This window comes from Neopelma chrysocephalum, unplaced genomic scaffold (genome assembly GCF_003984885.1).
Source record: "Neopelma chrysocephalum unplaced genomic scaffold, ASM398488v2 Primary Assembly neopelma1_98, whole genome shotgun sequence".
NCBI lineage: Eukaryota > Metazoa > Chordata > Aves > Passeriformes > Pipridae > Neopelma > Neopelma chrysocephalum.
Window position 1 is genome coordinate 5,209,280 of NW_020897761.1, and position 72,089 is coordinate 5,281,368.

A 72,089-nucleotide genomic window follows, 5' to 3' on the forward strand; every position below is an offset into this window, starting at 1 on the left:
CTTAGGACCTCAATTTCAGGAAACAAATCATATATGACCAAGAGGTTGTCATGAAAGGATATTTCTCACCCTTTCATTAAACATTTTATTGTATTTTTGATGGATTGCTTCAAATGCAAACAACAATACTGCAGCAGGCAAAATTACTGGACATATATTTAGATAGTATATGAACAGGTGTGTGAGTCAGGGTGCAGCATAACTCATCAGCTCAGAGCTTTAAAAGCTGCTTTTTCTGTACTGAGGGCTTTCATTACAGCAGCTGGAGCTTTCTATTTTCAAAAAGGGGCTATGAGATAGTGGTGGAGGCATTGCCCAATTTATCAGCTCTTCTGCTTTCTCTATGCCTCTTTTCTCCCTTTAAGGCTAATATTGCACTTATGGATTTAATGTGCAGTTTGAAAGGTCAGTGGAAGCAGGGCCTTCACTTACAGTAGAACTTCTCTAAGTCAAATCCTCTTGCTTTTTTTTTTTTTTTTAAATTTTCATGGGAGGCTTTATTTACAAGACAAACATAGAAGATAGAATAGCAAACCAGTTCTTGGGCTTCCATAGGTCCTTTTCTCTCATTAGTTTTGTTTCTCTTTTGCCTCTTTTTATCGTACCCTAATCAGGTTTTACTCGCTGTGGTTTGTATTGCCTTTCTTTTCTTTTTCTGTCTCTCTCACTCCTTCTTCATACCAAGGGTTCAAAGAGTGATCAGTGATTATTTACATCCTTTTTACGCTGTGAACCATCTTAATACAGCAGAGAGACTGATGGGGAGGTGAAGAAGTTCCATTTCAGCGACAGTGAGGTCTTGCTCCATGATGTAAAGGGAATAACTCTGTGGCACAGTAAGCCAAAGTGGGAGGCTCCATACTATTGCTTAGGAGCTTCATGAGCTACCCAAACTGTAAATGACTCAGTTGTGAATCCTTTGTTCACAAGAATGAGCAGTCACTGATAAAAGTAGGGCCACTGGAATGAAAGCAACTGCTCAAATATGTCACCCCCATGGCTGTAATGCAGTGTTGTTGCAATAGTTTAATACTAGACACTTCAGTGGGAAGTGTATATATCTATATGGGCTAATATTTTTGTGTTTCTTATTTTAATACCCTGTTGAGAATTGCAATTTGAACATAGTATTCAGCTAATCAAAAAAGGTTCACTCTGAAAGCTTTCTTTAACAATGTTGTGTTACATGTGAACTTCTCGGGGCAGTCTTGCATTCTTACATATAACATTTATACCTCTGATCCTGGCAAAGAGGGAGGCTTAACAAGGAGGAGATCTGAAGAGAGGAAAAGGGAAAAGAAGGAACAAGGAAAAGCAACACATGAAAGGTGGCCAAATGATTTTCACTGTGCACCTAAGATAATTCTGGAGCTTTGCTTAGTGAAAAGTAAAAAAATAAAGGTACTAAAATTTAGACTGTAATAAGTGTGTGGGAGTGAGTGAGAGGACAGGAGCAGAGAAGGTGGACTTGCATATGCTTAGTTTCAAGCTTCTGGGTTTTTTGGGGTCTTTCCCCCTCCATACATTCTGTGCAAAAGCAGTAGCAGCACAGCTTTTGCTGAACAGCTCATAATTTAGGAGACAAACTTGGAAAACCTCCAGTATATCTGCCACTCTAATTTATACCTATGAGGATTAAGATGCCCAGAAAAGCCATGAAAATGCCCAAGTATATTCCCACTTGATCAATTACATTGTCTCATAAGAAAATGTAGGAGTAATATCTGCACATATATATTTAATAGATGTCATATACAACCTGGGAAATATGCATCAGCAGTGTGTATATTAATTCAATAAGGCAGTTAATGTTTTCATTAAATAAAATGTTATGTCAGGCAAAGCAATAAACACGAGCTAATTTGCTGGTGGGTCAGACACTGACTTCTTGATGTAGCTGAGGCCTCCCTAGACATGTCACTTGTCAACTCTTTGACCAAAGTTGAGCTGAGGGGACAGAATGCAGTGAAAGGACAGAATGGAATCCTTTGGTAAAGTCAACTGGAGTAGCTTCATTGACTTTCCTGCAGTGACAGTTATTATATAGGTGAAGATGTGATCTGGAATCTGCTGCAAAGCGTTTTTGTTTTCATCCAATTTTCATTTTTCATCTATATTGTTTTTATTTGCCCTCTGCTACTTGAAGGAAATTTTTTGTGTTTTTTTTTTAAATTTTCTGTGTTTTCAAACCGTGCCTAAGAAAATTATATTATCATGTTTTAAACAAAACTGAGATGGTGAGTATTGTTTTCTCTTGCTTTTTCTTCTTCTTCCACTCTTTAAAAAACAAGAAAAAATACTTTAAAGTTGTACTTTCCTCACAGCACCAAAAGTATTAAATCATTTGGTAGCTATTACCTCCTTCCATATGCCAATGAGAGCTGCATAATTTGTGTGTGGCAAGTTATTCAGCCAAAGAAAAAGTACGCTGAAGAGAAAGTGAAAAAATTTTTTTTAATGTTTTTTATGAGTTGATATTATTGCATTGGAGCTAAACTGCCTCCATTTCCAATTTAGCAGACTGGAAAATGACAAAAAAAGCAGTAGATTTCAGTAGCCAGATTTAATCTTTTCATTATGTTTTGAGTCAATGCTAAATATGGGAGCTGCTAATACTGTAATGTTGACACATCATGTTTCCCCACACTTTTGAATTACTAACTTGTGGTTACAGAAAGCTTAGATATTCAAGACAACTTTTTGCAATTTAGGGCTTATTGTCTTCTCTGTCTTGAATGCCAAGAGACAGACAGTGCTATAACTGTGTTAAGAATCCCTTAGAGGCAGGAAATGCTATTTGAGAAATGGAAAAGAGACATTATTATTCTGGCCTCCTGCACAGTGGGATGTACCATAGCAGGAAGTTACTGAAAAGAGCTAGTCAGACAAATTTTTAACTCCAAATATGTCCCCACATCCTTGTCAAGGCTCCAGAGTGAGATGCAGTTCCTATAATTTACCTGAAATGCAGCAAATCCAGAACAAACAAATGCAAGATTTTCACCATTTTTGTACCAATTATTCTCTGTCTGTAACCTTGACACCATCAGTCTTTATCTGAGACGATTGCCTTCAGTGATAAAACTGAGGGGACATCAAACGTGGATGAAATGCAGCAAATTTGAAAGTTAGGCATGGAATCACCAGCTAAGAAGAGACCTTCAGAAATCTTCTAGCCTCTTCTAGCCTCCCACTCAAAGCAGGACTAACTGAAGCTGGGTTGCTCAGTGCCTTGTCCAGTCAAATTTTGAGTATCTCCAAGGGTATAGATACAAAAACCTCTCTGGGTGACCCATTCTGGTTTTGAGCACCCATATGCTTTTTTAAAAAAAGTTCTTGTGTTGAGTTCAAATTTCCCATGTCTACCAACTTGTGTTTGTTTTCTTGTGCCTTTGCACTCTGAGGAGCATCACTGTGCACATTTGAGAGGAGTTTGGCTCCATCTGTGCTGTACCCTTAAGGGTCCCCATGAACTCTTCTGTCTTTGAACAAACCCAGTTCTCTCAGCCTTTCCTCACATGTCCCATATTCCAGCTTCTGGACATCTCAGCCTTTGCCATGTCTCAAAGAAGGACCACAGCAAGGTGAGGATTATGTGTTGCTTGTGTCCAATTCTCCTTCATCCGCAATTACCAAATGCCACAAATTGGCTTTTTCAAACCCCTGAATCCAGAAATAATTATGGCAAATTTTTTTAGCAGAGAACAGTTCTAAGGATGTCTCTAAAATGTCTATGCAAACTTTAATTTATTTATTGATTAGTTCTGTGACTCTAAATACATGTGACAGAAGCCACCTCCCTGGTAAAAGTATTTAGGGTATCATGCCAAACTTCCCATAGACACACTTGAAAAGAGGTCTAATGATATGGCTACAGGATAATAAATGTCAGCATTTAAAGAACATTAATGCCATATAAAATGAAATGGGATTTTAGATTAATTTGCTACTTAAAAGGCAGAACCTTGCCGAAGTTTGTTTTTTTCAATCATTTTTTTAAAGTACAAAAAAAAGAGTACAAGACCAGACTAAGGCTGCCTCATTCAGTAGCAATCTCTGATGTGAAAGAGGTGTTTTGCCATGGTCTATTGGACAGAATGAAGAACAATGCCCTCCCCAATGTCATTGTTCACTGATGTATTCAGTGATTGCTACTTTTTGATCAGGAACGTGTTCAATCATGTAGTAGGCAGAATTTCATCTCTCGGAATGAGCTGTTGAAGTGGCAGTTTTCCATTTAGCTCAATTCAGGAGCAAGTCTCACAAGCTTTCAAAGAATGATTAAAGTGGGTACAAAAAATCTGTGTAGTGGAAAGTGATCTTTCTGCCCTTTTATAAAGTGTTGGAAGAATAGTCTACAAAGCAGGTAAACTGGTGTGAAAGTCATCTTGTGAGTCCCAGAATACACATACTGAAAACCCTAAACTGCTCTGGGGAAAGCTGATGTTGTTTAATCACTAGTCTAATTTGATAGACAGCCAGAGATATGCGCTGATTAGGAAAAACTTCAAAACTTTGAAATTTCCCTCATCTAAAACCTTGTGAATTATTAGTATCACATTTTGGGAAGTATGCATGAGTATCAGATAAATTTTCACACATCTCTATTTTCCACATGCTAATTGGAGGACACTTCATTAAAAGAAACATAAAAAATCTTTACCACAAACTTTCCTATTATCAAGTCAAACTTACCTGTTTTGCTTTAAATTCCAGGCCTTGATTTGTCTTTCTAAATATAAATACTAACTTCTTTCTGGGGCAGTCATAAACTGATGTTACTTTGTATTTAATTGTACATTTTTGTGTAAAATTATGAGAAATTTACATGTAGAAATTTGACATACACATTTTTCTACACCTGAGTTGCATTAAGGTCTAAGTTGTCATTGAGATGCCTTACCTGGACAATTCATACATATACTGTTATTCATGCTTGGTTTCCATGATTACTGCTAGAAGAAGTAGCTTTTGCAAACGATTGTCTGAGAACAAAAAGTAGAAATACAGCATGGATACCAAAAAAAGGAACTAGATTTTTGACCTTCTAAAGTGATTTGGTCTGGATTCATTGTGAAGAATTAGTGAAGACTGATACAGCTGCTTCTTTTATCTTACCTGGTTTTCTCCTCCCTAGTTAATTGGACACTCTGAGTAAAGATTTGGATGAAAGGATCTTAGAAAGAATCATTAACTCAAACAAACTGGGTTTTTTTGCCCTTAGTTAGTATTGTTCTACACTGAAATGAAAGGTTACCAAGCTGTTAGTGCTGTGTGCACTCAGTTGCCCTTAACTGACATGTGGGAAGGACTATGAGAAGAAAAATACAAATTCTATTTCTAAAATGAGCTCCAACATTTTAAGATTTTTCTGAGGAAATGGAAGGAAGAAAGGGAGGTGTTGATGACTCATTCACCTTGTCCTTCCTTCGCTCAAGTTTCCTGCTTGTGTTTCTAAATATGAAAGAAAAGTCTTTCTTGCAACTTTATGAACATTTTATTTGCAGTAAACACTGGTATATGAGCTTTAGAGGAGATTGGTGATGTCTGGCAATGATGTACACTGTGTGCTACTGCATTCTGCACAGAGGTACAGAGTCTGCAGACTGTATGTTGGGTTAATTGTCCTGCAGCTATCTATGCCACCATCTGCAATTTAGCCTTTCCTTTTTTTGTACTGAAGACCTCTTTTCCATTTGAAATAATTATAACCAGAAGATAACATAATACCCAAGTACTTCTCCTGATCTCTGAACAACTCTTAGTTCTGTAAAAAAAAAAAAAATATGAAAAATCAAGGTAGAATTGATAAAGTTGAGAGAGCACTCTCTCACAACTTGGATAGTGAACAGAGAGTTTCTGCCTTCAGGAGTGCTTATATTTTTTCACATCTTTCAGTTGTTTGTGTTATTAGGCAAAAAAACCCCCAACTTGGGACAGTACCAGGGCTTTCATCCACTCCACTTTCTTCCACTTGTGCTCCCCAAAACTTCTCTGAGAGACTGGAAGCATCAAACGCTCTCCCTTCCACAGATATCCTGGGGGCGAAGTTGGAGGTGGCTCACTGCCTGACTAGGAGACACAGATAGCTGGCTCAGAAATAAGATGTTGTAGCCTTCTAGCCAAGAAAAGTTGCCACAGCAATGACGATATCATGACTAGAATTTATGGCCTATTGTGTATTTATCCGCTGTTATTGCTAAGCAGCGCGAGCGAGCGAACAAAACTCCCGTCAGCCACAGCATCTGTTAAGCTTTAAAGCATAACTTCAAAATTAGACCCTGTGTTTGCAAATCCAGTGCCATGCAAAAAGTACCATCTGGCCTAGATCTGTTTCACAGTGAATCAGTTTATTTTGTGAAACTGAGGAGAGACAGCCCAAAAAACCACAAGGCATTTGCACTGAGAATTTACAATAGTTGACATAGACACAAGAATCAACCATTTCTGTGCCACAGGATAGTCCAAAACAACACACTAGATCACACTGTGACTTTAGAACAATCTCAGCAAGAGGGAAGAAGAGGAATCCCTACTGAGATTTTCTGAAGTTTTAACAAGGTATAAGGTTGTTTGAAGGGAAGACAGATTTCTTAAGGCCATAATAAGATGAGAGAGGGGTCCTAAAGTATCCTAAAAAACAGATTATTAAACTATGTACCAGAACAAATAAAGAGAGAATATTTCTGGAGTTAAATGTCTTTTACCTTCTGCAACACCTGCAAGCCAAATCAATTGCTTTGTGGTAGGAAAAGAATTTTCAGGCAGCACAAAAGTAATTTCTGATCCAAAACCACCTGGCAGCATCAAAAATCTGTCACAGTTGGTCAGTGATTATATCCTGGTGATAGGAACAGCATCTGAAATACTGAATATGTATACTTTATTTAATACTTTTTGAGGGATTTCATTCATATGCCAAAAGCCTATAAAATAATAATTATTCTAAACTACGGTTATGAAAGGTCAGAAATTTAAAGTGGTGGTCAACTATTTGTCTGAATTCTGCATGCACAAGTGAGAAACCCCAGAGGGAGTATTCAAATACACAGACCCAAGGTCTAACATTAAAGGAGTGAAGAAATAATGTACAACTTATCAGTTACAAAGTATTCCAAACTTACCGAGTTTTTAACTGATAGTAGAGCACTGCCCGAGGAGACAGCCTGGAAATAACACTGAGACAAAAGTGGCATTTTTCAAGTGAGGTCCTGAGAGATAGAGAAAGCAGCTGTGCTGAAAGGAGCAGCAATGCCTGGCCGAGCTCTCTGGAGTGGGACAAGTGGAGCTGCTCTGAGGGCGTGGTGGCTGTGCAGCCTCACCCAAAGCTAATCCAATGCATCTTGAGGAAGCCTCTGCTGAGTAAATCTCACTGACCACACTGCATTTTTTTGGGAGGCCTTTGCATTGTGATGGAGGAAAATCACATGCTAAAGGAAGACATTTTCAATTTTCACTCTCCAGAGAGAAAGTAGGATCTACCAGTCAGTCATTTCTGGATATCTAAGTAGCCACTCCAGGCGCTCAATTCTGTGTTCCAGGCAAACAGACAAAACCCCTGTTAACAGCATGGGGTGAAGCCAGCACTGAATTAATTTGCACAATCTGAGATTTGTGAGAAATGAGGATTTCTTCAAAGCAGGCCAGGCAGTAACCTCAGCAGAAATCATGAAGCAGATGCATGTCTCATTGCTGGGGACAGAGTGTTCTGCAATGGAACAAGGACTGTATCTGCAGGTTAGATACAAGTACTTGAGAACAGGCACTAGTCAGAGGGATTTGTGTACAGCGGTCCATTATGGGAAAAACTCCTTTCCTCAGCAGCTCCCCCCTTAATGTCAGGAATTTTTAAGTCATGCTAAGTTGTTTCTCACCAATCAGAAGTGAGATATGGAAATGGGGGGCTCATTTGTGATTTTAGCTCGCCGTGTTCCTGGGTTTCCATGTTCAAACAATGAAGCACTGTGCTACTGCCCAGCTTCTGTGGTATGCTGATAAAGTAAATGGAAAAGTGGTCTTACCAACATCAAGAATCAACTGATGGAAAAAGAAAAAATAACAGGAAGGTGTCCAGAGCTTGAAATGTTTAGCCAGCATCAGATATACAGATTGACTAGTCAGTAAACCAAATGATGAGTTAGTGCAGAAAGAAACTGTTGAGGAAGAATAAGGAGATGAAAATGAGATGACTGAGAACCTGAAGTTCTTTTCTGAAGTGATTATTTTGACTTTAGTAATTTTATCTCTTTGCATTTGTGAAGCACTGTCTCTGTTTGTTCATTGCTGAGCAGCAGCATCAGAGACAAAGGCCCTGGCACAGTATGTGTCAATACTACGTAGCAGGATCAGGAAGCCACTGGATTCCTGGAGAATTCCCAGGCAAATGGCATTTGTGCTGTACCTTGCTAATCTAATGTTGATGACTAGTGAGCTCCTGCCACAGAGCAGAGTCCTGCTACTTACCTATAGCATAATATACATATATTAAAAAGGAACACTTTGAAGTGACATCTATTTTAGACTTCAGAAACTTACTAATAAAAAAAAGTTCTTTCCTAAGATTTATGTGGACTCTTATCTTCAGAGATGTGCATACAGTTATGCAAGCTTAAGGTTGTGAAAGATTTGGGTCTTATTTTTAATATAATAGGTCTTGCTTATGGCAGTTTTATAAAATTTAAATAAGATACCTTGTGAATTTTGCTATGTTAAAAATTATAATTTTGTGCATTATAAATAAAAAATTCAAGTTGTGGAAGCAATTTTTTTTCATATTATTTTTATAAAGCTCAGACCTACCTCACATAATCTTAAATCAAGCAATTTAAAATCACTGATTCTAACTACTCTCCTACGGTTTTGAGTCTTTCAGGACAGACAGGAACAAAAAGTAGGGGTTTCTATGAGAGAAATGTTTGAAAATGTTTATATCTGATTGCTTGGTGAGGAGCTCATGATTTATAACATTAAAGAGAGAGAAAAAATTTTGCAGCAGCATTGTGGCAAAGCTTCTAAAGACAGAGCAGTCAGGGCATGTAAAACTGCAGTTACTATAGTAACAGGATCTTAGTCCTTATAAATGAATGTGGAGAACTTAGAGATGTACAATCTGACATAGCAGCACTGTGAAACTGGTCACATTCATCACTTTTACCAAAAATTTGTGTTAGGCTAGAGTGAAAAAAGCCCCATCTGCGGTGGGGTATGTGCAGGGGGTAAAAAGGATTATACCAGGGATTAATAATGCGTGTGTATGAAAAGATGGACATGGTTTAGAGAGTGGATAACACAAATGGTCAATGCCTTGGTGTGATTCCCTCAAACAGACTCCCAGGTTAATGGATGGAATCAACAGACTCATAGATAGATTTTTTTATGAGACTCTATATGGAACAAAAAGAACTCAGATACTCAAGTCATACTTGTAAAGAAAATTAGGGAGACGTGGAAAACACTACTATTCTGAAGCTAGCACACAGATGTAGTTTGGATCTCCGTTAATCACCACCAGGTTAATTTTAAAACAGAGGAACTGTCCTCCTCCTCTGAACCATTTGTAGCCAAGGTTAGGTGAATAGGAGATTATTTTGTTTTGGTTTGGTTATTTTTTAAAGAGTAGCATTTGTTATATTGCTCATATTTTCTCCCGGAGACATAAGGAGCATAAAAAACCAGGATTTTTAGGGGTTGTCAGGTGTCGTGTTTAGAAGATGTATTTCATAAGTGTTAGATAATAACAGACAGTAATGTGTAAAGTACACAAGGAAGTTAGAAGCGTGAAGCTCTGATTTCCGATTCAAATCTTTACGATAAATGGTTGTTGGTTACTAAGTCTGCTGGAACTGGAGTCTTCTGTAACCTTCTAAAGCAGGTTTGAGAACAGAAACCTGTCCCAGATTTCCTTATGCTGCACAAACTTGAATGTACAACAGTTTCTCTGTGTAAAAGGGAGAAAATAGTGACCCTTAAAACACAGGGTGCCAAGGAAATAAATGTCATATAGATTCTGAGGTACTTCAGTGACATGCTCACATAACATGTTTAGAGTAGTTTAGGTGAACTTAGGGACACTGTACAATAAATGTAGTTCATGTTTTCTATGCCTTCGAAATGTTTCCTGTTAATGGAAACATAGCTGCACCTACCATAATGGCAAAGCACTCTGTAATGTTATGGAAGGAGTGAAAGAAAATTAAATTCACTTTCCTATTCAGTGAGTTCTCCAAAGCAGGAAGAGAGAGGAAAGGAGAAAAAAAATAATACTTTTTGTTTTCTTCATATGCTCTCCATTCTTTCAAGTTATTGATTTCTCATGTTTAACAGGAATCTGCTGTAAAAGAGGATGAAAGAGGGTCATGTCAGGAAAGGCATGAATGTGTAGGGCATTATCTATTTTATAATCAATCTACTGAACTTAATAAAAAGGGTTTCATCAAGTGGATTTTCATTTAGCATTCCATTAACAAGCAGTCACATTCCAGAAACTTGTAGCTTTTCCTGCTCCTTTCCCTCCTATCAGAGTTTCACAATATGAATGAAGTGTGTAAACTTTTCCCAATAAAATAGTACTTGAAAGCTCAAGGGGAGTTCCTCGTTCAGATTGGCTGCTGGGAATCTTCCTAAGGAGCCATCCAGGAGATGGATATTAATTACAGCAATATTGCAGTGATGTGTCTCAGAGGAGGACATGAGCTGAGCTATGGCAATGACTTGCCACAGGTGACTAATTAAAGGCACACATTAAATGGACAAGCTAATCTAAGTGCCATGCACGTTGTTTTGGACATGTGAGCAGTGAAGTATGGTGTCTGGAGGCCATTGGCTTGCCTTTCTCAACCTCTCTTCCTGGAATTTCTCTGGGTATGGCACGCAGCCTGTCATGGGTGTTCGAGTGCTCATTGTGGATTGTGAAACTTGGAGCCAAACAAACAATTTGCTTCAGTAGATGGAGCATTTTAGATATGCATTTACTAGAGGAAGTTTGAAGATTCACAAATCTTTGCCGTGTAGTTAATAGGAAAAAAAGAAGAGGAAAAATATTCCCTTGCTACCCATTTAGATAAGATCGAGGAAGGTTTAAAGTAGTAATAAAAAGACATTATGAGCTGCTGTATTCTGACAACACAGTCACTTAAACTTCAGTATGACCAGAATGAAAAGCCTGAGATAATAGGGATGGTATCTGTCACCATAAAGAAGGAATATGCTGACAATTTTATAGAATTCAGGTTGACCGCCTATCAGCTAATGAATGCAATGGGGATTTTAAACCAGCATTAAATTTATATAGATTGGTTAATTGAAGCTACTGTTGCTTGTTCATTAAAAATAATGTACAGACTGTGCCCTCTGAGTATTCTGGGACAGGTCTTTCCAATTTTTCCTCTTCAAAATATTTCTCTGTGTATAAATAAAGCACATAATTACAACTTATGCTAAGTGGCTCAATTTTCAGTTATCTGGAAATCTCAGCTTTACTATCAGAAGGAAGATACATAAAGGTGATAGAGGTCTGAGGCTTGGAAGATCCAAGTAAGTATTTCAAAAATAGAATAAAAATGAAAACTTCTGATTAAAACAAACTATTTTTAAGGGCTTGGGAAGGATTCAGTCAATGTAGGGTCTGATCTAAGAGGCAGTATCTTCTGTGTTATCTTTCCAAATGCCCTAGAAATTTATTAAGATTTGAGATAATAATGAATACTTGAAGTCTAAGGACTGCAATATTTAGTCATTCTGACAAAAATGTATCGTAAGAAACATTAGAAATTAGACAGGCTATATGCTAACACATATGTAAATTCATTATTAGAATAATAATTAAATATTACAGCAGTAAAAAGTTGAACACAGTACAAATTGTTTGCCATCTTGACCAAGCTTCAAGGAAAAAAAAGAAGGTAAGGGAAAACAATATATCTAGAAAACATTGAAACAGCATTAATCAAAATGAAATATTTTGATTTTTTTTGACAGTTGGTTGTCCAAGAGGCTTAGGTACAATTACTAGGACTACAGTAGATGTACTGATGTTCCTTCCAGCATCTGAGAAAGATGCCTTCAGCTCTGCTGACTGTCAAATTCAGAAGAACAGGACAGGAACTTAGGTGTATTGCTTTTCCAAATCAAGTGACATGGAATATTTGAAGATGGCTTTCTCTTAATCTTTCCTATTTAAAGTGTTCCACTTTGCAAAAATAATGAATTATTCATTGGACAAGAAAAACAGAGAAAGTAAGAACTCTGAACTGAAGCATCAATTATTCATACAGGTTTAGATCCCATGACTTTGAGTGGAGAGGTGAATAGTAGTCAAAAGTTTTTGATAAAAATTTTCTCAAGGATTAACTTTTTCATATCTTTGTCCTAATTGCATATAGTATATGTGAAAATTATCTCATTATTTGGACAAAAAAAGGCAAGATCACATAGTAAAAATATACTTTGGTACTATAACTTTTTCCACTCTTTCCATATATGTGCTTTTTACTCTCTTTTATTCTTAATAGTATTGAATTTTTCTATGCTGACTGCTCTTGTTTCCCAAATTTCTGTAGATCATTCAATAATTTGGGTTTTTTCCCCCCATTATGGACATTCTGTATGGCTGACTTTAAACAAAGCTTTGAATCTGAATTAAATCAAGACTTACAAAAAGTTTCTTTACCAGGAGAAAAAGAAGAATGAAAATCATACACAGCCGATGATTTGATTTAGGTCTTCTGTCTCACAGGCTCAGTGCAGTTTCAGAGCCTGCCAGAGCCCCATGGAGTTTATTAGCCTGGAGATTATAAAATAGTCAGTATTTCCAGTAGGTCTCATTCTATAAATTTACCATTTCCTTACACTGTGACTTAGTTATCAACCAAACTGTGATAAAAGGAGGGGAGTTTCAAATGACTGATGGCTTTGTTATGCAGTCATTTGAACAAGCACCAACTTGCTGAACGTGTTCTTTTAATACTGGTACAATGCTGTATGAATTAGACAGGATTAAAAATATATATAAATATATGTTAGTAGTAGTAAGACATCTGTAGAATATTAATACATATTTTAAGGTGCATTCCCAGTACATTATGAATGTTAAATAGGTGACAATGGATACCTTTATAAAATATTTATCGTGCACTCTGGTTTTAGTTATGCTGTAAGCTGCTCAAGAGCCATCAACAGAAAGTGAATAGAGTTATCAAGGTTACAGTCAGCTTTTGATAATGAAATGTGCAAGCTTAAAATTAAGTACTGAATGTGATAACAAACAGTTGACAAGCTACAATTATGCAATAAACTGTAGTCTGATACAGAATAGCCCCCTGAGGTGTTCCATCTTGCTTTGAAATATGGCATAAGGAGAACTTCTATCAAATTTTCAGCCTTTGGAGTACAGCAAAATGAAATTGTATCCATCACAAATTCCCTAATGAGTCTTTGAGGAAACATATGCAGTAAGTTTGAAAACAAAATTCTGAAAAATCAGGAACTATTTCTATTGTTAAATGGCTGATTGATGTCCTACATGTCATTGTGATACTGGCACAATAATTTAAAATACAAAATTTTTCAAATATGAAGTAATGTCTTTTCTTTATCCAAGTTTGAATAATAAGTTTTCTAACCATTTAAAGCTTAATTCTTTTTGCTCTTCCAAACAAGCAATACAAATTACAGCATAATTTGCTATTCTTAAGTCTTTCTTTCAGTTTTCCTTACTCAAAAGTGGTGGGCTGTAAAGGAATTTCAGATATGAATATTAAAAGAACAGAGTTAAGATACAATTAGGAGACAAAACTAGCTCTATTATACAGACATATATATATATGTGTATGTATAACATATATAAAATTATGTGTATGTATAAGGGTTTCAAGGCATTGGAACAGGTGGCCCAGGGAAATGGTGGAGTCACCATCCCTGGAAGAATGCAAAAACCATGTGGATGTGGCATTTGGGACGTGGTTTAAGTTGTGGACTTGGCAGTGCTGAGTTAATGGTTGGACTCGATGATTTTGGAGGTATTTTCCAAGTTAAACGTTTCTATGATCACAGTTAAGGAAAAATACTGACAACAGAATCTTATCTTGTGAGGTTTCTTCCTACTGTGCTGCTCTGGGTGCTGTGCTGTAAATTCTGGGGTCTCTTGTGAACCTAAAAGTTATTGATTTTTGGATGTGATAAGGGATGGCTTGATAACATCAGAAACTGAATTTTTGCTTAAAGATTCTCAGATGGTCACTGCAGGGGAAACTTACCTACACTGTCCCACTAATGAGCTCCAAGCTGAAGTAGGAAGGACCACTGCTAAGAAAAAACAGTTGTGCACTTTCCCAAGTCCATTTAGCTTTTGATATTTCTACAGAAAGGTCCATTACACTAGCAAAACCATTTGGAAATCACCAGCAGAGCCTGATGTGTATATTCTTGTTCTGAAGAAATATCACATGTGTTAGAAATACTGTTACAAAATATTCAAAGGAGGTAAGTGTCCTAAATCTCTCTGAAATCCAGAATGATCTGGACATCTAATTTTCTCGGACTCTTGTAAAGCTTTGATATCACTTCATATACAGTATCTTGGATAAATTTTTCTTGTTTCCTGTTGTTAAAAAGGAAAAGTCAGTGTTGCAACACTGTTAGGATTCCCTTATTTTTAAATGTCAATTTTTCTGTAAGGTTGAATGGCTATAAAGTCCTAGGACGTGTAGCATCTTTTCCTCTTCCTGTGGATACAATGGGAAACTGGTAAAGTTTATAGAGGAGCTGGACAGCCCAGCCCTTCTGTAATAATCAAACCAGGAAATCATTGAGATGAAAATTGTTGGAGGCTGGAGAGAACTTATGCATCAAGTATAGTTATCCCATTCTTTTATCTTCCAGGTATTTTTCCTGTAAGTGTAAGGAGGTGGTTTCTGATGTTAACTGAAGCTTTGTTTTGGCCCAGCAGGATTATTATTGTCTTCTTCCCTTATGTTCTCCTTGCATCTGCAAATGCAAGTAATTTTTAAAAAGAACATTTCTTTCTGGCTGTTTAATCCACCAACCTTATAATTGACACTGTAGAACTGTAGTGTTACCCAAAGTACTAAAAGAAGCAATTTACCTTGACTTTTGAATTTTCTCTCTCTTGTAATGATTTCATATTTCTTTTTCAGTAGCAGTGTTTTTTCTTCCCACCTTAAATTATGTAGCTAGAAAAACATAAACTAACAGTGAAGTGTTATGGATCTGGATCAGGATCTGGATTTATATCAGCTGATGTAAATTGTTAGAGCTCCATAGTTTTCAATGGACATGCATCAACAGTCCTGACAGGGAAACTCTGTTTATGTTTGCTTAATGAGATGCACAACTTCACAGGATGTGAGTCTCTTCTGCTCTGAATACTGTGGTTGTTTCCATCTTGTTGAAATGTTCATGAATGATATTGAATTAGAATTAGTCTAAAAATGTACTTCTGTTGGTAATTGCCTGACATAGAAAAGGCATCATAGAATTGCTTCCAGGCACTGTATTTCCAGGAGTATTTTAATATTCATATTAATTAGTAGTGAAGGACTTTCTTTAAAATATATATTTTAAAGTGTCTTGATTTATAATAAATGTAGGCCAGTAGTCTGCCAGCCTTGAAAGGTAAACAGTGAGCTACAGTCCTATCCTATTAAACTCAGACAGGCCCCTACTGCTGCAGCAAAATCATATCAATTTTCTGATTGTTTTTATTGCTTATTTGTTCCAAAATGACCTTCAATAAGCATTGCTGTCCTTCCCATCTCCTCAAACAGAAAGAGGTCAGTAAAAACATGGCTGTCAAATATCTGTCAGAACAGATTTATTGTACTGCTTAAACTGGTTGAAGTAGATTTTTTTTCTCCTTCTCTCCTATAATCTGACCCAGGGGTTAAACTCTCAAGTATAGTATTTTTTTTTCTCTTTTTCTTCTTGACAACTTACATGGAACAAACCAGGTGTGAGTCAAATCTCTGGGGCACAGAATGTTTGAATGAGTATGAAGCTTCTTACCACTGACAAAAATGGCTTTAAAATTTACCTGGCTCCAGGTATTTTCATCAGTTGATTAAAAAAAACAAGCAAACCTAAATCCTATTTTATCTCATGATTCAATTCTGCAATAAAACTGATGCTGCACACAGGATTCACTAAAATCACAACACATGCCTTGACCTGAATTTGCCATCCAGCCCCAGTGGGATAAACTTTGGGAGTTTTTTCTGCCCTTCCATCCCCTCCTCTCTAGAGGAGACCTGGTGCCAAAACAAATCTCTTCCAGGTTAGCACTGGAAAATCTAACTAAAATCCCTACTCCTGTGTACAGTTTTTTTCCTCTATAAAACTAGGATAACATAGTGAAAGGGAAAGAAAAGGCTATTGAAACAACATGGTCGTGTTTACCATAAAGTGAGATCTTCTGTTAATTTTTGTTAAACTTTGTTAAGCCATAATCATTAGGTGCTTATAAAATAACACTCTTTCTGTGATGTAAATTTAATTGTAAATGTAAGTTATCCCTCGTTCCAAGCATACATTGCATTTAGTAACCTAAAGACTGTCAATCTGCAGAAACTCTCGTAACAGTTACCTAATTTCAGGGCAAATGATAACGCACGGTAAACACACCAGAGGTCATTAGTGCAGCTACCTGGGTATTATCTCAGCTGCCACAGGGCTGGCAATTTGCAGAAGTTGTTTTGCAGTGTGCTAAGCCTAGACAAAGTATTTGCTGATGTGATCTTGAAAAGACTCAAAATGGCAGGCAGCAGCAAAAGTCTTATATTTACACCTTTAGTATTCTTTAGAGTGATTCTGGATGGTGAGCTACTGTCAGTGAGAACTGCTCGATTTTCTTCACTGGTTTGCTGCTCTTCCTCACCAGCTAGTGAAAATCTGGCTCTGAGTGACCAGTGTTTGGGTTATTTTGCTGATGGAAATGTTCCCAGTAAGTATGAAAAGGATAATAGTGTCAGATGGCCAGATACTGGTTACCATATGATTGGATTGCTGTGAACATGATCGCCCTTTCCAACAAGCTTTTGGAAGAAGCGACAACTGCCCACTTGTCCAGGATGTTGAGTGCCAGGAAGGTTTTTGGAAATTTAAGAAATTTTCAGCTGACAGTGCACTCCACAGTGCATATGTAACACACCCTACTGTGCTGTAGTGTGCATTTCAAATGAAAGGGAACTTATAAAACGTAAAAGAAAAGAGGAAAACAGCAACATAGATGGGAAAGCAAATACTGACCACCTAAAACAAGAAGGATTAGGCAGGATGCTTTACCCAACCCCCAATGAACAATGGCTACAAGCAGCATGGGATGCTTTAGCACTGTGTTTAGGTGGGCTCGTGAGCCCTTAGAAGAATAATAAGCTGTACCTGTTTCTGTGATTTTATAACAGACTTTGCGTCTTAAAGAAATTAATCTTTGTGTTTCAGAAAGGCTGAAATGAAATCTCAATGAGTCCACTACAGGGCCTACGCTCTGTTGGGTCTGCTGAACAGGCTTTCTATACACCAGCTATCCTGGAACGAGGTGCAGTATAGCTGCCAGAGCCCTGCAAAGGCTAATTTGTCCTACTGAGAAGCAATAGGTTTAATTAGCTCAGGCATTTCTTGCTGCTGAAGCAGTTACGCTTATTTGTGTTATCTGAACAACTACTGTTTCTGTCCTCCCAGGTCTGTGTATACTTCCCTGCGGGACACATCTTAGGCATGTTGCAGGTTGCACTTTGTTGGGAATAAATTCACAAGTGATTGAATAACTAAATCTTCACAAGAGGAGGAGGAGGTCTGCAGACCTGACGTGGTGGTACATGGCAGGGCCTTGGAGAAGACAGCAATGCAATTGGCCTGGAAACTGTGACAGCCCCTGGACTCAAGGGCTCTCTTATGCCAGGGATTATGTTTTCTTGAGCTGTACCCATACGCAGTTTGCTCTCCCACTCCTGTCTTTCCTGCTCTAGCCATGTTGCAATGTTGGTGCCTACTAGAACAGTGAATCCTGTGTCTGATTATTTCTGTACGTCACCAACACTGACAACTCCTGCTCTTTTTTTAAAAATTTTTATTATTTCTTCTTGAGCTGAAATGATAATTAAAATAATCTTGTTTGTAGGGATTAATGTTCACATGCTGAAGGACAAAATTAGTTTTATATAAACTATGTGGTATATTTGATACTGGTGTCAGAACAGCATTTTATGGAGTGTCATGAAGTAATTTGGCACACTATGCAGCACATGAAAATTTAGTGGATATTTTTATAGTACGTAGGACCAAAGTAAGGAAGGAGGCAGAGTTTGTAAGATAGATGGAGCTGCACAAACAACAGAATTACTATGAACTCTGGCAAAACAGGGTCAAGGGACAAACAAGGTCAGGTTTAGAGCAGAATTAATGGGCAAAGAGCAGATGGATCTGAGATCTGGCTTACAGTGAAATGTATAACCAGCTGAACAAATCGAAAAATTTTGCAGTGTTCTGTGCGTCAGCAACTTACTTTTGCAAATCTAAGAGCCATTCTGAGGCTTAAGAAACTCAAGTTAAATCCTCTGCTAGGCTAACTAGTGCAGATCATTGATTGCAATGGGACTATTCCAGTGTACCCAGCTGATGATCTGACTTGCAGTTGTTCCTGGTAAAGGGATCACAGGCACTTTTATTCTACTGAAAATGTCAACAACTGGTCTCCCTCTGTTTCTCTCTCTGTTTCTCTCTCTGTCTCGCATACACACAAACAGTGATAGAGAAGGCTGTTCTACTGAACATTTTTCTATTGTCTAATTTACACTGGAAGAGCAAGACAATTGTCAGAAATCTGAAGTGTGAGAAAAACAGAACTAGATAGCTCCTAGCTGAATAATGCCTGTGGCTCTCGGAAGAATTTCTGGCTGGAAACAAGGATAGAGTCAGACCAAGGTCAGTCCAGTCCAGCAGTTTGTGGTTGTGGTGGTGCTGGCCAACCTCTGCAGGAGCACAGGGTAGACAGAGGCCTGAGCAAGCACACAGCAGTATGTTCTCTGAATATTCTGCTAGCTTTGAGTGATTTCTTACTTACATATGTCCTGAAGCAGAGATCTTTGTTTTAAGTGGGACTCGTGGAATTTCTTCAGTCATTTTGTGCATTGTTTTTCAACCCGTGTAGTCTTTTAGCATTTGCTGACTTCTTTGGGAAGTAATTTGTAACTTAGCTACTACATAACTTAAATACGTGTAATATAAAGAAATATCTCACCATTCTACACTGTGCAAAGATGTTTGATCTTATCTCAGCCCTGTAGTTTTATTTGATTTCTTTCCCTCTCTCTCCCTTCCCCCTTTGTATTGGAAGAAGCAGTGAACAATCAATCTCTATTCACTGTCTCCTTTCCACTCACAATATTATAGACCTCTCTCTACTCAGCCTTCAGTTGTCTTTTTCAAACACAAAATACTAATGTACTCAGTTGCTCCTTTTACAAAAGCAGTTCCATGCATCTGATCCACCCACCCATAGCCTTTCCATCTCCACATTGTGCATTTTGAGAGGAAGCAGACTATGATTTATGCAGTGGCATAATAACATTGTCTGTTCTAGTCTTTATTGCTTCTCAATAATTTCTAACACTAAATTTGCTTTCTAGCCACTACTGAGCACTGAGCTGATGTTTTCACAGAGACGTTTATTGTAACATGAAAATCTCATTCCTACATGACTGTCAGTTGAAAGACATGATAATGTTGGGATAGTTTTTCTCCTGGATGTATCATCTTCACTTACTTGCACCAAATTTTATCTGTGACTTCCTCACTAAGCAACTTTACTGTCTGGGGTCCTCTGCAGTTCTTCAGAAGCATTGGCTTGACATTGTTATATGCAGTATAATAATATCACTCTATTAGATATATGCACAATCCTTTGGGAAGAAAAAGGATTTAATGGCAGCTCCATTACAGAAATAAATGCTACCTGCTACCTGCTGACTGCTCTTTCTATTTTTTTGTTATTTGACTGGAAAACATTAATTTAAAATGAAATGAATTCTTACCTGGATGCTATGATCCAGAAGTATGACACTCATTCCACAGGTGGTACAGGAAATTATATTTGAACTTACTGTTGACTTTAAACTATATTATGAAAGGTATGAGTAATATTAAATTCCCATAAATTTTGTGAAATAGCCTGGCAAACAACTCCTTTAAAGGAACATGAGAAGTTTGAACTCACTGTATATTATGCACCACAGAATTCACATTAAAGAAAAATAGAGGAATGCCCAAAACTTAGACGGAGCTTTGTTTATGTTGTTATTTTTTAATTTTAATGTTATTCCCTTAATTGATTTTCCAATATTAAAAAAAAAACCCAAAACCCAGAACATCCAGTAAATCTGTTAATTTTGCTCTCACGTTAGGATCCTATATTGGTTAGGGAGAGAGAACTTCACAGTACTTTCCTTAGTTTTCCATGAAGCATAAATACTCTGAAAAATCTTTCTCTATTCGATCCAATGCTCATGAAACTGCTTGTTACATTGCATATTTACAAAGTATAGGAAAGATGGAATGATTAAAATGAAGCATCTTTTAAAAGTGTTTCTGTAGTTAGTCATGAAAATGACAAATAAACTGCTACTACGTTGAAAGACACTGCAATAAAAAGTCTCTCCACCAGAAAATTTGCCAACCACATTCTGCAATAACTTTGGCAATAGTGGCCTTCTCTGCCCAAACAGTGCAATTCTGGGAAAGTGCAAATATTTCCCTTGAGTGTCATCAGTGTCTGGGTTAAGTATGGAGTATAGAGACAGGAAATATAAATTCTTTTTTTGTCTCAGGAAGAAGGAAGACTGCAGAAAATTGGAGACATGGAGGATATTGTTATTAAATACCCCTGAAACCAATTTCCCTTGGAAGCATAAAAGGTTTCTATTTGATACATAACTCCAGTGCAGTGGCTCAGACACTGCTGCCTATGAGAACAGAGGAGGAATAAGCATGGAAGCACCAAAGTCTTACAGAGAAGACAGAAGATACCACTGTGATTTTCATGTTTCAGTAGTTACAGAGACTAAGAGACACACCAAGGTAATGTAGTGAGTCAAATGACTTTAGGTATCTGGAGCACTAAAATTTTGTCTCAGATTTCATAACCAATGGTGTCACTTTCTAACGTATTTTCATGTATTGTATTGACAATGTGCATTGAGTTTTCTGCTTTTATTTTTTAATAGCTAAAGATGAAGCAAGTTCAAACTGAGCAATTTGAATGAGGTCCCATGATAAATTTGGTTCCCAGCTCTGGGACACACAATTGTTATTAAACGTTAGTGACAGGAGAATATCTTACAGATTTAAAAATCAAAGCTAGACAATACAAGCCTTAATAAAAATTATGTGATTTCTGTTCTTTTCCAAAACTCTTTGCTTTGTTTACCATCCAGTCCCTAAAGGTTTACAGGCCTGTTTATTAAGAAAAGGTCATGCTAATCCTCCCCACTCGTCTCTCACCAAGCACAAGTGCTGTGCTGCAGTATGAGTGGTAGAAATATCCACCTTGCCTCAGCAGGCTTTTATTTGGCTTTCAGACTCCTAATCAAAACTGGCATTCTATTGCCCCTACTGATTATGTCTCTGTTAAAACCAATGCACTCATGTCCTGTGTCGTTCAAGTGTTTACACCTATCCCAGCTCCAGCACTCGGGAATGAGCGTGGCTGTGCCAGTCACTGGAACGATCAAAAGGCAGTAATGAGCTGCACAGTTAAATGAATTCATTATTTCAGAACCACATATGCCTGTAAATGTGTCGCACTTTGTGAAACACATGAAAAAGACAGAGATTAGAGAACTCGATAGAGAGAAATCCTATTAAAAACAGCTTGGAGCATTTAAAAAATGAGAACTGCATACAGCAAAACATGCTTCTACCTTCCAGCCCCTGTGGGGAACTCATCATCCACTCTGCTTTCTGTCTACCCCAGTGGAAGTTTTCTATCAACTTCAGTGAAACTTTAGAACATTCCTTTACTTCTAATCACTAGATTTTGTTTTCTTTTGAATAAACATTGACAATAATTAAGTTCCAGTAAAATTAATTTAGAGTGGCTGCCCTTAAAAGGCCTCTGACAGCTTTAGTGCATTGCTGTCAAGGTGAAAGATAGCCAAGAAAATATTGAAACATTTAGATACCATTATCAGAGATTTTCACTGAACAATGTAGGCTGTCTGTTTTAAAGGGACATCCATTTTTTTTCCATATAACAACAGATGCTTTTCAAGGCTTTGGCAACAAAATACAACAACCCTAACCAGCTCTTCTGTCTTCTCATCTCCTGTTAGGAAAGTTTAAGGTAAGAGTTCCCTTCAGGGAATTACCTATATCAGTGGGCAAAACCTAAAAGAACCCCCATAACGTAAAAACCACTGAGTTAAGGTCAAGCTGAAAAGAACTTATATTCACAGGAAGGACATCTAAAGGACTTCACTAGAATTTAAAATGTTTTTGGCTTTCTGCATCCCTTTTTGTTGACTGGAGAACCACAAGAGTACTGAGTATATAATTACCTCTAAACAAACAACCATGATTAAATACGATGCTTTGACACACTGGTTTTATCTCTCTGAGAACTACAGATATTTTCTTGTAGTATAGGATTTGTTTGCACTTGAAGTCTACAGATCCTGTGTAGAATGATTACCTGGATGCACTTGGGTGTGCTTCTTAAATGTGCTGAGTCTAGGGAGACTCTAGGTTCTGAGGTTCTGAGCCCAAGAAAGAATGAGGAATTGGTTATTGTTAGTATATTATTTTGAAATCAGGAGTTGTGGATGATTTTGGGCTTTCTTGAGCGTGGTTAAAGAAAACATAAATCAACAGATGCGGTGAATAAATTCTTAATGTACCGTCAGGGTACAGGTGATTAAACACCCTGACAGGTTGGATGGATTATGTAGTTTCTGATTTTTGTGGGTGGTTTTGTGTATGCTGTGAATTTGGTTACTTGTCTATGCCTTTCTATAACCCAAGCTGAATTGAATCAGAGGAAGAGTTGATGGTGTTTTAAAGTTGTAGCCTGCTTCAGAAATCTTACTTGTGCTTTTTTTCCCCAAATCATATGAAAATTTCCTTTGCAGTGACTCACTGGTTCCTTCATTCCTTGTGTTTTCTGAATCCAGTGTGTAGGAATATTCTTTCAGTTATTCCATGGCTAGAAGATGTATGTTCTACCTGTGTACCTGCCACGTTAATCGTCAATAGTATGGTTAAAATGGGTTACTGCCTTGGGATATCACACAGACTGTTTTAAAATACATATCAGAATTTAAAGTCCTGACAACTTCGCACACATTTGACTTATTGTTCTATTAATTTTGAAAGAAAGAGCTCCATGAGTTCTTACAGAAATTACACTTCTTTTGTTTCATGCTAGTGTTATTACAGACATACAGACCTGAATTTCTGACTGTTGCTGGATTAGGAAATTGGCAGGTTATGCAGCTCTTGGATCTGAACAAGAAGTAGCAGCACCCTCACAAGGTGCCTCACCCTTGACCTGAAGGAATACCGCTGGGGTGATATAATCCACCTACTCATTCAGTTTTCGGAACTCAGTTTAAAAAAGCAGAAAAAGCTGCTAATTAGCACTAAGAGCGATGGTGGTTTTTTTGTCCTGGAATCCTCTCCTAATGAGATTTCCTTTCAACTCGCTACAGTGCAGTGCCTGCATTAGTGTTCAGTGTATGCAGAAGCTTTGAACCTTCATTTTGAAAAAAACCTTTATTGAAGTGACAACTACCCCCCCCCCAAAAAGGAAATTTTGAACATTAAGTGAAATGTTAATGAGATTTAGTGCAAATTAATTGATACAGATGAGATGAAGAGCTTAAAACCCCACTTATTTTGGTGAATGTTTTATTAGTTTATTGGATGGAGGAGGGGTTGCCCTATTCCTTTCAAAAGAAAATCTCTGGGATTTCTTTTTCCTGCTTCATGTAAGTGCTGTTTCCTATAATACCAATTATATAGTGGTTGCTATTGAAGAACACCTGTTATCATTTGTCTGCAAAGGAAAATAGCCCATAAATAATTTGATGACCAGCATGTTGCAGTGCCAACCGAACAGTTAAAGCTGGGGTAGAAGGAAAGAAGCAGAAGAGCAGAGTGCAGTAGGTTTGCATAAAGCCCTCCAGGATCCCCAGAGTGTTGCAGCAGGATAACCTGCCCCATGGAAAGGGTGTGTGGCCCTGCTTGTGCTGCTCTTCTGATACAGTCAATGATTCTGTGCATGAGGAAACCAGGGAGGTTTGGTTTTGTAGGTCAGGTTCTCTGAGGTTTGCATATTTAGGGCTTTTGGCTACCTAATGGAGTTGGAAATGAAAGGAGAGCTGGAGTTTGCTAGAAACAATATGAATGAGAGAAGATTGATGCTTTACTTCTAACTTTTTCTAGTTTTTGAGGCTTAGGAACAGACCGTGTCCAATATCTGTTTTCTTCATCATTAAACACTAACCTGGTTTTACAGTACTGACATAAAAGAGCAAACCTCAGCCATTTGGTTCTTTTAATGGAATAAAATCCTTTACATGCTTACCCTAATATGTTTCAGACTGAAAAACTGAGTGCTCTTATCCAACCACTGGAATCTTCATCAGTGATAAAGTAATTATAGCAACATATAATCATATTGTAGTTAGGGTTATTAACTGATGGTAGAAAAGAATATGTGAACTAGTGATCAGAAAAAGATCATCTTTAAAACTTAAGTTGAACATATACTTGTATTTTAATAAATATATGTTCAAGGATAGACAGAAAAGTCTCAACAAGTATCCAGAAACACGGTGAAAATTGATATGTGCCATTATGGAAGTAGCACTGTGTTAGAAATATGAACAGATTAAGGAAACTGTTGATTAGTTCTTAGTTTAAGAAATCTTTTTATGGTTTTGGTGAAATTTTCATGTTTGACCTTTCAAATCTCCTTTTCAACTGTTTGAAAAACAGTTCAACCATGAAAAGAGGCACAAAAGGGCATGACGTATTGACACAGAAAGATGTTGATCACTGAGTCTCAAGAATTTCCACACCTTATGTCAGCAAGTTCTCTAGAAAATTGGTTTTTTTCCCAAGTGCCAGGACTTCAGAGCTTAGATCTTTCCAGACATACTGTCTTCTTTCCATCCTATACAGCTCACCCCAAACAAGTACTCTGTGGGCTAAATTATGCTCTCAGCTGCACTTGCACAACTTCACTTATTACAGATTTTGTCTGTAGTGACACCTGTGCAATTCCATCAGCCTTTCCATGCTACTGGTCACTGTCACCAGGAGCAGCATCTGAAGCTAATGGGATTTCTCTGCTGCACTGTAGAATGAAAGTTGCATGGTAACATTGTAGCTGGCAATTATGCATTAGATGAGAAGAACTCATTTCAGTGATCAGAGTCTGGTTACTTTTGTGGTACTTGTAGCTGAAGAAAAATATTGTTTATAAATTGCCAAATTCTGAAGCACTTACTCCAGCTAGGCAGTGCCTGGCTCACCTTAGTGAGTTAAGGTCCTCCTAATGCAAATACAGTGTTAGAATGTGGCCCAAAGTGGACAGAAGTGATAGAATCCAGAGATGCACAGTACCTGCATAATCTCACATGTATTCATTTCCAACAGACTACATTTAAAAGAGTGTAAGCTCCAATTTAAAGGACATAAAATTAAGGTCCTTTTAAAGTAATTTATCTATGTTTCTGTAGCACACCTCTTTTGGGCACTTTCAACACTGGAAACTAAAAGGTTTATAAGGGAATGGTTTATTTTGTGGCAGACATGGACACAGGTGGAGAACAAGCAGTGCCTTGCTTGTTTTCATGACAAAGGAAACAAAGGTATAGCAAGCAATGACACCCCTTCAGACAACTCCTGCAGACTTCTGTTTCAGCAGCTTAAGCCAGAGTGAAAACTATTATGAGAATTCTCTTCCATGCTGGTAAAGGAACCCTAATAAGTCCCTAATCGCTCCTGCCAGGATCCCACTGAAACAGTGAACCTGTTTTGGAGTCTGGTTTCCATATATGCCTTTTCTTCACGCTAATAACATTCTGCTTCCCCAGCCAGTGCTGCTGACTGTCATGCCTTCAGGCTGGCCAGTAACAGGCCTTTCTTGTTATAGGGAGAGAAATTGAAATTACAGGAGCTGTATTCTCAAACAGCAGTTTCTCTGAAAGTCAAGGTGAGGAGAAGGATGCTCTCTGCTGAGAAAATCAGGCCCTAAGTATAAAATTTGGAAAGCTATGAGTGATGAAAAGAAGGACTGAAGCTTATTCAAGCACCGCTTCCATTACGCTCTGGCTGTATTTTCTGGATGAGCTTGTGGCAGTGCTGAGTGATGAGTAGGCACTTTAGCATTCCCTGACAGAGCCCTGAAGGCTGTCATTGCTTTGACCTTCTTCAGCGCCCTCAATCTGACATGTATGCACCAGGCAATCACTTCAGAAGCCAGGAGAAAGGTAAATCAAGCATGATTCTGAGTCGTTGCAAAAAGGGTAATAATATGTACTAAAAGTAAATACCAAATAGAATCATGAAATCCCTAAAATAAGGCAAGTCTCTTAAAGGACAGAAACTGGGGTCATCACAGTTAAATATACATGGAATTGAAATCATACTCTCTGAAACAGATAAATAATTGTTGGGAAGTGAGTGACAGTGATGGGAATCCCTGGTTGAGCAAATGTAACTCCACAAGTCATTTCAATTGTTTTATGACTAAATAATTGTGTGAAGAGCCAATGTTTTAATTGTATTATTGATCTTGAGAAATGTAGACACCATGAAATGTTTCTGCATACATGTAGTCTATCCAAAAACCTGAGTTAGACATCAGGTGTCCATGACCTGCCCAGAAATTTTGTTTCAGAAACATAATCCTAATTCAGAAATATATATCCTACCTGCAGTAGTAAAATGAGCAACTATCCTTCATTGACTCCTTTATTACTGATTAAAGGTACATGTTGTGAAGTTAAAGCAATCCAAGACAGCAAGAGGAAAAAAGCGTGAATAGAAACATTTGTACCCTGCCGGTTTTGGACTGAAAACTCCTACCTGGGCTCCAGGATAGCTTTGTCTTCACAGCTTTCTAATGAGGTAGTGTTTGATATGCTTTGTGAAAAATCAATCTTCTGGCAGAGTTTTTCAGGAAAACATTTTCACAGAAAATGTTGTGAGGATTCTGATAATTTATACTGCAATAGTTTCAGTAATAATATAAACATGAATGAAATCTATGCTAGAAAACACAGTATGTAAAACATGAAACATCTCTCACCAGATTGACAGATTGCCCCGAACTGCTGAAATAAATCCTTCAAGCCCTGGACTTAGACTCTGGAATTCTTTACCTTTGCTGTCAGTCTTTTAGATAAATCACATCTCTTCACTTTGCTTTTCTTTTTGCCCTGAAAAATAAAGATAATTACACTGATTTATCAATGAGAAATGCTATAAAATGATAGTTGTTTTACCCAGCAGTGTTTTCATTCATTCATTTGTTGTAGTGGAATTTGGTTCACATTTTTTCCAGAAGGAACAACATATTAGCATCAGAATTAAACCAGAGCCAAAAAGAAACCAGTTCAACAAATACAGGCAGAATATTGCTGCAGGATAAGCTTCTGGTACTTCCTATGTTAGGAGATATATCTTATTTTCCAGCTGAGAGGGTCTTATCCAAAACCATGGAAGTATAGATAATTCTTTTCTTTGTTTCCACTGAGCAATGGGTCCAAAGTCACATTAAATAAGGTGAATAGAATTCTGTTAGTGATGACTCCCAGGAACTGATAATGGGAAAAACAGACAACTGTGTGGTCCTTGTGTGACAAGCAAAAGACAGAGGCCAACAATTTATTTATGGACACTGTTTCTCTACATAAAATAATCTTTATAACATGCAGTCCTGAGGCTGTCTATTAGACACGCATGAGATCTTTTGCATTATACTTTCATTTCGTAAACTTTATATGGACACACTGGCAGTGGAGGGAAATTCCTTTAGGGATTCTAACCCAGCCTTCATTGCTGACAGAGTTTTTCCTAGGGAGTTTTTTTCTTAGGGAGCTGAGAAATGCAGACCAGTGTACTCCTTTGGAGGAATCGCAAGAGTCACTGAAGGATTGACTTTGCACCTTTTTGTAACTTAAATGGACAAATCTGTTTGTGTAAACTGGGTAGAAAATTGTTGTCAAAAACTGCCTGTCTGACTTGCAACCTTTCATGTCAACCAATTAAAGAGCATAAAGGAATAGACAAAACCGACAGTATTAATAGAACACCCTGAAGAAAGAAGGAAAACAATTTCACCAAATGAATTAATTAAGTGTATTAAACAATTGAATAGTCAAGGTAATTTCATCATATTCTTTATCAGCTTATGTGCTGATTTAAAAAGAAAACCAAGTTGAAAAAAAAATGAATCCTTTTAGCTCTCAATATTGTAAAAATCTTGGAAACACATAGAAAACTTCCCTGCTGTCCTCCATTATTGAGCTGTAGCATTGTTGGGAATAGAGCTGAAACGTGAAACCTCTAAGGAGAAACACCTGGAATATAAATCAAGCCATTTTCTCTAAGCCTGTGTGACCTTGGCAACATCTGTAAAAATAAGTAGTATTTTAATGCTTTCATATATATTATTTTTTATTAGATATGTTCAGTTATATATTCACATATATAAGCTTTATTCCTCCAGTTTTTGTTTGCCCTCTACTCACTCTGCAACCTAGTGGTAACAGTTAAAATTTATATTTTTGGTTTGTCCTTTTTATTTTATTTTGTTTAGGTTTGTAATGTAGAAAATAATGGCAAATGATACTGCTCCAACAATTCCCCTGTGTTCCAAAGGCATGGCTAATAAAAAGGAGAGATATAAATGTGACCACAATGAACTTTCTTAAAAGTCCTACAATTTATGAGAAAAAAAAATGGTGAGATGGCCTTTCTGCCTCCAACAGAAAAAAAATAAGGAGAATAATCACAGTGTTTGGCTTGTGTAAGTGAGCATACAGCAAGAACCAGAGATCATTACTTATGCTGATACAGATCATTTCCACAGTGTGTGATCTAACTCTACCTGAGCAGGCCCCTGTGCACACACTACACGTCTTTATCCATAATCTTTTTTTTCTTGTTCAAAATCTCAAGGATTCTGGCTGACATGACACCTTTAAGAGCTTTATTAACTTTTTTTTTGGTATCTTTTTGATTGCTGTATTGCTTTGATAGTACATCTAAGGAAAAAATAGTTTCACTGTTTTTAATTCAAGAAGTAGAAGGGAGGAACTGAAAACCTCTGGGTTTACTCCTGGGTTTTTCACTACTTTGAAGATCCTAGACTCTCCTTTATAATACTATCAAGGTTAAAAAAAGTTTGGAAAAAATGGATTCTCATGGGTATGTACCACACAGGTACTCCAAAGTACTGCTGCAAGAATTTCTGAAGATGATTTAGAGGACAATATTTAAGTTCTGCATTTAAACAGAAAGAGGTAAAGTGTTTGAGGACAACTGAACAAGTTTTGAAGTGAGTGATCAAAAGAGGGAAACGTACATGGCACTAATGCTGGGTCTGACAGTGTCAGATTGCTCATGCAGCGTTCATATCCATTCATCACTTTTTTCAATTGCTCTCAAAACCCCAAGGAAAGAAAAAGAATCTCTCTGAATAATTTAAAACAGTTCTCTTTTCAGTCATCAGTCCTTTTGTTCTTGTGTGTATCTATAACCTCACACCAGTCATTTTAATTTATCTGTGGTTGTGATATAACTATCTCAATGTCTAAAGCAGTGGGACAGCAAAATAGAAAGGAAGTATTTATAACGTTTTAAGGAAAAGCAAAAAAGAAGGCAAAAAATCCTCTAATCTACCTAGAGATTTACAAAGAAGTAAGTGATGCAAAGACTTCCTTTGCAAGAGATCCATTAATTTACCAGTCACTACCAACTAAAGAGGGCGCCTAAAGAAGAATAAGAAGTGAATAGCTTTTTATTTAGGACTACCATGTTTATAAAGTTGGGGTTTTTTTCCCTCCTTTGATTTCTGTCAGACTTCTAAAATGCCCCATTTCTGGAGACTCACCCAATATGATTAGCATCATCATTTGTATTACAAAGTACCTCAGAAGCCAGAAGTGAAATCAGCAGCCTTTTGTACCAGACATTGCATGAACCGTCCTTGCCTTGAAGAGCTTACCAACTGAAAAAGAACCTAAAAAGCAACTAAAGACACGAGAAAGTAAGCATTAGCTTTCTGTAATAGGAACAGTGACAGAAAGACTAATTTAAAATGCCCAGGAAAGACCCCAAATGCATGGAGAAATCAAACCACTTTCTGAGATCCAGCTCTTTGCTTTGACCAGAAGATTCTTTTTTTCCCTGAGGTGCTTTGTCACTCAATTTAAAACTTGCAATAATTTTGAAAGAAATGTTATTCATTTTGGAACCAGACTGGCATCCATCCCATAGTAATCACTTCCATAAATTCACAACAGAAAATGTGGCATCAGGAAAGGGATTAGAAGTGATACTAGTGGAAGAAATCGTATTTTGAAACAGGTGGTCTAATAACCCAAGAAAGGGCCATGTCCATGTCTCCTGGATTCTAGTTCTGAGCACAAATATATCAAGCACAAGAAAATCTTTCACAGGAAATACTTTGTGCACGTGGTTCATTTCCTTAATTCCATGTGATTTATAACAGCAGCACTTCTCAGCCTCAGAAAGAGCAACTGAGGCACAAAGGCTCCTGCTTTTCATTTCAGCCTCTACTCCAGAGGCCAGGCACTGTGAGGAAACATGCAGAAACCTTTGCACATTGGAGTTGGACATATGTTGAATTATGCCAGAAAATAAAAGAAGTGACAAAAGAGTAAAACAAAATGATTATGAATTTAGTCAAGTTAAGCTGAGACTTCACACAGAAGGAATGAAGATCAAGGGAAGTGGTAATAAGAAAGAGATGATGTTTTAATAAAAGCAGAAGGTTATGCCTAGGAGGCTGTTTAGCCTATTCCACAGGAAGTTGCAAGATCTACATCTCCATTGTTTGGAAAGGATCTTGAATGTTATATTTTGGTATCATTGAGGTATTTTTAACAGTGTTTACACACCTTTGAGTTTACATACTGCAGCTTAAGACAGGGGTAGGGCTAGGCATAATCTGCTTTTTGCAGAGTAATTATTCATGGAGAATATTACCCTTGGACAAATTGAGGATCAAAGAAATCAAGGGGCCACTTCTGCATGTCTATCTATCTATCTATCTACATATATCTATCTCAATAGAGGAACTCATTCTTTTAAGAAAATGAAAGAGGATCTATTTTACTCTTTTTTGGAAGCTTACTAATGAACTACAGAACAGATGTATCTTAGAGACTGTCATCAACCCCCTGAGTAGCAATGATTTGAAACAGTTTGTCATATGTACTTGATCCTGATTAAAATAAGACAAATTAACAAGTTTCACCTCTCTTGATGGAGAACAGATAACTGCCGTTCAGTGGTTTCCATTGTGGACCAATTCTTTCTTTTTTTTTTTACTCCCAAATAGGTTATTTAAAAAATTATCAATATTCAGCAGTAGGATGAATGCAAACCCCTTCCCTGACACTTTAATGCTCTTCCTCAGCTGCAGGAAGGGCTCAGCCCTGAGGGCACTGATGGGCCTTGATTGCCCTTATTTGCCCCACCTGCTGCCCAAGGGCACAGCTCCATTTAAGCTCAGGTGGGAGGGTTCCCTCCTCTTCCAGCAGTGCTGTGGGTCTGCCTGTTCTCCATCCTGCTCCTGTTGTTTTTGCTTGGGTCGGCCCTGGCTCTGAATTACTGCTGTTCCTGAAGACTGAGGAGTTGTCTAGAGCCTGCTGCTGTTGAGGACTGCTGGGCTGGCCAGGGGTCCCTGGGCTGCACCCAGCGGTGAGTTCCCCTTTCCCTGGGGCAATCTCAGGGCATCTGCTCTGATGGACATGACCCAGAGTTTCACTGAGTAACACAGAGCTTTTATTTATCCTCTAAGAAAACTACCTTCCTTTTCTCCAGATAAAATAGAAATTAAGTATGTTAAGGCTATATATTTCTGAAGTGCCTGTGTAGGAAGAAAGGGAGAGTCTTATGTGATTTGTTGTCCAGGTAACAATACGAGACCTATTTCTAGCTGATAGCTGGAGCCCCCCTAGGGCTGTTATTTTGTAAGAGTATTTTGTAAAGAATGGGACAAGGATGCTTTGCAGTGAGATGGGGAGGGGATGAGCCCTCGACAGCAGTGGAGGTGTGTCCTCAGAGCAGTGGGGGGATCACCTAAACCCTCACCTACAACGTGTAGTTCACAAAGTCAGCCTCTGCTTACCTGTCAGACTCAAATATCTGTGGCAGCGCTTGTTTGGCCGTTCAGCATTCAATTACTGCATATTATGAAATGGGAAACTCTCCTTTTAAACATTTGTGCTATTAATTAACTGCAACAGGGAGGCACAAATGTTTCTTTCTCACCCAGCTACCCACAAGATGGCTGGCGGTCTGGGTGCAGTCTGAAAGAGACTGAATAGGATGAGACTCATTTAAATATATTCTTTGTGAGGAATATAAAAATTACATATTTACTAGGAATAAAATATTTTTCTACCTGTGTTCTCCCTTTTGGTAGTAGATCCTACAAAGAAAAAATATGATTTGCTAGTGTTTAGTAGAAGAAGACCTAGCTCTTGATCTATGCCAGCTAATTTAGGCTTCAAACCATTACAGAAACTCTTTTGTATTAGAAAATATTTATACTCAACCAGACTAGTTAGATTAAAATAAGTGAATCTTACAACTGTGGTAATATGAACCGAGCAAGTGAACATGATGAAAATGAGGTTGCTGTTACTTTGGTCTCCAAGTAGTCTTGTCTAAGGTATCTTATTTTTAGATATTGTCGCAGATGTTTCAGTGGATGAGAAAAGGAAATTTCTGGAGATCAGAAGAGGAGAAGGCAATCTGTAAAATGCTTCAGCGTTAAATATAGTCATTTTGATGGCTGCCTAACTCTGCAGAAGGCTACTTATTTCATGTGCTGATTTTGAATGACTGTTTTAAAAGACTATTCTCAAGGGAAACTGTGGAAAGACTTACTGTGCAAGGATTGATGTGAGAAGGAAAATATCCCAGGACTTTTCAAAGTATTTCTTTACAAGAACATGCTACTGAAAACAGAAAAATTCAGGGCCCAATAGATTAACCCATAATTAGCTTTTATGATTTATTGACATTTCTGGATTTCTTACCATTATCTGAACATGGTCTCAGTATAAAAATCTCTGGTTTGTTGTTTCAGTATCCTAGGGACCCTATTTCTGATATAACTTAATTTTCTCTAAGGTCAGCAAAACTGCTTACTGATCCTTGGAATTCCATTCAGGAGAGCTTTTTTGTAGATTATGTACTTTTTAGGAAATCCTGTGACATTTTCTCAACTTCTGAAGCAAATCTGTGTTATGGTGCTTTCAATTAGAATATTATAGGGTCAGGGTTGTTTTTTAATGGAGAAAAGATTGCTCCCTTGAATATTAATTTTCAGTACTTATTTCTTAGGGTTGTGAGGGTGCTAAAAATATTTTGAAAAATTGCTAAAGGTGTGGTTGATAAAATTAATCTAAACCAAGCATTGTGAAGTAATATTAATGAAATTTAATAGCTGAAGGGGTGGAAATATTTCTTTATTGAAGTACAGGAGTTTTTGAATTAGCCTTCATTGTGAGCTTGTTTTTTTTACAATGCAAATCCACGTACTTTTAGAAAAATCCAAACTGTTGAATCTTCACTACAATGGACGTGAAGCTTTGTCTCCCTGTCTGCAAAATAGGATACAGCACCTTTTCCTTGCTTTGTCTTTTTGAAGCTGAAAATGCTTAATGTCCTTTAAGGAGAGGGAGAAAAATAAAGCTTTTTATTTATCTTAATACTAAACAGTTGCATTTTTCGAACAGCTAAGTGTAAGTCGACACTGCTACAGTTAATCTTTTACTCCATCTGTGTGTAATCACTTCACAAGTGGGGCAATATTTACCAACTTTTTGGAATGAATCACATTTAAGCAACAACAAATCTATTGCAAAGATAGATAAGTTGGTGTCTGCCTCTTACCACAGCCTGAGAAATCAGCAGCATTCTGTGGACCACGATGTGTCAACCATCAGGAAAATATTTCCATGTGTACTTTGTGGAATCCTATTAAGGAAATCATGTAATCAATTAATTTATGACTTGTAGGTTAGCACAAAATCTGAAACTCTGAAGTGTTTAGAAGTGGGACCAACCTTCCCCTCTGTCTCTCCATGAAGTTGTTATTCAGTTTTTTTGCAGGTGTACTTACATATTTAAAGACATGCTCTATCTGTTGTTAATGCCTGTGCCATCAGACTTGTCATAAATTTAAAATCAGGATCTCTGGAGAGGTCACTTGGGATCCTGGAGATGATGTGGGTGTGTGAGGCTGCATTGCCTCAACTCAAAACCCACAGAGCAGCAGCTCTTCTGCCCAATGAATCGAGCAGAGGCAGCAAAGCTCTGAGGGGACAGAAGCAGCAGTGATGTTTGGCTGTTTTAAAAAGCAAACAAACCAGCTGTGACCCCGCGTGCTGCTCTGTCTCTGAGCCCTGCAGGTGCCCTGTTTTGCCTCACAGCTTTGGTTTTGAAAGATTTGCTTTTTGCTTCATTCATAAACCAGCAAAGCACAATGACTTTTAATCTTAATCCTGATCTTTCCTTGAAGGGACTAAGACAAAAAGTGAGCTTTCATATGTTTAAGATTTTTTTTTTTTTTTTTTAGTGATATATGAAATGGACAAACGTTCTATGTTCATATGTAGAACAAAAAAAAATTAGGGGCATTTGGTGGTTTAACTACAACTACCTTATTTCTGAGTAACTATAATAAAACTTTGTTTGCCTCATGGTGTTCTCCAACCCCAGGATGACTTTTTCTTTTTAACTTGGATAGAAATCAAATTTTAAGATATAGTTCCTCTTGGGTGGCATTTGTAATGCAGTCTGATCTCCCTTCCCTGCGCATGTCAATGCATATTTTATGGAACCTTATCTTAAAACTGGAGCCACTGCTACTCTGAAGTGGATATCACGCTCTTTTTAGCTATGGATAATTAAATATATTCAAAAGTTTCCTCTTTTTTCTGCACTAGTAATTGAGGTTTTTAAATTATTTGTGTGATAGTTATAATACCAGGCCCTGATATTATTAAACCTTTCATTTTAGGACATTAAACAAAAAATAGCAACTTCCATAAGAAATCTGATCTTTAACAGGGAATCTCATTAGTAGTACAAAGCAGAATTGCTGTTTACTCACTGACAGACGACTCTCTTTAACACACTTATTGGGAAAATTTAACTCTTCTGTAGTGTCCAGGACTTAAATCAATTTTGAAGACATTTTTTTCCTAAGCCTTTTCTATTGCTTTGTGAGGTTTTGTAGTACTGGGAAGAAATATGAGAGATGTAAAAGCCATAAATCACACTTTTAGATTGAATTATGTCTGAAATGCTAAGAGTGGAAAAAGCAAATGAAAAAGGAATACGTTTTTTTCTTCCATATTTCTTTCTCTCCACAATGCAGCAGCTCACACCAGCCAGGTCTCTTTACTACAAACGTACGTTTAAGGAACCGATCTGTGGCAGGATGTTAGTCAGGCAATGGGAGTGCAGGACACATCCCTGAATTATAATGCTGGGCTTCAGGAGAGAAAATTTTTGTCTTGTTTGGGGGTCTTAGCAAGGTCTCATGGTGAGCAGGACTGCAGGGGTTCCAGGAGAGCTGGGTAATCTTCAAGGACAGCCTCCTTGGAGCACAAGGTCCTTGGTCATTGCAATGTGCAGGAGGTTGATCAATAAACAGGACACTCCTGACTCAGCTCAAATGTAAGAAGGAAGGACATGGAAGGAGGGAGCAGTGACAGGCTTCTTGGAGAAACACGGAGATGTTTCCTAAGTGTACAAAGATGGAGTCACAAAAATCAAAGATCATCTTGTGCTGAAACTACCAAGGGTTGTGAAGATCCACTAGGAAACCTTATTTTATGTGTGTTGATAGACTAGAAAAATTTGGGTCCCTCAGCTTAAGCGTGCAGGAGACCTAGAGATGAGACATGCAGAGAGTGGCAGGTTGAACAAAAAGAAAAAAATCAAATTTAGTGAAAATTTGAAAAAAACTTTGTTTTGTTGTTTTCAAAACATCATGTTGTTCATTGTTAGACTGATAGAGGAGTGTATAATGTCAGATTTCCTCAGCCCAGGATTTTTTAACTGACTCAAAACATTGATTCAGGTCCATTCAAGGTGACACTCTTGTTCTTTGGGTTGACTTGCTGCACTTACTCGTTGCCCTCGTATTTGAACCTGTCACTGCCTCCTATCAATTGGTGACAGTGTTCTAGCAGAATCACTTCAGCTGGGAGCACCAACAGGTCACAAGGAATGCTCTTCAGTGAGTCATACTAAAATTCTACGATGCTGTTCTTTAGTTTAAGCCTGCGTTCATTGCATCTATGAATATACCTGCACAGTTTCAAGTGCCCATTACCAGCAATGGTATTCCAATGCCAGCAACAGCTCCTACTAAGAATCAATTTCTTACCCTTACCACTTTTTCTTTTTTTTTTTTTCCCCCCTCCTGTGGGCTTCAAAACCCACAGAGTTCTGGAAAAGTGCTATTCAAGAAGTTACTGCACTGGTAAATTTATGATGATACCTCTGGTAATGTCATATTTTCAATCCCATTGTTGAACTGAAAACCAACAGCTTATCTGCATCTTACTGGGAAGTATCAGTTTCAAGCTATGATGCCCTCTTGGTTTAAAAGTAATGTACAAATAAAGTTTTTTCAACTTTCTCTTTAGGGAATCTCACAGAAGAATAAGGACTTTTGCCTTCTATTTCCAGGCAAGTCAGGTTTCATTACATTCCTTTGGGTCATGCAAGGAACTGCTGTGTCAAATGTTTTAAGATAACACTGGAAATTAATACAGTAGGATGACCTGACTAAAAATTATAGTTCGCAATAAGTGTTTTCAACACTGACTAAAGATGGAAATTAGTCCTCTCTGCTCTCTTCTGGTAACAGGGCGTCCCTAGAAAAAGGTAGCTTTTTTTTTGCTTTGATGGGCCAAGCTCTGGGGGCTGCAAACAGCAGTGGGGCTTCACCTCAGCAATGCAGATGTGTTCCAGTGGAGTTGTTTCTCAGCTCATGGACTTCAGAGGAAGGGTTTTTTTCCCCAGTTGATCTCTCTACACGATGCAGAAGGACTGCATTGGGTGTGCTGTGCAGCACACAATTTTCAGTCAAATACTTCCTACATGCAACCCAAGGTTGAAGGTTGAGTGTACTGCTTACTGTCCCAAAAGCACAGCTATCGTAGAGCTGAACTTGCAGCTTGGTGTGAGTGGCCAGATCCCATGTATCCAGTTTAACACCTTTGCCTACCTGTGTAACACTGTGGAGTAGGATAAAGCATACAAGAGTTGAACCAGTGGGAAGCTTTACCTGATAGAGCAGTTCCTTTGCCTTTCTGCGTAATTTAGAGCAGGCTTCAGGGAGGTTTTTTAATTATGCAAAGCATCTTTATGGTGTTTGGCTGCCTAGGCTGGAGGGGACTGAATTCTGGCATAGGCTCCCTTTCTCTCCTGTTCAACAGGTGTAGTACAGATACTCTTGATGGCTGAGATTCTGATTCTGAACTAATACTGAAATAATTTTTTTAATCAAGTGAGTGTGAAATTCAAAATTAATCTCAAATGTGTATTTATATGGCATAAGGTTAAGGAATAGAGTGTTAATTTTGCATGATGACAACTTCAAAATCATCTCTGAAGTAGAATGGGAAATATGTTGAGTGTCACAGCTTTGCATATGGAAGGTGTAAGATCTGGTTTTATCACTTTTTACCTAAAATTTTAAAGATAGATTAGAATTTAAATGTGTTAGCAGAAAACCTGTAAGTTGTTTTACTGTAAAAATGTCTAACTGTATGGTTTTCAGAAAGGTTCAGCTTCTTGAAGAAGCAGTCTTCAAATAAAAGCACTATGGAGCAGTAGGTAGTAGCTTAGTATGTAGCAAATAGTAAGGAAAAAAATTCCTCTTGAATTCCATCCACTTATCACTCCTCACAGCTGTGGCTGTAATTTCCTATAGTCAAGTGACACTTTAAAAATATTCTTTGTCTTCGTGATTGCTAGCAAATGAGAAAATTCATGAAGTACTGCAGGAAAATAGGTGTATTTTCTGAGCCCTGGATCCACAACTCCATGTCCCAGTGAGATAGTGCCAGTCTGGAATGTTTAAAAGCTGCTTAGAGAGGTGTATTTACTGTGGGGGTGGTGAGGCACTGGACCAGATTGCCCAGAGGAGCTGCAGGTGCCCTGGAATTGTTTGAGGCCAGGCTGGATGGGGTCCTGAGCAACCTGGCCCAGGGGGTTGGAAGGAGATGATCTTTGAGGTCCCCTCCAAGCCAAACTGTTCTCTCATTCCATGGTATTGAGGCAAAGACTCTGTGTAGCTTGCTGGGAGATTTCCTGTCTGTTGTAGCACCTACCCGTGGTGGGCACATTCTGATATGAGCTTCTTGCACATTTTCAGGTCTCGGCCTGTGAGTTCCCCTCTGTCTTTGCAGGGACCAACAGTCTGGCTGTAGGTTAAGTGCATTGGTACTCCTAATTCACTGCTGTAGTCTTCTAATGATAGTATTGAGAGAGGAGAGTAGGAAGGACTGGTTGAACCTCTCCTAGACCAAGAGTGTGTAATATATTCAGCCTTTCGGAGCATAGCTGCAGTTGTACGACTCTTTCTCACTTGTATGGTACAGATCAATCACATGGTATGGTACAGTCAAGAGGTGACTGCAGACTGATGGCCAGAAATGAAGAAAATGTGAATATTTAATAACTTCTTTGAGTTTTAGAGAGAATTCCTGCAGTGATACTGGAGGAACCTAAATAGAGAATTTTACCCGTTACCCATGCTTGCAAATACTAGAAGAGATCCTAGTGTTTATTGGATGCTGCTCTGCAACTCAGCCTGAAAAGAATTTTAAGTTTATTACTAAATATTTAGGTTTTTAAAAGAATACCTTTTTTTTTTTCCACTCCCTAAGGGATTTGGATGGATATCTGATAACTGCTGAAACAGAAAGTAGAAATTACAGAGGTGTCTGCTCTGTCTGGAAGGCTTCAAAAGGTAAGTAATGTTCTGTGAACTCTTTAGTTTTCCTAAGCCACTAGAAAAAATTGCTCTGAAAAATGTCATTGTGAAAAGTGCTAGAGCTGTGACATGAGAACATTTGTAGCTAATGAGAAGATACATGCTGGAAAGCTGTCACAGGAAAATTGTGGAAGAAGATGAGGAAAAGGAGCCTGCTCTTTAAGGAGTAGTGATCACAATTCAGATGTGAATCGAGAACTATTTGATGAAGGAGGAAATTTAAGTTCTTGTTAGCAGGTAAAATAACAAAGTTGTTGTCAATTTGGTTGTTTAAGTTTCAAAGTCCTACTGATGATAGGAATGAGTAGGGGAATTAACTTGGTAATATACATGTGTATCTTCTCACTTTCCATGATCTCTTCATAGAAGACATTATCTCTATATTTGAAAGTGTTTAGGCCCAGAAATATTGTCATGTTTTGGAAACGTTCCCCTCTCTCTGATTTCAGCCTGAGGGTGAACTTGTACATCTACAGGCTCTAACTCCAACTAAATAATTAGTCCTTTGCCCATATAATGAATAAACCACAGCTGTCCTTTCAAGTCTGTGGAGCTTTCTTGTAAGTCTTGAACTCCACAAGCAAATTAATTTTCTTCCCTGTTCCTCTCACTGGAGTGGATCTCCCTGGACTGCTTTTTTTAACCTCCTATGAATATGTCTGTTCTCACTTGCTTCCGAACTGCTTCAGCTGCATTCTACATGGAAATAAATCTCTTATATTATCCCCAGTAAATTAATTTAAAACATTCAAAAAGGATTCTCCATGGCTGATTTATGTTGGTTTAGCTATATTGATTTTAATTGTACCATTAAGATAGATGTACAAATTTTGTACTGCTTCACATAACCCAGGAATTACAAAACAAGAACATATTTTGTACACCAGTAAATGTGTTGGCCATACCTTTGGCTGCTTTACAGTTGTTCTAGTGTGAAATTGTCTGCAAATCATATGAAATTTAGCATTCCTTTGCCCTGTGGCTCTCTTAGCATTAGAGGAAGTTTTGAGGAGCAAGGATGGGGGAAGTAGTGTTGGTTAAGCAACTGTTTTGCAGTATAATAATAAATATAGAGGTTCATCATAGAACTGATATAGTTGATGAAAGCCTGATGTGTGACTCAGAAGTGGTTAATTATTTAATTTAAAAAATGATTCCCAGTTATTTTGGGCTTTCTTGTAGAATATTAAAAATAATGCTAAATAGTACAAGATGGCAATCGGAAATATTAATATAATCTCACAATGAAACATACCATATGATACTTGGCTCAATGATTTTTTCTGTGGATATAGTAGACAAGAAACAATGAAGGACAAAAATTTTTAAGTAGCATGAAACTTTTTACATAATGAACTACTTATTGACCTGCTGTTGTCCATCCTTAGTGCTGGTGTCTTATTTCACTGCTGTGGTATGTCAGTGGAAGAAACAAATCTGTACATTGACTTAAAATCTATGTTCTTTATGATGTGTTCAGTGGCACCATATGATTTTTTTCCACTCTCCCTTAGCACATTTTGCTAAGCAATGGAAAAACTTAAGGCCTCTGTTATTACTGCTTTCTGTTTTACCAACCAGCTCACAAGACTCCTTAGTGGAGTCTTCAGTTCTCTCAGGTTACCTTTACTGTTTGTCTAGTTTTCTGTTGACACTGAATATCTGTCGCTCCAGCCTTTTCCTTAGCTTAGTTTCTTTTGTGGTCATTTTGCTAATGTAATTGGGTTTTACTTTCTTTAGTTTCACGGATTATATATATCGAGATGCATCTTAAACCTTCACTATGTGCATTCTTACGCACTGGAAAAAGTTACAGTTCTTTAAAACATTGCATTCTTTTTGTTACCAGGGAGACACTAGAACAAAATTGCACTCTTTGTGCTTCCAATTTCTTTGCTAATTATTGTTAAAAGAAGCTGGGAAGATAAAAAGCTTTGGGAATTTGCTGCTATTACTTTCATTTTATTTTAATGTAGTTTGATCCATGTTATTTGGTTGGTTCAGAATGCATTTGTGTCATTAAGTTTCTTAGAGATTCACTGGTTACTATGGAGCTCTGAGGTTAATTGGGTAATCATTAGTAGCATGTATTGTCTGGTAAAAATGAATTAAAATTGATTGGAATCCAAATGAAACACACATTCGCTTTTTATCATATGAAAGGGTACAGTGTGGTTCCTCTAATACAGGAATCTATCAAGCGACCATCTGGTTAGCCTGTAACATGGAGCATGCAGCAATATTTCTTTTTATTTTGAAAAATAAGCCACATGTTGGAACTAAGTAGAATTTATTTGAACCTCTGATCTGTAGAGTTAACTTAGATTTATGACTGTTTGTTGCCCATTTGAAGTCAGTTGGTCCTAATTTTCCTAACAATGTTTTTATATGATCTGAGAAGATTCTAGATTTCACTGGAAATAATAGAAAATATTAATCACTGTAAAGCAGGTGATAACATTTTTATCATTTTGTCCAACTTTGCTTCTGTAATACCACTTGTTTTTCCCCTCATGGCTATTTTGTGTATGTTAATTCCACTGAAAACAACAGTAAGAAAATAGTGAAACTTTGTCAGAACAAGAAAATACTTACTGTATACCTGGTTATAGCATCACAGAATGGGTTGAAGGGGATCACCGAGGACCATCCAGTCCAACCTCCTGCTTCAAGCAGGGTTCCCTGGGGCACGTGACTCAGGATTGTGTTTAGATGGCTTTTGAATATCTCCAGGGAAGAAGACTCTACAACTTCTCCATGTGAGGTTATAATTACAATTTGTAAAATTATTGAAGTCTGGGGTGCTCAATGTTTTTCCTTCTGGACACAATCAGAAATAATTTTTTACATAGAATGGAATGATCTAAGTTTAAAAGGGCATTAATGAAAGTCAGCCTGGATAATTCATAATACCGGCTCTTAGGGTGGTTTTTAGAAAATGTGAAAATCCTTGTAACAGGGACATGGGAAAGAGATGTCTGTCCATTATCGAGGTGCAGAAAACTTACTACTTAGACACATAATTCTCTGCACAGAAGTCTGTTGTTAACTGTTGCATCCTTCTGCTCTATTTTTCCCACCAGATTCAGTAGCTATATTCAGTAGCTAGTATTCTCATAGACACTCATGTGTCTTTTGTAGTGGATTAAGTAGCCAACAGCCTTTTGTCCATCATAGTTTCTAGCTAGAGAAAAATTATTTTTTGGAACTTCATATATGGCAAGAATGGAGAGAAACTGCTTTCTTCCACAAAAAGAGAATACTCCATATTGCAAGACAGTATTAAAACTAGAAGATACTTTTATCTTCTACCATGCTGTACTTTTTGCAATACATATTTATTATTGTCACGATTTTCTGGTCTTTGGTATAAACATACCTAAATAGTCTATGTGTCTACACATATATGCAAATATATTGCAAATGTATTATTCCATATATATGTGTGTGTAAGTATACTGTCAGCTATTACTGTTTTTTCCTTTCACTTTTATTAATGAAGAAGAGTTATTTTACTTTTAAACCACCGGATTAGATAAATGTCCGGTGGGCTAATCTAAATTCTATGGTATTCCATTAAACGTTTTTTTCGCTGCTAAAAACTATTATTTATGGGGACAATGTAAGCTATAAATAGCTCTTAACTAGGTATGGTTTGTATGAGAAATCATAAAAGAGCATGGAATGGCTGCTTTGGTGGAAATGATACAAATGCTACTGTGGTGTGCAAGTTGCTGATTTAAAACTGGAAGACAGCTTGATTTACTCTTGCCTGCGGGCTAGGAATAGCAGTAAGCTTATTTTGACTATAAATGGAAAAAGCATGACATAAAAGTCACCCAGTAAAACATTTTGCTTGTATCCATTGGAACTTGTTTAGCTGCATAACTCTGGCAGTTCCTTTGAATATATCTTTCCATGTGTATGCTATCTCTGCCTGCGTTCTGTGCCACTACATTTCATCTGCACAGTTCTCTCATTTATCTTTTTCTTGTTCTCTTCCCTAAACCAGAGCTCTCAATCTATCCTGACAGTGTGTGGATGTAAAAATTACAAGAAATGACCCACACTAGACAAGTTTATCACAGCTCTTTCTGACTGAGTCATGAGGAAGGTTCTTATTTTGATTCACCTGCTAGACCTTCTGTCTATTTATTGATTTATGTGTAGCAGGGAATGTTAAGTTACCCAAAATGAAGTGTTTGATTCTTAGGTTTAAGTAAGGGAAAGGAGGAATGCATTTTTTACATTCTCTACCTATAAATTGGTGTACTTCTTCATTCTAGATCTCTCAAATGCTTATTACAATTTTTTGCTTTAGCAAACCCTGAATAATTTCATTATGCAAAACTTCTTGTAAGATCCTGAGTGAGGGGAAGATCTTTTGACTGAACAATCAGAAACAAAGCAGTTGAAGGTTGGGCTAAGATTAAATGACCTGCTTACAATTGCACTTAGCTAGTGATAAAAGATGGGAAATTAAGGCATGCTTCTTAAGATGGGGTTAGGTTAGCTAATCACAGCAGTTTCTCCTCTCTCCTTTTATTGTAACTGCAAAGAAGTAATTGTTAATACATGGGCAGAGACATCAGTGAAAGTAGTCATTGACCTGAAGTGTGTCGTGATCGCTGTAGCCACAGTCAGTCCTTTGTTCACCAGCTTGCTGCAGTGTTACCTAAACCAGACAAATGGTTCTGGTTGGTGTGGTTTAGCTATAAAGCATTTTGAAGCTAGATCACTGGGATTTGGTTTTCTTCTGGTTTATTCAAATTTCTACAGCTAATATAAGAGCTTCAGTGTGTGAAGTATGTCTCCATGCAGTCTGAATTGTAGTATTGAAAAAGATTTATCCAGCATGCTATGTTGAATTGTCATGTGCATTCCAGGATTAGGCCTTCAGTGTCCTCTCCCTTGTCCTATCACCACAATGCTCTTGTAAAAATCCCTCTCCAGCTTTCTCATAAGGCCCCCTTTAAGTACGGGAAGGCTGCACAACGAGGTTTCCCTGGAGCCTTCCCTTCTCCACGCTGAACAGCCCCAGCTCTCTCAGCCTCACAGGAGAGGTGCTCCAGCCCTCTGAGCTGGACACATGGCCTCCTCTGGACTCCAGCAGGTTTGTGTCCTTCTAGTGTTTGAGACCTCAGAGCTGGATGCAGCTCTCCAGGTAGGGTCTCATGAGAATGGAGTAGAGAGGGAGAATCACCTCCCGTGACCTGCTGGTCACAGGAACCTTCTGAGCTTTCCTATGACCCCATGATCACAGCACGTGTGTATTCAAAATGAATGTTTATGAATGTTAAGCTGGCATGCCCATGCAAACTTTACTGTAGGTATTGCATGTACAAATAGTAGTACCTTTAGGTTTAACACCAGGCAACAAGGCAGTCTTGAAAGTATCTATCCATATAAAGTGTTTTGTTAGGGCTAAAAATTTATTCCTTCTGTGTGCTGAAGTTTCATTTCCATGCCCATAAGGCCACACTTTTCAGGTTTTGAAAACCCTGTTTTAACTTCTTGTCAGTACTTGCATGAAAAAAGACGTGATGTAAGTTCTTCCAGGTTGTGATCAGCATAGAGAAATGAGTTTTTAAAGACCACTCATTTTCCCAATGTAGCCTAGTATGCTGGGATAATGCTGGTCATGGTTGCTCAGTCGAAATAATTTCTGTGATTATGTATGGGTTTGAAGTTGACATCACATTGAGATTAATAGTCTTTCAGGGGAATGACAATTCAGGTGGATGGTACAGCACGAGGGTGAGTTTGACTGCTGCTTCTGTTGTTTACCTGGATGAACCTTTTAAGGCTGAAGATAACATAGGTGAGAACCAGGGCACAAAAATAATATAGAAACATAGTGTCCTGGTTGCAGCTGGGCTGGAGTTAACAGACTCTTAAGGACTGAGCCTGTGAGTGCTTACAGCTGAGAGCAGCACTTACTGCTGGGAGTAGTCCAATTGATTTCTGTGAAATAACAGAAATCAATGTGGCTACTCCCAGCTGTAAGCACTACAGGCCAGATTCTGAGCTACCCAAAATGGAAGACACCAGCTTAGAATTTTAGCCAAACCTCAGTAATGAGTGCTGGTGTGCCCTGTCTAGTCTTTCATGCACATTTTTGAAAGGCTGATTGAATTTTTTTAATTTATTTTAGGAAGGTATGTATGTCTTTTTTTTTTTTTTTTTTTAGCCTGCATTTTGTCCTGTGGGTTTTCCAAGACAAACTGGTGCACATCATTGAAATGTCCTCAGCAGAGGGGGGAATTAATTAAAGACTACTAAAATCTTAGCAGATAGTTCTGAGCATGTGTGGATGATGTTAAAATTGCAACTAAACTTTTATTTTTATTCTTTCTTTCATGAAACCTATCAAAATTCTGGCTTGTGAGAAATAACTAAATGGTAATTCACAGCAGCTTTCCAAACAAATTAACCTTTGAGTTGAGACCAGGCATGGAAATAGCCACCCCCAGAGGAGAATTTTTTGCTAGTAATGAGCTCAGGTAAACATTGTGTGTTCTGCAGTACTGATCAGTAATCTTAACCCATGCTCAAAACCAGATGTAATAGGTCTGTAAATCTTTTCATCTATGCCTGTCCACAAGAAGCAGAGCAATTATTTTACATGTGACAACTGAGAGGTGCACATAGTCAGGACCACGTTATCTCTGCCTCCTTTTCAGACACTTTGGCAGAATCACAATTACATCTATGCTTATCTTTTAAAAAGCCCTAAAGTTTTAGCAATTGCAATATGTTTCTCTAAAATCCAGATACCGAGATTCTCTAAAATTGGAGAGCAGTTCATAATTTTGACTTCATTGAATGAGATAGTGATGTATGTAGGAATGTATCAGATCTGAGAGGGGCCTACAGTTCCCTAACAGCAAGTCCTGTACTGCCTGACTCAGCATGTGCTCTCCTAGCATGGTATCTGCACAGTGGTTGTACATACAACCAAACTGAAAATGTAATAACTGCAGATGTAATGTGCTTTTACAGGTTTGATTTTTCATTTTCGTGCAAAAAAGGATAAAACCCAGACTGGAGGTTTGCAGCTGCACTTAGAATAAAAATACTGATTTGTACTGAAGCATGAGATTATTGATTGTAGAGCTAAAGGTTAAACCTGTAGCAATGACATGCTTGAATTAATGACACATTCAAGAGTGCTGCTTCTAAATTAAGGGCATTCCATATCCTTCCCAGAAGAAATTGTTTTAAGGACACACAGGAGACCAGTGGCAGGCTTCATATTATCTTCTGATATTTCATGTTAGACTAATAGTCATTTATTTTGTTAACTGCAAATCACATAGCATGTTGGTGTCATAATCCAACTAGCAGATGCACCTTTAAATAGTTCCAAGTGTAAACTTATTAGCAATAATTGTGAATATTTTCCGATATGAGAACCAATAACAGCATTCAGTTTGGACAGCAAATTGAAATAGCATTAAAAATAAATAATTTAAAAATTGAATATCTGTATAAAAATTGCACTTTTTAATTTTTGTAAAACTTACATTCCATTTGTAACAAAGGAAATTATTGTTTGTAGGGCAAACTCTTAGCAGATGAAAGCTAAAGAGAAATTGTCATGTCTAATAATATTATCATAGCCTGTCTTTGTTTTGGTTTTACTTCATTGCAAGAATTCTTTGTGTGTGTATGTGAGAGTTAGTAGATACAAACACGTACTCAGTTTTAGGAATCTGAAGCTAATGGCCCACTACTGAAGTCAGCTTTTTGGAGCTGGTGAGTTTTAGGCACATGTTTGTGAATAGCTATGAAGAGGGATACTTTTTACTTCTAAACCTGGAATACAGTGCTTTTGATGGGCATTGACCATGAATAGCTGTGATGTTACTCATGTTTATCTTGTTTCCTAATGCCTTATTAAAAGATGGTAAATGATAAAAATTAAGCATGAGAGGTTCTGCCCTTGAATAGTTTGATCAGTTATTTCCTGTGGTGGGTTTGAAGTCCCAGTTTAACTTTTTACCTGAAGTAAATATTTTTTCTGGTTTTGCTGTGAGTTGACAGATACTGGTGTCAGTTTGAGCTCCAGTCCCAGGATGTTGGGGCCAAAGGAAAGCTGTAAACATGCATAGAACTTAAAAAAATATTCCCTGTGAGCCGGGGAGGTGAGGAATGGGAAAGGGACACACCCACACACAAACTTAATAGACTGATCTCTACATCATAACTAATAGAAATAGTGTTTGTATTTAAAGTCAGTTTTGCAAGAAATATTTTCTGTTAAAGGTTAAGAGAATGGTTAACTGCTGAAAAAGCAAACGCAGATATACTGTATATGGTGAACCTGTCACTGGAAAGACATTCATGTCTGCTTCATGTACATGCCTATGCATTTATTGAAGGCAAAACAATAAGCTTGACACTTTAATAATACAGAAAATAATGAGTTATATTCTTCATTAAAATCCAGTCTAGACTTATAGAAGCAGAGGTTTTAGTAAAAAAAATTAAATACCCAAATCTTTGTAAAATTTGCTTGAATTAATCAAGATTAGTTGCAATTCCTGCTAGAACTTGAACTTCCTCTACCAAAGCAGAGAGTTATAAAGAACTTCAGAAAGTCATGAAAATACATTTATCAGGAAGGTTTCGTGATAGATCCAGCATGACCTGTCATGTAATCATTGAAAGAAACTAATTCAGAATGGCATGAATCTGAAATTCCCCATAGGGACTGAAATGTTGAATGAAGGACTTGGAACAAAGGGTTTGTTTAAAATGGAACATTTCAGTGCTGGCAGCTGTTTTAAGTGAGTTTGGCTGGTTACTCAGGTGAAGCAAAAAGTACTGGAGAAAAGCTGTCATATAGAAATGGTGACGAATAAGAAATATCTCTCACATTGAATGATGAACTTGACCAAGGAAAGTTAAGGACATCAGGAAGGTAGAGAGTTCTAAGCATATAGTAGCTTTATGCTGCTAATTTGTCTTATATCGTCAACAACAAAAATAGACTGTTGAGATGAACAAAAATGTTTGTATTTTTCTTTGTTTAGTGTTTTCTCAAGTACTTTGCATATCTCACAACACTCTTGATTACACTGAACAACAGACAACAAATAGATGTGGGAGGAACATAACTAATGTGTTATTTTGTAGGGAAACATTATAAAACAAAGGCGGGAAATATTGTGAAATATAGCTTGGGTAAAGTTTGTTGTAAAAAGTGAAGATTTACTTAGATTTGGGAAATAAATACTGTTGAAGTAGTCGATGCAGTGACGATTTCAGAACACTTAAAATCTGTTAACTACAGAGAGCTGACTGCTACAGAAAAAAAATAAACCCAGCCCTCAGTGAACATGTGTTAAGGCTTCATCCATCCTGAAGGCAATCTCGCACCAAGTTCCCTCCAAAGTTGGTGTGTTCAGTTCATGATCAGTGAAATAGCACTGATACATCAAGCCAGTAGTTGCTTCCCTAGTAAAAAATGCACTCAAAGTAGGATCTTGTCACAAAACGACAGCTGAAAGAATTGTCTTGAAGCTTTTGATTACTAGTAAAGAATGTACATATTAGTTTTCTATGCTGATAAAATTCTGGCTTTGGGAGGGTTTCTATGAGATAAAATAGGAAATCACCTTGAAATCATAGTGCAGAAATTACTTCTAAGCCAAAGCTGTTGATGTGAATTAGAGCATTGGTTTAAATCCTTTTACTAGAGAATATTGCCTTGAGAAAACCCTCTCAACAGACATTCAGCAGCACATTTGTGCATGTTTGCTGGACACTTGATTTAATACCAGTTGTGCAGTCTACCCATTTCTCAGTCCATTTATGCAGCAGTTCCTGCTTTCAAAGGACTATGCTGTTGCAACAAATTGTTTTCATTTCTCAGCTAAATTTAAAGCTTTTACAAAGCAAATAGTCTCTGTTTAGATACTTTTGCGGGTAGTAATGGTACAAAGGATTTGTATTCCTTTCCAAGAATCACACTAACTTCTTACTTCTTGCCTGCAAATGGGCAGGGTAAGTACCCAACAACAAAAATCTGGTCATTTTTCTCAAGAAAAATGGAATGAGCTGATGGTCTAAATAAGTGACTGAGTGCTACTACTTACAAAACGAAGATTAAAAGCAAAGAAAAAGCTATAGCAACTTTGCTCTGTGTTCTCCTATTAAAAAGAGTACGTGTTTTTGACCCATCTTGCTTTTAGCTTAATAGTGAATGATGGTCCTTGAAGTGTATCGAAGTAATTAACAAAATTCTCATGTAATCTCACATATAACTGAAGCATCTTAAATGTCTGGAAAGGTTTTTGTGGTGTGTCTCAGCTATGGGTAGTGGTTTAGGAAAGTTGCACCAAGTTTTCATTCTACCGGCTACCCTTCATGGTGCATTTTAATTGGATTGAGGTGCCAGGTAATTAAAATGAGCCTCCATAGCCTCTGGGTTGCCTGCTGTACAACAATGGCATCACCTGCAACACCTGCTCTGCTTTCAAGTTTTCAGTTGTTTTGAAAGAATCTGTTAACTGAGCAGAACACAAGTGACTTGGAAAGGATAAAAGGTTACTTTTAAAATGAACAAGTTTCCCTCTCATATTTTACATAAAATGTAGACTGTTGAATCTTAAGTGCCACTAGGGTAAAATTTGGGAAATATCTTGAGATTAATTGAAACAAAATAATATTCCCAGTCTAATTTAGGGGTTTTTTTTCAAACAACTTGTACCCACATGTGAAACTAATTTTCCCAAAATATCTAGTTCAGATTCAATAACCTGGAAGCGTTGTATGATGCTGAACTATAAATGCCTGGAAGTCAGTACTCTGACTTCTGATGGAAATGTCAAAAAACGATTTTGAGGCTGAGTTTAGGATCAAAATCTCATAAGTGTGTGTCTTTAACGATCCAGAGATGTCCTTTGTTTTATATAGGTATTTCACCTAACATTTACCCACCTTATGAGCAGCTTTTCCTGCTCAGTGTTTACTTTGCCAGCCTAAATAAGCAAAGCCCTCCAGCTCCTCTTATGAGATATCTATTTCTCTGACCTGTTCCATGTTCCAGTCTGAATTCATAATCTTTGAGAAAAGTCATCCAAAAAATGTGTGATAGCTCAGATGAGGTCTCACTTGTATTTTTTAAAATCTATTTTTATTAATTCATCACTATGTTCTTTGCTTGAAAGACTGAAACATGGTAAGGATTGCACTTTTTTTCTGTGGCCCCATTATTTTGGGACTCTTAGGTTGTGGTTATGTTTTTGTTTTGCTTTTCCTCAGCAATTCTTCTCAAGTTACTTACTGCAAACATTCTGGTTATTAGTCCTCAAGGCCATGACCTTGCACTTTGATTTAATTCCCTTTCTAACACTGCTTTCCTTGAAGTCATCTGGATTGTCTGCCACAATCTTGTGACCCATTAATCCCTCCCAAATTTGGGCCATCAAGAAGTCTTGTGCGTATTTTTTGTTAATTACTCAAAACAATTTAGGAAATTGAGTAATTAAATTTGGGAAGTCCCTCCAATTAACCCTGTGGCCATGCCCCCTTTAGCCAATTCTTTAATGAGGTCTTCCCCAATATATGGTTTGTGCTGGTTTACAAAGCCAAAAGAGACTACATTGCATTTGCTTTGACACCTTGTCTGAGCATAATTCTACCCAAAGTAATATGGTATTTATCTTTGATAAATGATTTTTGTTGATTTTTTTATTCATTCAACTCTCTGACCCTTCAAATGTTTCCTATTCTTGTTGAGAGTCTGTTGGACCTGGAGACCAATTGCTTTATCCATTTTTTAAACGTTACAATTGTTTTTCACCAATATGGAAATGGTGTTACAGTTTGAGACCACTCACTCAGTGTGTGACACAACACTATTTTACTCAGTTTTCACTTTATCAACCTTCGCTTTTTTTATTCCCCCCCCCATCTTACACTTAACCAATCTCCTCTACTAAAAACTGAGACCCATCTGATTTGCTTCCAGGTCAAACCTAGATTGTCTTTCATCTCCAATCCATCCCTCTTTTCTTAGGAGCAAGCTACAGCTTTTCCTGTTCTCAATTTCTTTATGAAATGGAAGATAATTTTTCTATTTGTAGTAGCATTTTTATGGGATGTGACTCATCTAGATTTTTGCAGCTCTCAATTTATCCCTATGTTTTCTCGACTTAAGACAGAGTATTTTTTTTTTCCTGTTGTGAAGTACTTTTCCAGTATTCCTTTGAGACTTTTATTACTTTTGTTTATGGTGTTCATCCAGTCTGGTCTCACTTTTATTCATTTAGTGTTTCCAGATCTCAAAGTATCCAATCCTAGATCATGTGATTGAAGGAATATTTTTTCTATATTTTTCTATATCACTAGACGAAAAGTAATGATTTTTTGCTTACTATTTGTAGCTGTTTTCCCATATTGAACATCTGCTAGGTTGTTGTACAACTGACACAAAATCTTTTTAAACCATTGATGAGGTTTCTTTCTGTGCTCTAGTCTATCATACAATGCCAAAGGTAAAATTTCTCATTTAATCTTATTACGAGTGCCAGGGGATTAATGTCAGGTGGCACTTGTAGTGACAGTGAAAAGATTAAAAAATAATTCCATTAAACCTGTCTCCTGCATTTGATATTTGAACCGTTAATAAGAGGGATTACTTTCTTTGTAGGCTGTGGTAAAAATAAGCTCAGCATAATTGTCTTATGAACCAGAGGCCTCCTGACTTTTAATACACAAAAGATTGTATTTCATAAAGATCTCTGATTAAGACATTCATTGAGAGTTTAGTTGTATTAGGCTAATGGGAAAGATGAACATGAGAGTTCCCTCATTTTCTGATGGTGAACATTATAGGTTTTCTGAAGTACATAAACATAGTTAATACATAATTCCTCTACAACTTCCAGATTTCCTTACAGTTTGGATTATGTTATTTCTTCAGCCCAATTGATCAGAAGGGAGAAGTCAAAAATATAAATGGAAACAATTAAGGGAGACAAAATTATTTACAAAAAGAGTCCTATTGAATATATATCTTTTTAGTAATTGGCTACATTCTCATTTTTCCATTGCAAGAAAAAGTAGAGGTTTAAAGATCTCCAGCAGCTCTGAGACATTACATACAGGTTTACAGCTGGGAGTAATTTATTGTCATTTCTGTATGTGGCAAATGAAGGAGAGGTATGGGGTCTGTGTAATGAAGAGGGCCTTAGATTCAGTCTGTTTTCCTCACATTCGTGCTTCTAAAAGAGGAGTAGAAAGGTTCTCTTTTTTTGAAGAGGTAGCCAGCACAGTCATGTTCTGTTCCTGCTCAGTTGTAGAATACTTTGCCACTGATTTTGCTACAAATCTCTATCAGACTTGGTTTCTTGGATTTCCTTCAGTTGATCCCAGACTCTAATTCAGAGTCCTAAAGCAGAAGCCCAAGTGCATAGAGGAGTTCTCACGTTTCTATATTCTTTTGTTATAATTAGTCATAATATCTCTATTTAAAAAGAAAGATACTCTGTGCTAATATAGCAATGACCAGTGAAATTAAGTACATGCTATTTGTGAAAGCGTTTACATTTCCAAAAATCTCTTCTGTAGTAAAATTTTGGATCACAAATGATTAACAAATGGCGAACTGCAATTATAAGTATTTAGTAGTATATTATGTTTTGTCCTGAAAAAAATTCAGCTCACAACAGGTTTTTGACTCATCATTAGAAGTTCCTTGAGAGTCCTTGTTTCTTAAGAAAGACTTAAATCAATAACAGAGTCAGCCCAAGGTTAAATACCAGGCTTCCTCCTTTCTTGCTGCAATGAAAATGTTATTTCATCACTGCTTAGGAGAGACTAATGAACTGGCAGAGATATTAGTTTTACATTTTTTTTTTTTTAAGCTTTCGATGAAGAATGAGTAAAAAAAAAAAGAGTTTTTTTTCATGCAGTATAACACAGCAAAACTTCCAGCAAATAACTTATATTTTTTTAATCCATCAGATTGTAGATAGTTTCTAAATAAGCATTTCAGCTACATTTTATCTCTCTCCTACCAGAACATCTGCTTCTCAGTTCTCAGTAGGTGTTTTGTTTACCATGCATTCTAGCCTGATTGCCTAGTCAAGAGTACGATTTACGTGACTGAAACTTAGACTAATGTGGTAATGAGGACAAATATCACAGACCTTTTATTGTTGGAGACTATTTGCTCTCGTTTTAAACCAAATGTCATTAATTTACATTTGCAGCTTCCTAAGTGGCTGTTTTCTTGAATTATGCACTGTCTGAGTTTATTGGAAGGAATATTTGAGGAAATACTGGATGAGGGGGACAAAACCCCCACCACACATTCAAACAACAAAAGAGGGAGGAAAAAAGGTAAAGGAAGGCAATAGGAGCCTCCATGTCCAGACAAGAGCAATTGAACCATGTGAGAGGATGAAAAAACTGTACAGAGCAGAAAAATACCCTGAATACAGGATAAGAAGCACCAAAATATTTTGCTATGACTGTTGGACAATAGCTTACATTAGTAAATGCAATTCTAAAAATGCAATTCTAAAATGGTTGCCTCTGTGAGAAGAAATATACCATGGAGCTATTATGTTCAAACCAATTTGGTAATTTCAAGTTTCATGGACTCTGTAAAACTAGCAGCCTGTGCCTTTAGAAATGCAGTAAGAGGAAATCATAATGGATAAATTACTGCCTAATTCTTACTAGTGGATACGGAAGGGAATTCTATTGTGCTGTACCTTGCTTCATGTTTGTGCCAACTTAAAGTGCTATGTGAAAGCGAGTGCAAGCACATATTGTATGGGCTTGGTTGAAAAAAAACCAAATAGAAAGAAATTAAAGTAAAAAGATGGCCATTCTCAGTTTTCCTAATAAGTTGTAAAGCTTGTGTCTTAGTTTAGCAAGACACACATGCCCGTTCAGGAGGGCGGGCCAGAAAAGAAGAGCCAGACTCCTCCCTCTACGTTATTACAACTTTGAAATGAAGAGGCTTCAGGTGAAAGGTGTGTGGGAAAGGAAAATAACAGCTCTTTAGTAACAAACCCGAATAAAGAGCAGCCGTGCAACCAAAACTTTCAAAAAACAAAAGTCCTAATTCCCCAGGTGGAGGGACTCCCCGTGGCAAACCGGGGGGGGGTCGAGGGCGGGCTGTCCCCGGCGGCTCAACAAGCGCTCCCAGCCCCGTGAGCGATGGTGGCTCCGCGGCCAGCAAGGAAGGGGATTTTCCCCGCCGGTGCCAGGGCTGTGGTGTGGTTCTCGGGCAGGCAGCGGCTGCGGGAAGATGCTCTGATAACGCAGCCCCAAGGCCCGGGGCAGAAACCTCGCTCAGAGGCGCTCGGTGGGTCTCTCCCAGTCGTTCCTCCGCAGCGGTGCCAGGCGGGGAGGGAGAATTAAAAACTGAGGGAAAAGAGGAGGGCGGCCGAACCCGAGGGTGGCTGCCGCTCTGTCGGTCGGTGGGACAGCAAGTCCTACAGACAACACGGGCGGGTCGAGGCGTGGCGCTGGCTGGTTTATAGAGAAGCCTCCGCCACTCCCGTGCCGCTCTGCTCCCGACCCCGCTCCTTCCCCCTTCCTGCCTCCCCACAACCCCAGAGAAAAACGGGTGTGTGTGGGTCTTTTATCGTAGGTGCACACTGTCCGTAGCTGATATTGGGGAAAAAATTCCAACATCTCTTTTCAAACCTTTAAGAGCTTGTCTTTGAGGAAAGATGCTGATGGTGTTTCTGGTAATTGTTCATATAAAGCTTTTCAAAAATTCGAACAGCTCTCATTTAAACTACTATTTTGTTCCAGAATTTTATACCTTCTTTAATTTTCAGTGTCAATATTTCAATGGCTGGATTCTTATCCTTTTGTAGTAACTTGGACATTGGCATTTACTTATTCTAGCTTTTTTTCACTCCTCATGTTTACCCTTCACTCTCGCTTCTTTTTATAGAAAATTATATATTGCCATAACATCAGTCTTGATTTTGCTGGGTTCTACAAACGGTACTACTTTGATGTAATTTGTGAAGTAGCTAATCCATTCCTTTGCTTATAGGAATTGGTTTTCTCAGTATGTATTCCAACTTGAAGTCATATTTTCGAGCACAGGAGACCCAAGCAATATTTCTGATGTCCAGAATTGCTGTTTGGACAATATCTCACCTCTGACTTTATACAACAATATCGATCTTCCTTACCTCACCTGGAAATATTTTGTCTGATAAACTCAATATCCTTTTCCAAAGCAGACTTACACTGATGATTCATACTCACATAGACAGAGAAATATCAGTGATTTGCTGCAGATAAGCATCAGCTCTTTTTGCAGAAATTTTCTTAATCCTGAAATGCATGCTGGTGCACTCTGTATTAATGCTACTTTATTCCATTTTCTGTATGCCAAATCAAGTTATGCAATTAATCTTGATTTTCGACTTCTTTATATTGGTAAGACTTTATCAAAACCATTTTTATCAACACCCTTCTCTTCAGGGTACTATTAGTGTAAGTATTTAACGACATTAGGTCCAAGCTGACCCCTGAATAATCTGTGTAACTAAAGTCCTTCAGGCTGAGCAGTTGACCTTTCAGTGCAATCTGTTTCCCTTGTCCAGTTACCAGAGATCTCTGTTTTGTTAGGTGGAGTATGTTCTTAGCTTCATGTATTGGGCTATGTGATGTCAAATTAAACTGAAATGTCCACTTAAGAATTTTACTAGAACTTAACATCTACTTTAAGTCTATGATTCCAGTGTAAAACAATAGCACCAATGTAACTGTGTCAATGTTTGGTGGAATAAGGAGAAGGTTAAGGTGAATTATGACATCCCACATCTGGCTGTAGCCAAAAAGCAGTTGTAAAAGGAAAAGTACAAAAGGTAAGGCAGTACCATGGTGTTGTACTGAAATATTTTGTCATCAGACTCTATAATTTTGTGGACTATTTTTCCTAATCTATCAGCAATCAATTTGTTGCCTTTAGTTTGTTTGCTAAATGGAGGCTGTAGTCTCACTTGAAACATTCTGGCAGCGTGAGATACTCTGAAATTCTCTTACACCTTTTGTTGCAACAACTTCTCTTGCAATTCAGGCATTGACTTCCTAAACAAGCTCGTCTGCAAGGTATGGCAAAACTAAAAATAGCTGCAAGAGAAATTTGGCTTTGACTCTCATAATCCTGTTTGTGTAGAGTTTCTTCAAAGTCTGATGTTGATCCCCACTGAGTGTTTTGTTGGGGAAGATCTACAGGGGATAAAAATCAAGGGAAGGCATGATGGAAATCTCATGCAAGGCAGGAAAATAGATTTACAATGCTATTCATAAATTCCAGTAGTTTCATGTTGTGAAGTTGAAACTAAGTGGAGATGGGAGCTGAGGTTTTATGGATACCCTTGATTCAAGCTTTCAAATCTTCCAATTAGAAGATATAACAGCTATTCATTCCCACTATTCCTACCAAGAGTCTGAACCTGATTAATTTTCTTTTAATGTAAATTAATGGTTTTCTTTTTATGTACCAAGGATCTACAAGGTTATGGCTGAATTTCTAAAAAGACACCTAATTTTAACTTAGGAAACTAAATTGCTAGTGATGCAGATAGCATTTTGACTTTTGAAAGAAAGAGCTGGCTACTTAATTACTTCATCTCCAAGTATGCCTCACTCTTTCCGGGTTTTGGGCAACTGAGGATAAAGCACTTTTTTAAAATGCTCCAAGATTTTGGGGTGTTTAGTCTGTTGTTGTTAAAAAGCCTGTTGGTTTAATGCCAGTAGCCAAAATCAAAGCTACTCCTGTTTCAAGACTGCATATGTGTTCAGATGTTGATGCATCTGTGCTGCTTGCACGTAGCAGTGAACTGATCCTCTCAGGGCTGCCAAACAAAGTGTAAGCACACTTCTGATTGTTTGGAGTGAAAAAAATGAAGTTTTGGGAAATTCTCACAAAGTGGTAGAGGCTCAGACAAGAGCAAGTCCAGGATTCAAATATGCTGATTTCCAGTGTTCTACTGGAGGGTTGGACACAACAGTATGCATTTTCCATGACTTTGTCTATTAAGAATGATTTGAAGGCTGAGTTGTTTAGTGTGTCTCTCTTATGTTTTCTTATATGCAAGTTTTAACACTTTGATTGGCACAGAGTCTCTAAGTTAAGAAACTTAAAAGCTGAGTAGGAAAGATTATACTGTTTCATGAATAACAAATGAAGTGTGACAGGGAAGCACACCATTTTTTAAATTGCACGTAACTAATTTGATAATTAGAGTTAGAAACAATGTTGCTAACTGAGTTTAAAATCCCCAAATAAATCTGGGATTTGCAACCAAAGTTTAGTATGTGACAGTGGTAAATACCCCAGTGAGAAGAAAATCTGCAGGATGTGGCCCAGAATATAAGTAGGAATTACTTCCCAGCCTGTTTGGTAGAGTTGTTAGTAATTATACAGCAGTTGACACCTGGAGTCCATCCCAGAATAGTTTACCACTGTGCTGGTGTGGTGAGAAGGGAGAATAGCCTTTCCACACAGAGTTTAGAATCTGATATAGGTAGAACCTGACATAGGTATAATCTGAAATAATTTTAAAATAAAGAAGATGGAAAGAATAATAAGAAAATAAAATGCTTTCTAACTCCACATTAATCTCAGTTTGATCCTGCTTCAGAACTGAAGTCAACAGAGGAGCACCTCATCTTTCTCAACTTTCTCCTAGCTTATGAAATTGCATGGAGGGTCAGGTTTGCAGACAACACTACATTGTCTTTATGAATTTAACCTGATACTTGCAAATAAAGATAACAGAAGCCCTCCTCATGGAGGAGGTTCCATTTGTTTCTGAATTGATACAACACTGCATAGCCTGCTGAGACATTTTCAATTTCTTTACTCTGCTTTTACTGCAACTTTGTTCTTAGCCATCCTAAGCAAAGAATACTCACTCTTCTAGTAACCTCAGCCTTCAGTCAAGTCATCCCTTCTTTGCTAGGTAATTTCTAACGGAAATGCTGACTTCTCTTACTTTTTGATTGTTAAGATACATACTTCTTTCAGAAACTTGTCTCTGTTGGAGGTCAGACTGTGAACAAATAATACAAAGCCTGCAGCAGTATAGGAATAGTATTACACCTTTCCATGTGGTAATTTAGGAGGAGAATCATGACCACTGTTGTTTGAGATTGCTATGATTCTACTTTACAAGTAGAAGTTTACAAGTTCACAACCTAATGAAACAATCTTTAGATTCATCAGTTAGATTCATCAGTTCCTCTGGTCCTTTCATACTTTCTCTCCTGCTGTCACCTTGGGAAAAACTTCCAGAAAGTGTCTGCAAAATTGTCATATTTACCATTAATAGTTCTGTATCAAAATGTCTAAAACACTTGGACTTCTTTTAGTAAACTGATGCACAGTGACTACAACTTAGTACCTTAATAGCTACTCTGCTGTTCTAGAACCTACTTGTGTAATGTTTGTATTGTCAGGTTTTTTAACAACAAATATTATATTGCCAAACTGTAAAACCACTGTCTTTCATATTTGAATATGACCACATGTAGGTGTAGCCTATAGCTCAACTTATTAAAATATTGTAGCATAATCACAAGGGTTTCGAATAAATAGAAAAGGAAACTTTGAAATATAGAAATACCAGATGAATCAAGTTGTGTGTACATCATTAGTAGACTCTACAATTAAACTAATGAAAGCATGGTTCTGCTGCATATTAAATCCTCGCTACTGAAGGAAAAGCTGTTATGAGAATGCTCAGAGAACAGCTACTTCAAGAGATAATACAATGAGATATACAGAGAACAGACAATGTAGGCAGGGTCTTCCTATGTGTTGGAAACCATGACCAAGATAAATGTGGCTTTTCTGCATATAAGACTGACCTGAATTCATTGCCTTTCCTTTCAGGGATTAGAAAAGGTTTTATGCCTTGAAGTTTACTGATATTTCAAAATTAGAAACATGTTTATACGATAGGAACTGTAATTGTATCAGACAATTGAAAGAGTTACATGACTTGTGTCAACTGAACCCAGTTTCTTTTCCAAAGCCAGATCCTAGGCAAAACTGAATTTATTTTCTGGAACAGACTGAATAAAAGTTGTTATTTTTGGTTGACATGAATTCACTGGTCTTGCTTCACTTAAATTTCCTAATGACCTGCTTTGGACTTGAGAGAAAAAGAAAAAATCTATGCTGATTTATTCTTTGTGAAGACTGGTATGGTGTTACAGCTCAAATGTGGATCCTGTCACCGTCTTCTCAGTAAGTCAGGCTTAGAACCCTTAATTTCAAATATTTTAATTGCCAATAGTTAAAAATTTCTAAGTGATTTGGGGAGATTTTTATATTTAATCGTTTATTTTAAGCTGTTAATGTGATCAGATGAGCACAGTGAAGAAATTGAAGAACACACTAAAATTAAACCTATATGGAAAACAATTATTTCTTGATTTTGGCAAGAGCAAAACAAATTTTCAAACTAATCAAGACTATGCAATCTGGGACTAGAGAAATGAGGAAAGGGATTTTCTTAAGCAGTATACTTAACAAAAGGTTAGAGATGCAGTAGTAGTAGAAAGAAATTCCAGAGCTGAACAAGAATGACTTTTATGGTAGATCAACAAAAATTGCTGTTAATTAGAAAGAAGAGAAGTTCATGAAAACAACATTACTTCAATCTGCTTTTATATTCAGAGTTATGGTTGTGTATTATAATAAATTTTCATCACAGTTTTATTGCTTTGCCATTATACCTGTACTTCAGTTATCATTCCTTGCTACTGCTTAGACTCTGAACTCCTTTTATTCTGAAATTACCTGTTTAGTTTAGCAATATTGGCTAAAACAATCAAGATGAAACTTTGAAGATTTTAAGTATGTGACAACTGGAGTTTCTGAACCTTCCAATTCAATTTAAAAATCAAATTGTGGTAATCTTTCAATTATTTGTTCTGGTATATCATAAATATGTGATCCAAATTCTAGATACGTAAACAACTCATAAGCAGTAATGTTAAGAAAAGATCCCTTAATACAAGTGTGACTTACCATTTTCTGTGTAAGATTCCCATTGTTTTCATTTAAGCCTGGATTATGGAGATGAAGCAGTTGGGGTACAACAGCACAGCTCATCTGGCAGGTCTGAAAAGGTACAAGATGTTTCTGTCACTAGCAGAACTTTGCAATGTTAAATAAGCAGTCCAGTCTGCCTGGCTTCATGTCAAGATCTCCACTTTGCCGAAGCAAACAGCACAATTTAAAGTAAGTTTAATATCGTATTTGCAAATCTTTTATGATTTCCGTAGGCCTAGAGGGAACTTCAGGGACCAGTTTTGTTTTTCTCAGGGTTGTTTTTTCTGACATCCAACTCAAACATTGTGGTGCTACTTCGCTACTGATCGTGTTTCCATGTTTTCCCATGTAAAAGAGCATTCTTTCCAATTAAAAGAAGGTTCTGAAATTATGAAACCTAAAACATTTTTATTGTGTACTGCCAATGGTGCCTATATCCGAGGTCTTGTGTATTTTAAGCTGAGAAACTACAAATGCAGAATGGGTACATCAGGATGCCCACGAAAGAGAAGCGATTTATACAAGAGATGGCATTTGTGGTGTGCTCTTTGCCTGTCCTCTTCACTGGGAGGGTGAGAAACGACACCTCTGAATTTTTGAATCACCTTTTGTGGGCCAGATGTGTAGTTTTGTTGCACCATTTGCCAAAAGGCAAGGTTGCTGCAGCTGCCTGTCTCTTTAGACGGCTCCCTTGGAGATCGGCAGTTATTTCCTGAGGCAGGTGAGGGAGAGAAGGGGAGAAACGGGTGTACTGACCCTCACGAGATTACTTTTTGATTATTATTATTATTGATTACGGTCAAACAGGAGGCAGATCAGAAAAAAAGAAGAAAAAGTAAGAAGATGAAGAGCAGTGTTATTTCTAGGTAAAGGCAGGGGAGGCAGAAAATGAAGTCTGTGGGCCCTGGGTGCTGTGCAGGGAGAGGTGAGATGGCGGATGATGGCGTGAGGGGAGCAGGCCGGCCGCCCTCATGGCTCCCGTGGGTCTTCATCTGTCCTGAACTGCAGCCACAAGTGCCACACGCCTTTTTTTTTTTCTTTCCCTTCTTTTGAGAACTTTCTTTTAAAAACAACACAAAAGAACAAGGTACTTTCCCTTCCCATAACGAGTTCAACTTTTGCCTCTGAAACATTGTGAGGTAATTCAGCGTTTTCTGTTAGTGCTGCTCCCGTCCATCCTTTCATCCTCTTTAGTAAGCTTTGGATGGAAGCTAGATGCTTACATTCCTTAGAAAACGAAGCTTATGATAATCAAAAAAAAAATCTTTGTAGCCTGTTAAGAAGTGTTTAAAGTAGCTTTAGTTCAGTGTTTAAAGTAGCTTTAATTTGTGGTAAATATTCGGACCTTACCAAAGCTAAGGAGTGTTAAAATATTGACTTGCTTGTATTTAACAACCTAATTTAAATTTTAATTCACTAATTCTGAATCCTTGTGTTATTCATTATGATTATTTAAATAAAACAAATGTTCAGGAGAACCTCGGGGCAGGTTACTGCAGCTTGCTCTGTAATCCTGAGGCTGCTTGAAATGTGCACAATAGTCTAAAGCTACTTTAATTGGATCTGCAGCGTTAATCCTCTGGATGAGACACCCCAGCCAGCACCAGCATTGGAGATGGTGCTCTCCCTGGGTAACCCAGTGTTCTCCCTCTCCAGAAACCAGGTTTAGAGAAACTTGGTTGACAGTGTTAGTCCATAAGTTCCAGCTGCCTGGCAGGTGGGGGCAGTTCCCTCCTTGCCTTGTCCAAGCAGTTTTGCCACCTGCCACTGTTTCCCTGTGGAAGAACAGCAGTGAGAGCCCCGGACCAAGTGCTGGCAGGGGATGGTGGAGGATGAAAACAGCAGCATAGCAGCAAAAAATGCAGTTAGAAACTCCTGGGAAAAGCAAGAAGCAAAATTATCTCTAAGGGTCTAAAGTGAGGGATCAAAAAGAAAGGTGTTTTTAAGGGACTGTATAGAATGTGCCACAATTCTGGAAAACCTGGGACAAAACAGTTGTACAAGTATAAAGCAAGCAGATATGCTTACTGTCAATTTTGTTTCCATTCAGTCTGCTCAATATTGCTAATTTTCTCTTTTTTTCCTTCTCTCTTATGCTGTGTTCTAATGCACCTTAGATTAAGTGATGGAAGGGTCCATTGGTGTTCTTTGCCCCTTTTTATTCCAAAGAGAAAATAGGGCAATGCCATTTGCAGAGCTTTGATCTGGGACACTGTCCATTATTATGCTGGGCAGTAGCAGCCTCTAATGTTATTTTATCTCTCAGCTGAGATAATATCTGTAGCACTCTGACATAGGAGGGAAAATGTGAAAGCCTATGATCCATGAGGATCTTGGAAATGTGTATATTTGATTTGTTTTTTATTTTGAGGGGTGCCTTTGGACACACACTCCTCCACACCCTCCCTCTTTGTGGTTTTTTGTGTCTGTCAAGCTTGGGTCTGTTTTCCATATCCTCATTTCTTTTTCTTTGTACTGAATGTTATAGTGATGATTCTCATGCTTAATCTTTGCTAGATTATTCTTTCAGGAAGCAGAAACCTGTCTCGATCCTCAGTTTATTATTTTAGGGTTATTCTAATGGTCATACAGAGATCCTGAGCTACTGATTTATTGCTTTCTCCTGCAAGCTCAGCTGTGATATATTTTTCTGCTCCCCCACATCCTGAACTGTGCTGTGGTCGCACTGGCTGCTACATCTCTCTCAGCTTTACTGAGCAGCCGAAAGGATTTCCTGAAGACAGTCAGGTCATAAGCATCCCTGGGGAATTCCATTCTGGCAAATTAGTCAGGGGTAGAATACGTTGTGTGCCACTTCCCCTCTGCCAGTGAAATATTTGCAAGCAAGCTTTGATGCCTTTTTTTTTTTTTTTTTTAGTGAGTGATTTTAGTCTCTAAATCTAATCCAGTGGGGCTTTTTTTAAATTTCTAGTCAATATAAGCTTGCTTGTCCTCTCTTTTGCAAGTCTATTTAAAGCCAAAGAAGGTCAATAATGGCTTGGGATGTGAGAATAGGTGTTTTAGATTAAAAAAATATAAATCTCTAATTCAAGTAGTGCCTGGGGATAGACTTCTGGCAGCTAGTTTTAGTGGTTGAATAGGTACACTGACTGTATTTCCTATGCAGTGAAATGGATAATGTCTTGGAATGGCCATCATGCTTTGAAAGCTAATTTGGTTCTACAGTAAAATTATTAGAAACAGGTATGTTCCGTCTGCATCAAGTTTGTATGTACTGCCATATATGAATTTTAAGAATCCTTTTTTTTTCTTAGCCAAACCAATGTAAATTAATTTCATTCCACTAAAGTTAACACAGTTGTACAGAATCCCACTCCTTAGAGGTTCACTGCTGTGTTTTTGATACTTTCCTCTGTGCTGCTGATCTGTGTGTCTAGAAATCAAGTATTTTCTGCAGCGTACCAAAGTAATGGGTGAACCTTTAAAAGCATCATGCTTTCTTTAGAAAGTTTCTGATTAATTTAGATGTGGTGGGTCAAAAATATTACTTGCAAACTTTTTGAGTCAACACAACAATAAGGGTAGTAGTTTATGAATGTTCAGATGTTAGTCCTATTGTGACTCAGAGAAAAGGAGTACATATTGTTTAGCAAATTTTAAAATTTTTATAATTGGAATGTGTTCATAAACATGTAGTTTTCTGTCACCTGTTCAATGGAACAATTTATTTTTGTAGTAAAATCTGCAGGTAATGCACGTGTGTAACAAAAGCTCATAGAAAGTGGTTCCCTATCTGCTAAAGTCAGCTACAAAAATGGCCTGAAAACAATCAGCTCCACTGTCTTGGGCAGCCCTGAGCATGTTCTCTTTCAAGACTGCTCAGTTGCTTCTGTCACATAGATTTAGTTGCTAAATCACAGTTCTTTCATGCATGGATGCTTTGTTTGGTAAAGCAAATGAGATCTCAAACTGAAACCTTTCTGCTATCGCTCAACTCCTACATTTGTCTGGAGTAGTTTTCCTTTCCTAAATCACCAGTTACTCAGCCGTGTTCAGGTGATTACCCGGCTGCTCCTTCAGCTCTCTAAAGTGTATTCCACAGGCAGTGTTACCTATTCTTGAGGATCTAGCGATCATTTACAGGTCACCTTGCCCTTGTCTCTTGAGCTATGTTGGTTATTTAAAGTTCAGCTCAGATTCAGTCACCAAAATGCATGGCCTAGGTTTCTAAGTAATCTATTTGGTCTTGGTTTTATAACCTGGAGCCGAGTTTGTGTGACAACTCTCATGTGCTGGCACACAATGTAAGCTTTTACTAATCCCTAGTTTTTTTCCTGATGTGATAGAAAAGGGGGAAATAGTTGGTCTAAACTGAAGAGTTGGTTCATATCTATGATGATATTGCATATTGAATTATTTTGATAATAAACCTTCAGTTGGTGTCTCCATGAGCTGTGAATTTTTCTGAAAATTTGACTGCAGATACTGGTGTTATCTTTAATTCAAATGTGTAACACTTCTGTTGAACTTCCACACTGGTGAATCCAGTGGTGAATAATTGACTTGTGACAAAAGACTTCACAATGAATCCCTTGACTGCTAAGGACGATGAAAAATTAGACTACTAAGTTGTAGAATGTTGTGCTAAAGTAAGAGCACATCTTTCACAAGTGAATGGGTGTATATAGGACAGTTTTCTTGGCAGTTTTTTCATGACTGTGGGACACGGAGAAAATGTTTTCAACTGTGTGCTGAAATGACTGGGACACTTCTGGTGCACTGGAAATCACAATTTTTTCATCTCAATATAATATCAAAAGCTGAATCAACCTTAGAGTAGCAGATCTATATGGTTCATGGCATGGGTGGGATTTGTTTCTCTTCAGAAATTGAAGTACCAGTCTATCACATATGAGGTCCCTTTATACCAGTTTGGTGGTTTTTTTATCATGATAGAAACTGTGATATGGACCCTGAACAGAGGTAAACATCAAGCTTAATTTTTGATTTTGTAACGACTATTTTTAGTTACCTAATCTGCATAATTTAGTCTATATAGTTAGTCTTTTCAAGTGATATAAGGATCACCTTTGTGTTTCAAAGGAGGACTGAGGTTTTATCTTCAAAAGCACTTGGACATCTACCCCCTATTTTCCTGTTTAGTCAGTGAGGTTCAAGCTCCTATTTATTGCCCATCCTGAAGTGACTTGCTTTGGAAAATTTTTAGCAGAGCAATGACATCTATATCCAGGCAGTCCTGCCATCTCTCTACTGCTTGTTCACCAAGACCCACAGGTAGAATCATTTTACTATAAAACACTTGAGAAGTGGTTTCTGTATAAAGAACCCAGCCCACCTGTGTAGGAGTTGGGAAACTGTTTGTACTTGCATTTCACAGACTGATGGTACCACCGTGTAGATCTGTGTTTTAGGAAGAAATTGCATATAAATCTAAAAGTCCCTCAGAAAGCTCAAATGAATTAGGAAAGAGTCCAACTGTATATAACCATTTGCTGTGGTTAGATAGTCAGTTCTAATTATAAAATAATAACTTAATCCTATGCAGATCAGATTTGGCAGTTAATTTCCTCAGTACAAGACCAGACAAAAATTCAGCAAATCCATTCAAATCAGTGTTCTTTTAAAGGAAGTAGTTTTTCACTACTTTAGGTAAAATTCCATTAAATTCATTCTGGAGTTTTTAGTACCAGTGTGTCTGGCAGTTTTTCACCAGTACAGTTCAACTAGGTTTGGTATAAAATTCATCCTTAACCTGTACCGTGTAGGTACAAGTTTTTCCTTGGTGTGTTCCCTGAAGGTAACAGGCTTTGTACTAATACACTGATCTGGCAGTGCTGGGCTAATGGTTGGAATCAATGATCTTAGAGCTCTTTTCCAACCTAAATGTTTCTGTGATTAAAAATATTTAAATATATATTACATATGATATTTTTAGTAACCATTTTCATGGTAGAAGGGAAAACAGCCTAAATTTTTCATCCATGCCTGCTTTTCTTTTTTTACCAGATGAAAAAAACAAGACCTTGTAGAGCTTTTTTTCTTGAAAAACAGTGACAGATTCTATAATACAGATAAAATGTTTACACAATATGACTTGCTTATCAAAAGCACAGGCATTTATGAAAAGTAAGAATCTTAAGATCTGAGTTGCCTCTGGGTCTAAACCTTCTCAATAATTTTCTTCAACTTTTTCTCTTTTAGAAGCCCACCCGATGGCTATAAACTATTTTCTTTCCTTGATTCTAAAGGAATATTCATTCTGCCTTGCATATTTCTGTTTACTGCCATACTAGGTGTTTTTTTACCTTTAGAGGAAAGCCATACTGCTTCTTGTTTGTTTAGCTCTCATGCAAATATCAGAAAAATAGTTAAAATGTAGCCTCCCATATTCTTACACCCTTGAATTAAGATTTAGATTAGCTCACTAAATAATAAAGAGCTTAAGACGTAATTTTCTGCCATAGATTCTTCCCAGTGTAATTTTATGTTTTATACTCTGTGGTGCAGGCTTAGTATAGTGGATATGGCTGAGATCAGTTTCCTGGGAAAACCTCTACATCAGGACCTTCTTCTTGATGTTTTGTCTATAATTTTATTTAACTAGTGGAATTCTTAAACTGATAGTCCCACTGAGGCACGTATTGTTCAGTCATGTGATAATGTTCTACTGTACAAAGAGGTGAGAATCTAACCTCTTCTAGAAAGGTTTGAAAAGAGGTACCCTTTTCTCAGTTTATTCCTGGTGGTAGAATTCTTAACTTTGTCAGGTGCTTGGTTCCTGCAAGACACTTCTGCATCATCTGGTCCATAAAAATTACCAGGAGTTATGTTTCCACTGTAGAAGGTCTATTAAATTCTTCCTGTGTCATGAGGAAACACTATTACTTTGGAAGAAGTTTTATAACTTTTAAAAATTTATTTTGAACCATGTTTTCTATACCAATTACAGTTTTCTGCAACAATTTCTATAAAATTCTGTTAGTTTACTTCCTCTTTTCAGATATTTGAAAAAAAAATATCCCCCCCAGTACCAGTGTTCTCCTGTCAATAAGAATAAAAAATATACCTGCATTCAAATGAAAAGACTACTGTTTATTTTGTTGGAAGTGTTTTAATCTGTAGTCTCCTTTTCTCAACCAGCTGACAAAGGCCATTCTTTACAGGCCAAAAAGCTTTTCTTCCAAAGTCTAAGTGACTACTGTAGCTGGAGATATTTTAATATGAGGATCATTTACTGCAGAAGCCAAAAGTGAACCAGTCTGTACAGGAGACAGAATTCCTGTAAGGGATCCGTAAGGTAATCAACTAGTCAATACCATTGGTTCAACAATAAAGAACAAATAGTTACTTGATGCATTATTACTGCCAAGGTTGCCATCCTATGGAAAACCATAGACTTTTTAGCATTCAAGTGCATCTATATTGGTTCATAGTGTTAGTCAGACTTTGCACAAGGGTTTGCATTCTGTTAACAAAGAACATGAATAAAAAAAAAATTATGCTTTCCAATAACTATATAGAAGCACAGTAGTGAGTCTTTTTTTAATTTTTTTTTTTTATTTTCATAGTAGCTGCTTGGGCTGTTCCTTAAAATGTCATATGGTTAATAGTTGCATGTTTTTCCAGCTTAGGTGCTAACTCCTTTATGGATTCAAAGTGGGTTTGCAGTCTTTCATCAGTGTTCTTGTTAGCTATGTCAGGATTTCCAACACCTAAATAGGTAGCAGATATTGCTTTTTATTGAATCATAAATATGCTTTTCTCAGTTATTCTCTTGGTGTTGTTCCAATAATTTAGGTGCCTGCTTGTGCACCTCCCTGTCCCACTTCCAGTCTCAGGTGCTGTTTTTACATGAGACTGAGAACTGCAGTGTGTTACTGTTACATCTTTTGACTGTCACTGTAGATTTCATTTATATTACTTGTCTAACAGAGGCTGAATAATTGCACAGATACCCTCTGAAAAGTTTTAATTGGTGGCAATGTCTGTTAAAATAGTTGAAATCATGGCACTAGAGTGTCCCCTGATATGTGACTTTATAAGACAGCAAGGCTTAACAGGAGCTATTTTTGTGACCAAGATATGTTTGCTGTCAACTCTTCACACAGTTATCAGTAAAATACTTTCAGCAAGTGTGTAACTTATCTATTGCAACTGATTATACACTTAAAAATAATTAGCAGGCAAAATTTTCACTGATTTTCAGTGAGAACATTTATGTCCAACTCCTGTGAGGTTTTGCATCTCCTACTGACCTAAAGGGATACTGCACAAGTTACTCCTCACAGACAGATTTGCTCAAATTTCACAACTGTGCTGCTTATTTCTGACTTATGTGAAAAAAATAGCTCTTGATGTCCTTGATTTGCATATCAACCTCCTGCCCTGATAAACAAGTATCAGAGCCTCAGTCTTCATTTCTGTTTTACTTTGAATGAGCAATTATTGCTCATAAAATAAGAAATAGAATGTGAAACACAATTACAGCCCCTCTTATGCTGCTCAAAATGGTGAATTTGAAAAATTAGTACCCCTGTGGAATAGAATATAAACCCAAGAACGTAAGGGAAGTGCAGGAGGGCAAAAACGTCTCTGCACATAATTTTGCATTACTATGCTTGCTTTGAATGCCTTTTTATGTCTTTATTCTAGGTAGTTATTTCCTTATCTGATTCTGTCTACTTGTTATGGCAAAGAATATTGTCATTTGCTGGCTACAGCTCTGAAGAGCAGGAGCCAAACATTTGAGTTCTGGTATTTAGTTATTTTGGGAATAGTAGTAATAAGTATAGACAGAAGAAGTAGTAGAATTTACTAGAGCTTATAAGAGGAAAGGAACCTTGTATGGAAGATATAATACAACAAATATTTTTCTTTTTTGTAAATAATTTCGGTTGTATGAACTAACTAATAGTGAGTAGTTTCTAGTCAAGATTAAGCTAAGATTAAAAATTGTCTGCTCAATAAAAAAAAGGAAATCAGTAGGTTTTAACCCCCCCCCATAATTTATATAACTTCCTCAGGCAAAAATATACAGGAGTTTTCTTTAGGAATAGTTTTGTTAAAATGTCTTGGAGAAACCTACACGATTTGTGATTATTTTAAAACTATTCACATACAAATTATGTTACTTAAATTCACATTTAAAATTAGGTCTTGTATTAAACCAAACTTTTACTTCATATATACATCATCTATATCACTTCTAGAAATTTTGCTGTTGCAATAAATGTCAGGATGTCAACTTCCTGTTTCCCTGAAATCAACTTTGAAATGTTAGAGTGTCCTTAAGGGCAGAAATACTGGGGTTTTAAACAAGGCTTTCATATCTCTGTGTGCATTTTCCCCCCCATGTACTATATGAAGAAGTAAATGATAAAAATTTGTGGTAAATCACAACTTGTAAGAATTGCCATCGTAAAATTAAGGCTGAAACATGAGCATTTTGACTATCGTGTGTATTTTGGCATCTCCAAATCAAATAGAGGTTGTGAAGTTTTATAAACCCATCTGCAGACACTTATGACATACCTGACTTTTTAAACTTCCATTGTAGTCTTGCTCTGTGTCATTCTAATATTTTACTCTTAAAATTCACTAATTTTAAAATACTTAGATATAAAAATTCAAATGCTCAAGATGCACTTTTAAATTTATTAAGAAACACATAATAGAAAAAGTTTTCTGAATTGTCTAGAAAGTGACACTACTGTGGTTGTAATAACATAACATGATAGGCCTTTGGAAATAGTCGGAGTTCTGTTGCCTGAGAGAGATAAACATAACCCGGGAAATGTGAGCTGGTTTTGAAGACAAAGGTTTTTTGATAGAAAATTCTGGTAGGTGTAGGATGATAAATGATTTCTGTCTGTCTCCTGATATATGCTTATCTCCAGTTTTACAGAAAAATCTTGACTCTAGGAACAAGCAGAAAAAACTCAGTATTTGAAGTCTAGGCAAGGGACAGGAATAGCTGAATGTTGATTCGCAGTGCTTGTTAAGCACTCTTGATATGCTTGCCCTAAAGCTAAAGCAAACTTCCACTGACACTAATAGTATTTGGTCAGTAATAGTCTACAAGATAAAAGGTGCTGAGTACAAGCCATCGTTGTTTGCTGTTATTTAAATCGGTTCCTGACGTTGTGCAAACCTGGTACTTTTACAGGGCTCTTGTGCAAACAGCATCATTAAAGCCATTAACATCTCTCCGAGGAATAAGTAGCTAATCTTTCAGAAAATGACAAATTGTCATGAATATGTTTCATGACAAATGTGTTCTTTTTCTAAGCTGGATCTACTGCTTACCAGAAAGTGAGATGGCTTTTTCAGGAAAATATTGTAAATTATCAAAAGAAAAAAAAGAAGCCCTTGTCTTCCCTCCATAGGAATCACTTAGATTTTTATAAGCTGGTATCTCTTCATGCTCAGCATTCAGTGTGTTTTGACTCTTAGTGTATTATAGATATATTAGTGTCTTTTCATGTAGAGAAATGTAGGAGAATTTTTTCTTAAACTTGGTGCCATCCAGCTCAGGAACTTGTTTCAGTGACAGCCAGTTGTTTTGCTCTTCTTGACTTGTCTTTCCTTTTTTATAAACAAATTTAATATTATCAGATGTCTTACAATGTAATTGACAGTACTTCAAGAACATAGACTTGTTACTTCTTGTCATAAACTTGCCTAGATCAAAAACTATCTGTTGGGATTACTACAGTATGAAGTAACATGGAAATGTGAATAGCAGAATGATTGTCTCCTGTACCAAGCAACAGTATTGTTGTTGTTATTTTTTGATATTTATACAGCTTCTGCAACATTTTATTTTGTCAAGGTTTTTGAAAAGTAAAACGTTTTCAAAATACTTGTTCCCCAACAAATGAAAACATTTGAGAATATTTGTTTATATAAGATCTGGAGGAAATGTTTGTTCCAAAGCAACCCTGCTGTTGCTTGTTCTCTTCTGTGAAAAGAGCTGTGACACTTTTAAGATTTCTCTCTGGTAAACTAAAATCATATTTTAAAAGCCACAGATGTATACTTGATATGCTTGGATAAGTAATTACGAATGTCCTCCTCGATACTACAGTAATGGACAAAATGATCGTTGTTCTTTTAAGTTGAAGTAAACCAAGAAAGAAGCAGCCAAGGAAGGTGCCCAAGGGACTTTCAGAATTGCCTGTGTCACGGGATGGAACCTGAGTGAAAGCACTTTCCTGAAGCAAGAGTCTGCTACCTGCTCAGATTTTCAGACAGATTTTGAAGCATTGCTAACACTTCCAGATTTCCATAACATGCCTGCAGAGAATGACAATTGCGATTTGCATTCCTTTGTTTCATTGTTGCTTGCAGCTGAACTCTGAACAATTACCTTTGTTAGCTGTTTAAACTGCAAAAAGCAGCAGCCCCGGCAGCACCCGTAGCCACTGAGCATGGAAGGAAGGAAAGGTGAGAAGGCAAACCTGAGCACATCAAGAGCACCTCCTAAAGAAACCCAACTGAGTTCAAGCAGAAGCCTCTGACATTTTGTCCTTGTTCATGGAAGTACTACTTTGCTATGGACTGCAACTAAATCTAACTTCCATTGCACAGCATGTTGCATCCCCTTAGTCTTCAAACTGTTATCTGGAAAATCATAGGAAAAGGCAATGGTTTGGAACCGGGTACAGCTGTCAGTCAAAATCCTCTTCTCAGATCTGTTCCATGATTAGGAACTGAGCATGAAGGAGAAAAAGGTAGTCAGTAGAAAAAGCC